Raw genomic sequence first — 66,656 nt, 5'->3', positions numbered from 1 at the left:
TACATGGTGTACCCCGGTCGCCGTGCCACCTAGCGCTATTTTAGTGGCGTTCCTTGCTGTCATGTCAGGAATATTCTTATTTTCATGCGTATGGCGGTTTAGGCGTTTCAAAAATATGCGTGGAGAGCAAGTTTGTGGCGTATTCACGTGCTGGGCGTAGTGGAGTGGTCCCGGGTACCTCTGTAATTCCGTTGTAATTTTATAGGCGTAGCAGGAAAAGCTGGTGGTCCCAACTGTCATAATATCAAACTTTTGGCAGATTCGCTGGCGTTACAGGCGGCTGTCTCCTCTTTTGTGGCACGAGATTTCCTCACTGATTCCTTATTTTTTGACACGTATTAAACCAATCTTTTTGAGATTCAGGCCCCACATATCCCTTCACATTTTTACGAAGACTTTTTATATCCTCACATGGTGTACCCTAGGTACCCCCAGAGTACCTAGGGTAGTCGGGGTACCTAGGGTACTTGGGGTATCCAAGGTACCCGATGTAAGCTAATTTATTAAATATCGACACGTGGCGCTTCATCATTAGCCTCATATTTCCTTCTCAAACAACATCCCCCTAGTTTCTTTGTGGCGAATGTAATTGAGGCATAAGAAACTCTTGGAGGAACTGTGCGTGACACATGGCGATATTTACCTTTTTTTTTTTACAAACACTGAATTGATGCTATCTTCACGTCTCTCCAGCTTTTCTTGGGGAAGTGGTAACCGCCTGACACATGATTTGAATTTGAAAACACCCCTCTGTAAAATTATTTGACCTCTCACTTTATGAAGTACGATTTGTCAGGTTTAATTAAAACATGTTCCACTCCTTTTATGTTACTACTTTATTTTGAAAATCCCAAAAAGTCTCCCATCAAGTTTAATTGCTTCCAGTGGCTTTTTCTTGCTCCTTGGCTTTTCAACTTTTCCTTTAATTCTTATTCTTTTTGGCTTCGTTTTTTTCTTTAGCTTCTCATATTCTCCTGGGCTCCATTATCATTCCATAAACAGGTAAAAGACTCTTCCTTTACTTCTTCTTTTCCTTTCTTCTTCTTGGCCCACCATCATTCTTTCTTTCTCTTTTTGCTTTTCTCCCCTTTTTTATGCCTTTTCATGTCACTTTTTTCATGGTTTCTTTCTTCCTTTCCATTTCTTTCTCTTTTCTTGTTTTTTCTTTCGGTCAACTCTTCTTTTCCTCTTTTTTTTTCTTTCCTTCATTTTTCTTTTCTCTTTCTCTTTTTCCTTCCCTCTCGGCTGCACTTCTTTTTGCGCGTTTCTGGCTGGCTCTCGGCAGTTGCTGCGGCGGTCTCCGGTGCCCAATCTGTCCGGCGTGCGGCTGCGTCTTGCGGGTTCCGGCAGGTTTGGCACGATGCTTCTCTATCTCACATTGTCTTCTTCTCTCTTTTCTTCCTCTACTGCGTTTTCTTTGGATGCTTTTTTTTTAGACTTCTTTTTTTTAAAAAAAAAATCATCCAGACTCTCCTCCTTTTTTTTTTCTTATCATCCTGACAATTTTTTTTTTTAAATCTCTAACGAATTTCATTGTGCCCATGACAGCTTCTGCACAGCTTCATCTTTTAAGCAATTTCTGGCGATTCGTGACTTCTCTTGGCAATTTACTGTCTATTCATCTCCAAACTTACTTTTTTTTTTTACGACTAAAATTTACCGCTCTCGGTGAAATTTAGGTATGAATTTTTATACCTATTTTTGTCTTCTTTATTTTGAAAAATATTGTTGTGGCTTTGTTTCTGGATTTTATGCAAAGTGTTGGTACCTTTTCTTTTTGTTTATGCTTTTATTGGTGGATGTTGGTGTTTGGCTTGTGATGGATGAAGTCTGAAGTTGTGGGGGCATGTTTTGATGTGGAGATTTTCTTTTCAACTTGTATCTTATGTTTTTAGGAAAACAAGATGAGGAGAAAAACTGTTGGGAAAAAGGGTCGTAACGTGGTCAGGGAGCTAGGGTAGTCGAGTGAGGAGGTTCCCTTTTCTGGGTCAGCCCCTTATATATCCCTTAGTGATGACGATGGGTCCCCTTCAGCTAGTCCCAAGTTATTTCGAACCAATCCTAGTAGAAACTCGAAGATTAAAGGCAAACAACCAGCCAAGCCAGCCTATAGAAAAACCTGTGCAAAGAATTCCTGACCCAAATATCCTACCCCAGTTAGCATTCCTGAACCTCCCCTGATCTCCCCCTCTGTCTTTGTAGCTCGTAGGCTCTATGCACTAGGGGGCAGGCCAACTACTCCTAGAGATTTAGAAAGGGCAAGAGCTAAATATAACATACCTCATTCTATCTACCTTAGGGTACCTCGCAAAGGCGAGTGCCCCGAGCACCCCCATTATGATGGTGTAGCCCTTCATATTGACCTTTTTGACTTAGGTCTCTGTTTGCCTCTTCAGCCATTTTTTTAGAAAAATGTTCAGTGAGATGAAGATTGCTCCCGGACAATTATCTTTACCCGGTTGGAGACTGCTCACGGGTTTGGAGGTTCTATGGCTGGATGTATTTGGGGAGGATATTTCTTATGGAGATCTGAGGGGGCTTTATCAGTTGAAGAAGCCGGCTGGTTTATCCGTAGCTTATTTTGCTACTTGGGGGGTTCATGGTAGCTTGGTGAGACCGGATCCCTTGCTGAAAAAAGGCTATAGATATGGGTGGTTTGTGGCTGAAGGCGAGTGGGGGAGGAGTATACCAGTGGGGAATGAAGTTGTGCAAGTTTAGAACTTTGTCAATGAAGTAGTATGTGTTTCTTTCCTTCTCTCTCCATTTTTATGTGTACATACATTTCTCGCATGAATTTTCTTCTTATTGTTGTTTCTTGAGACCTTTGCAGACGTCACTTGGTCCAAGGGAACATCCCCAGTTCATGAAGTGAGGAGGAAAATGAGTGGTGTTATAGAGAAGTTCCAGTTGTTGTAGAGTGAGGGTGATGTTCTGAGCACTACCCGACTGGCGAGAGCTGGTTTGATTGAGGAGAGTCTTCCATCTTCTTCGGGGGGTGATTCACATATGGTTATATGGTGTTGCTGGGGTACCCTGCCTTCATTGGTTTTGTGGGGTGCCCCCATCATTTGCACAAACTGTTTTTGTTGTTTTTTTGGCGACCATATCTTATTTTTCTTAATGCGTCTTTTTGCCAGTGACGATTCTGATGTTCATTTTTTTGATCCATCTCTTTGTCTCACTTTTTTTTTGTTTGCTTGATGTTCGATAGGTATGGACCCTTTCGCTAAAGATTTCAACGCCTCCTTCAGTCGCATGAGTGGTAGCTCCTCTGCTACCTTGGGTACCTCAGCAAAGGGTGATCGACCTCTCATCATTCTAGGCGCCAAGGGCAAATTGCCCGTCTCTTCTTTTAGGGGTTCTCGGGGTAACCTTGCTACCCACAAGAGGAAGCTTGGCTCTATTTTCACGGTTCTTGGAGTCTTATGGAGGGTAAGCTGGACCCGGTGGTAAACAAGCGGATATCTCACCTGGCCGATTGCTTCCTCTATTCCTCCGAGTGCATTTCTACAGACATGGCCATGGAGGGGGATAAATTGGACTTAAATGAGCGCTATAGCCGAGCGCTCAAGGCTTGTCATGACGTAAGTGCCTTTCTTTTTTTTTTTTAATCATCCTGACTCCTTTTTCTTCTATTTATTATTACTATTTTTTTTAGGTGGCCTTTTACCTTAGCCACAGTTTCCGCGACTTTAGTGGCACCTCGGCTGCGAGGGGCGGTCAGACTCGGCTAGTCTCGGGAAGAGAAGCTCAGAGAGGAGGTCAGGGCTTTGCAGAGGCGTTTGGACGACCACGCCCGAGAGAACAACCGAATGTCCAAGAAGTTAGAAGAGGTGGAGTCTAAGCATGTCGAGCTACTATCTCGCCAACAGGAGATGATGGACAGTGGTCCTCAGCCGCTTACCCGACAGCTACTGTAGAGGTACCCTGGACCACTCTCCAGTGCGCGCCACATTTCTAAAAGATGAGATACGCCGCGAACATGCACATAACGGCCCAAAAATTATAAAAAGGTAAAAAAACGTTAACAAAAAAGGATACGCCACGTGGCAGTTGAGGTACCCCACATATAAAGGTGCCTAAGTTTTATTCTCCATCATGCTCTCATTCACCCATAAACACTCACTTCGAAAAATAAGTTTTTTTCAATCTTAAACCTTGATTTACAGAGGGCTGACCAACTCTCTTTGTCATAAAAAGCTTGGGTTTACTAACTTGAGCGTCGGAGTGCGAACGCCGGGATACCCCGGCTTCACCTCTGTTTGAGGAAAAAATAGAAAAGGCAGTAAAGCGCCACGTGTCGACAAATGGAATGACTCCAGCACAATCTAAGGTACTCGGCATAATCCAAGGTACCCCGTGCAATCTGAGGTACCCCGCGCAATACGAGGTACCCGACATGATTTAAGGTACCCCATACAAATAGAGGTACCCGACATGATACGAGATACCACCGCACAATCTGAGGTATCCCGCACAATTCGAGGTACCCAACATGATTTAAGGTACCCCAGACAAATAGAGGTACCCGACATGATACGAGATACCTCGTACAATTTGAGGAACCCTGCGCAATCTGAGGTACCCAGCATGATTTAAGGTACCCCGGACAAATAGAGGTACCCGACATGATACGATATATCCTGCATAATTCGAGGTACCCGGCATGATTTGAGGTACCCCACACAATTAGAGGTACCCCACACAAATAGAGGTACCCCATATAAATTGAGATACCCGACGTAACTCGAGGTACCCGGCAGATCGGATGCAAGAGAATCCTCCGAAAATATCCGCCATGAGAAACGTCTCCCCTCTTAAAAGATATTATTCAATTTTGTCAGAATTAGGAATAAAAAACGTCGTGTTAAAAGGAGGGACAACCGTCTGCAACCTCTGCCAAAAGTGAAGGACATTGTCCCAATGACAGTGGTCCTCAATCGCCTACCCGACAGCTACTGCAGAGGTACCCTAGACCACTCTCTAGCGCGCGCCACGTTTCCAAAGGATGAGATATGCCGCGAACATGCACATAACGACCCAAAAATCATAAAAAGGTAAAAAGGACGTTAGCAAAAAAGGGTACACCACATGGCCGTTGAAGTACTAGATATATAAAGGTGCCTAGGTTTCATTCTCCAGGAGGCTCTCATTCACCCATAAACACTCACACTCCGAAAAATGAGTTTTCTTCAACCTTAAACCTTGATTTATAGAGGGCTGGCCAGCTCTCTTGACCATAAAAAGCTTGAGTTTGCTAACTTGAGCGTCGGAGTGTGAACGCCGAAGTACCCCGGCTTCACCTCTAACCTCTATTTCATTGTTTTGCAGGAGTGAAACTCATTTTGAATAACACTTTTCTTGGTTTTGACCTTTCTCCATTGTTGCCACGCCCTCAACCCTTTTCGTCTACCCCGAATTTCAGATACACCACACACAACAAACCAGTGAGGTACCCCGTCTCCCCCAAAAATACAAATTCATTGTTCTAGATAGGTTTGACTCTTCCTACCCCAAAATCTATCGAAAACAATTGGCGCCGTCTGTGGGAAGGCGCACAAAAAGCCTCTTCCACGGTTACCAAACTAGTTGTTGTGTGTACTCCAGTACATAGGACCTGACGTACCACCCGAAGGTTTAATGGCGGATCCTACAAGGATGGGAGATGACAACAGCGGTGAAGGTAACTCGTCTCAGCAAGGGCAAGGGTATCAAGCAATCAACGAGTATTCGCTAAAATGATGAACCTATCTCTCACAAGCGTTTTGAGGATCTTGCCCATGCAATACTTAGGGCAACTGGGTCTCGGGCACCCGACAGTTCACTTCCACCAATGACGCTAGATGCTCCACCACCTCAAACGGACCAACAAGCTGTGGTCAGAAAAGAGGTGTCCGAGGCCAGCAAGCCAAAACATGGGCCATCGGGTACCCGTTCTAAGTTTCAAACCGTGGGCTTCCGAGACGAGCGTTCCACCACCTCTTGCAATTCTCTCAGCAGCCAGGGTATGAGGCATGCAAAGCGTACCCACGAGGATCTTCGTGAAAAGTTAAACGCCAAAAGGGCTTCTCAAATGGCGGCGACATCATCGGGTACCCCTCAAACTTGTGGAAAAAATGGAGAACCTAGAAGCCCAAGTGAAGCTCCTCTCCAAGAAGCAAAACATCACAGCTGCTTCAACGCCAATGACTTACCAATCACCATTCACTATGGAGATTTGGACGGCAGCTCTCCCCGAGGCGTTCGCCATGCCTCAGATACCCCAATACTCGGGTACCACTGATCTCTCGGAGTATGCTGAGCTATACCGCGACCAAATGCTTATCAAGGGTGTAGATGAGAGCGCCATGTGTAGGATGTTTACACACACACTCACGGGCCCCACGAAGTCATGGTTTCACTCTTTGAAAGCAGGTAGCATATCTTCCGTACACCAATTATTATATGAATTTACTAAAGAGTTTTCCTATGCTTCCATTCAAGATAGGGCAGCCTCCAAACTTGCCTTTATCAAGTAAGGGGAAGCCGAGCCTTTGGCGGAGTATGTGAGTCATTTCCACCAAGAGGTGCTGCGAGCCGGAGCACTTGGAAACTAATATACATTGACCGATTTTGAGAAAAATTTACGGTTGGGCAAGTTATGGCGTTCTTTTCAAAAGAAGCGCCTACTTTCATATGGGGAAGCCCGTTCCCGGGCGTTGCAGCAGGTGGAGATGGACGAGAAATGCCAATTGAAGCGCCAAGAAGATAAGGCCGATGTTACAAAGAACAAGAAGAAGCCCAAGAGGATGGAAGCCCCAATACCTTGGGTACCCCGAGCACGGAGCCCTCCACAGGCTGCCCCGCGGGGACGAGGGTATAACACTCTGGGTACCCCAACCTCCAAGATCGCCACCACCAGATTAGTGAGAGCCACCACCGAGGCCTCGGTACGAATCTTACCATCCACTGAATCGATCCCCAGAGTAGATCTTCTACCAGATTTGGGATAGTGGCCTCCTCCGTCCGCCCAAGCCAATGAAGAAGTACCCTAACATGAAGCATAGCTTGAAGTATTGTGAGTTCCACGAGGACTTTGGTCACAACACAGCCGAGTGTTTTACCTTGGGTGAGGAAATTGAATATTTGATTCTTAGCGGGTACCTCAAAGAGTTTGTTGCTGGCATGAGAGAAGCTCAGAAATCAATGGAGCAGGATAAAGGCAAGCGGGTAGCTGATGGCAGTCCTGAACGAGAGGTACCTCCGGGACATAAGAAAGGCGTGTATGTCCGGATGATCATGGGCGGACCGACTTTAGTGGCCAATCCAGGAGGGCTATCAAAGGCCATGGTAAATCATTGTCGATAACCACTAATATTGGTAGAGAAGTCAACTTTAATGGATGGGGTACACCGGAGGTACCCCACCATCCCACGCCTATCCTTTTCACGGAAAAAGATGTTGAGGGTATCACGTACCCCCATGACGATGGCTTAATAATTACGTTGAAGGTTGCTACTGGTAAGATAGCAAGAACTCTTGTAGATACCGGCAGCTCCGTTGATATCATTTTCAAAAGCGCCTTGGATCAACTATTGATTGAGTCGCCAAAGATCACCCCCTATGCTACGCCTCTTATTGGGTTCGCCGGACATATGGTTATACCAAAGGGTATTATTACGCTGCCTGTTACACTTGGTAAGGTACCTCACCGTGTTGTTCATATGATTGATTTTCTTATTGTAGATCACCCGGGTGCCTACAATATTATATTGGGTAGGCCGTTCTTAGTAGCAACTAAACTGGTGGTATCCATGCACTACCTCACCATGAAAGTCCCAGCCGCCCAATAAGTTATCACCATTAAAGGGGACCACCAATCGGCTCGTGGATGTTACTCCGTGGCCTCCAAACTTACTTACCAAATAGCTTCCGATCCGCCACTAAAGGGGTACCCCAGTGGTAGCCAGCCCACACCTTATCCCTCAAAGCGAGCACTTGCTAGACAGCAGAGAACAATGCTAAAAAAATCTCCTCAGGTAGCCCACCCACCAAAATAGTTAGAAGCCTCACCAATGGGCATAGAAGCAGTTGCTAGGGATAGCTTAGGGGTACCCCACGGGGACCATGTGGAGCCCAGATGTGAAGTTGCGGCACCTTTGAATCCCCGAATATTGAAAGATGAAAAACAGGGTACCCCAGTTGAAGACCTTGTTTCAGTCTCGATTTGTGCCACCGACCCAACAAAGACCGTGAAAGTATGCTCCAATATTTCAGAGGAACGAGAGAGGCTCATCAACTTCCTACGTGAGCACCACGACGTATTCGCTTGGTCCCACTCGGATATGTCGGGTATCCTACCTTCCATTTCTTGTCACAAACTCAATGTCAGCCGACATAATAAACCAGTCAAACAGAAGCATCGCACCTTCAACCAAGAGAGGTACGATGCAATTGAACAAGAGGTAGACCGCCTATTAGCAGCGGGATTTATCTGGGAAGCAGTGTACACCGATTGGGTATCCAACGTTGTTCTAGTCAAGAAATCAAACGGAAAGTGGCGTATGTGTGTGGATTTCACCGATTTGAACAAGTCCTGCCCCAAGGATAACTTCCCACTTCCTCGGGTGGACCAGCTGGGTGATGCAACAGCGGGGCATGAGACACTTAGTTTTATGGACGCCTTCTCCGGTTACAACCAAATCCCAATGTATGAACCCGATCAAGAGAAAACGGCCTTCATCACCAATCGTGGGTTATACTGTTATAAGGTTATGCCGTTTAGTTTGAAGAATGTCGAGGCTACCTATCAGCGGCTAGTGAATAAAATTTTCAAGGAACAAATTGGGCGCACCATGGAGGTGTACATAGACGACATGATCACCAAATCGGTACATGCGGGGGAACACCTGGGGCACCTCAGAGATACTTTTACAGTTTTAAGAAGACATCAGATTCGGCATAACCCTGAAAAATGTGCATTCGAGGTTACCTCAGAAAAATTTCTTGGGTTCATGGTACAACAACGGGGGATTGAGGCCAACCCCGATAAAATTCGCGTAGTTCTTGACATGAAATTGCCACGCACCATCAAGGAGGTTCAAAGCTTGGCAGGCCAGGTAGCTGCCCTGAGCCGCTTTATCTCCAAGGCTACCGACTGGTGTAAGCCCTTTTTCAAAGCTTTGAAGACCGGCAAAAAGCTCCAATAGACACCCGATTGCGAAGAAGCTTTCCAAGAACTGAAGGGGTACCTCGTGAATGCTCCACTACTTGCCAAACCTGAGCCGGGGGAGGTGCTTCTGTTGTATCTCGCCGTATCCAAGCATGCCACTAGCTCTGTGTTACTCTGGGAAGATGATAATGGGGTACAACAACCTATTTACTACACTAGTAAGGTTATGGTTGATGCCGAAAAGAGGTACCCTACCTCTGAGAAGATCGTTTTGGCACTGGTTGTCTCTGCAAGGAAGCTCAGACCATATTTTCAAGCTCACACCATTGCAGTCGTCATCAACCTTCCCCTCCGGCAAATCCTCCAAAAGTTAGACATGTCTGGAAGGCTTTTTCGATGGTCCCTCGAATTAAGCGAGTTCGACATCATCTTCAAGCCTCGTTCGACGATTAAAGCCCAAGCCATCATTGATTTCATTGCGGAATTTGCCAATGACTTAAGTGGTGAAGGTGATCCGAGGTACCTGTCAGATACCCCATCCACCAATGAAGGGGGGCAGGTTTGGGAAATATATGTAGATGGTTCCTCTAACTCACACGGAAGTGGTGCGGGAGTTATTATAATCGACCCGAACAAGGTGAAAATATGCTACGCTTTGCAATTTGGATTCAAGGCTTCAAACAACGAAGCCGAATACAAGGCCATCATAGCGGGGTTAAGGATGTCGAAAGCTTTGGAAGCAAAAAGGGTACACGTCAAGAGCGACTCCTAGTTGGTGGTAAGCTAGATTACCGCACAATATCAAGCGAAAGAGAAAAACATGAAGGGGTACCTTTGAAAAACCAGAGAGCTGATGTCCCAATTTTGCGAGGTTAAGATGGAAAGGGTACCCCGACTGGAGAACAGCGAAGCCGACACCCTGGCAAAGATGGTGTCCCTTGGTGTAGCTCAGTCAGTTGGCCCCATCACGACAGAACACATACCCACCCCCAACGTTGATCTCCTAGAGCCATTAGAAGTAGGATCATTGTCCAACGAGTTACTTTGGATGGAGCCTATCATAAGGTACCTCAAGGACGGAGACCTCCCCTCAGATAAAAGTGAAGTAAGAAGACTAAAGTATAAAGCCGCGCGGTATTGCCTGATCCAGGATACCCTATACAGAAGAGGGTTCACTCTTCCTTACCTTAAATGCTTGGGAAATGACGAGGCTGAGTATGTCATGAGGGAGTTACATGAGGGGATTTGTGGCAATCACTATGGAGCACAATCACTGGCGCAAAATGCTCTCCGTCAGGGGTACTACTGGCCTACCATGCTGGAAGATGCCAAGAATATGGTAAGAAGCTGTGACAAATGCCAAAGGTTCGCCAGGGTACCCCACCTACCCTCAGATAAGCTAACAATTATATCTTCCCCTTGGCCCTTCACTATATGGGGAGTGGACCTCATTGGCCTGTTACCTACTGGGAAGGAGCAAGCAAAACATGCAATCGTGGCGGTAGATTATTTCACAAAGTGGGTGGAAGCGGAGCCACTAACAAGCATCGCAGAAAGAAAAACCACGGAATTCATTTAGAAGAACCTCATTTGCAGATTTAGGATCCCTTATGCAATTGTTAGTAATAACGGCAAGCAATTCGATAATGAAAAATTTCAAAGTTTTTATTCGGAGCTTGGGATAGCCAACCGATTTACTACACCTGCTCATCCCCAATCTAATTGGCAAGTCGAAGCCGTTAACAAGATTATCAAAGGTATCCTAAAGAAGAAGCTAGAAGAAAGAAAAGGGAGTATGGGTAGACGAGCTACCTGGGGTTCTGTGGGCCTATCGGACTATTCAAAACACCTCCACTTGGGAGACCCCGTTTTCCCTCGCATTCGGTATTGACGCAGTGATTCCAGCGGAAATCGGGGTACACTTTTATAGGGTTGAATACTTTGATGAAGCCGAGAACACCTCGTTGATTGCTTCAAACCTTGATTTGGTGGCTGAGAAAAGGGCTAGAGCAGAATTGAGGTTAGACATATATCAGCATCGCATTTCGGATCTATATGAAAAAAAAGGTACGCCCTCGATCCTTCAAGAAAGGAGACTTGGTCTTGAGAAGGGTAACTGAGAATACTAGGGTACCCTGCGAAGGCACTTTTGGGGCAAATTGGGAAGGGCCTTACCGCATCGACAAACCCGTTGGGTCAAGTGTATACAGGCTACTCTACATGGATGAGACAATCGTGAGGCACCCCTGGAATGTTGCAATGCTATGGAAATATTACTAAAGGACAGTGTCTTAACCTTTAGTCTTTTGCTGTTATTTGCTTTCTTTAATGTTTTTGTGTGGTAGGCTATACGGGGTACCCCAAATACCTTATGTTGGTTAGTTGCAACTTTAGAATTTCTTTAATTCCCAAATAAAAATGAGAGGATGTCTCACAGTGTCCCATTCTCCTAAGGGTAACAAAGCTAAGTCGTGTACTGATCAATGCTTTCGTTATCTATAAATGCATTTTCTTTCTTGGCAAATATGATGTGTATCCTTTATTTTTTGCCACTTCGATCTCAGAATGCGTATTATATTCATTTATCACCATTAATATACCCTCGCATCTGGTTATATGCAATTCTCGTCATACGCTTGTCAATTATGATTAACCTATCACAGGACCAGCCAGGGTACTTGACATGCCTAGATCGTGACGATCTATGCAAAGCCAAGATTGGCAACGGAGTGAACAACCTAGGGGTAGCCTTTTTGCGGAAGCATGACAAAGCTACCTAAACAAAAAGATGGAGGGTCAAAGAAGACCCGAGGGTGGAGTAAAGCTGACATACCATAGCACAACGAGGTTTAGTTTAGGTATGAGTACACCCACACCTCCGTCCTCTTACTTGAGCAAAGTAGGGGGTAAGCCATTCAAAAAAAAAATTTCGGAGAGAACTTCGAAAGAGTAAGAAAGTGATTGGTTGGACCAGTTGCGCACTTTCAATTTTTGATCGAGATGTCTCAATGATGTTTTGATTAGCTATTTGTGGAGAATCCGCCATAGTTTTCGAGAAGGACATGCACCAAATTCGTCGATCTGTATAAACCAGCAGGCACCTTATGTTGATATTTGTTAAGGTACCGGGGGTACCCCATTTAAAAAAAAATGAGAGGTACCCTAAAAATTTACAAGATAACAGTTTGGCCCAGCACTCATTTGTAGAATAACAAGGATGCAAAATACAAGCTCAAAATATGGAGGGCTCGGTAGCTTGGTATCATAGCAAAAGAGAGATCTCAATAATGCAAAATATCCTAAGAAACCAAAAAGAAATAAACAAGTTCCAAATAGAAAAATGTGGATAGATCCAGAAAAACAAGAGCACTATAAAATGGCTACACCGAGGGTGGAACATCATCCCCACCATCCGTCTCTAGAGGGCGATCAACAGAGGACTCTGAGGTACCCAGAATATAAGCAGCCGAAGCAGGGGCATCTGAGGCAGGCAATGGCTGAAGCAATCGTGGCCTTGTTGATAAATTTCTGCACACGGGGTACCTCCAGTTCCGGATCCACGCTCCACACTGAAATTCTAGTTATGCAATCCAAGAGGGGGGGGGGGTGAATTGAGATTTTAAAAATTAAGCTAAGCAAATCACACAACAATTTAATCTAATGCTTTAATGGAATAAAAAACAATAAATTCAATAAAGCACAATAATAAAGGAGTAAGGGAAGAGAGAGCAAACGCAATGATTTTTACGTGGTTCGCCAATCCCCGCCTCCAAGCTCACCGGGCTTGAGGATTTCACTAAGCAAGCCTCCAAGGCTTCAAGTACTTACAATTGACTTCCAAGGTGTCAATGGACCTTCACAACAAGAGATTATCCCCAATCTCTTAACCCAAGTGTATCACAACACTTACAATCTTTTAACTTGATTTTACAAAAAGGATTACAAATGAATTTCTCTCACACAATGTGTTTGATCACAAATGAAAGCTCAATATGTGAATGAATGAGATTAATACAAGGATTTAAAGCTCAATGAAAGTTGTATTCTCAATATTTTGCTCAATGATGATCGTTGGAATTTTTCTTGTTTGAATTGGATTGAGCTTATTTATAGTTGGAGCTGAAAAACTAGCCGTTATTGACTGTCTGCCCGTAAACGGATCGTTGTTAACTATAAACGATTAACCATTTATTCTAGTGAAAGTTACCGTTGAGCTGAATTTCAAATAAACGGTTGACCGTTTGTCACTGTTGGTTCACCGTTAAGTTCCAGAGACCTGCAAAATAAATTTGGCTTAACCGTTCTCACTAAACGGTTCAAGGTTAGCAATATAGAAATAATCGGTTCACCGTTTTCAGTAAACGGTTCACTGTTATTTTCCAGAATCATTATTTTAACAATACTTTGCAGAAATACTTTTTGGAAATTATCGGTTAGCCGTTTTCAGTAAACGGTTAGCCGTTTGCTACAGTGATCGCTACAATGAAATTATTTTTTAAAATTATAATTCTGCCCCAAAACTTTCTATAATTTACTATATCCCAAATCGTCATAAAACTTTACAAATAAGTCAATTTCCAGAGTTTCAAAACTTTTTCAATTTAAACCATTAATTGAAAACAACCAATTTCATAAAATCATTTTTCCATTAAGTATAAAACCTTTATATTATGAAAATAATGATTTATTTAAATAATTTGAGCTTTTAAAAACTTAATCATTCTTAATCTTGTTTGTTATTATCAAAATCAACATTATGGATACATATATGCTGACACACACCTCTGTCATGATAAGTAAGAACGCATCATCCGCCATTTTCTTTTGTCAGGATAATAGATCCTCGTTTGTGGCTCTCAACTCATCGCAGTCCTTTTCTACTCGAGCTTTCTCTTCAGATAGGTCAGTAATGCGTTCCTGCAAAGTTTTGACTTCTCGAGCAAGCTTGTCCTCGCGAGACTGTTGACTTTGGAGCTCACCCCTTAACTTGTCGACCTCCAATTGGGCGGCAACAAGAGAGTCGAGATTTGGAAGGCAGTGGCTGAGGAGAAAGGATGCATGCAGGTCGTTAAAGACATGTTATATATATGTGTATGGCAATAAGAATAAATAAGTAAAGAATGAAGGGTACACCCGGGGTACCCCAGTAAAGCCTACCTCTTGGGTAGCCCTGAGTGCCTGACCATAGCGCTCGCTCAAACTCATCTTGTCTGTCTCTTCAGTGACCTCGGAGGTAACATTTTCAGCAGAATAGTAGAAACATCGAGCCAAGTGTGAAACTTTCTTGTTGGAGGCCGGGTCTAGGTCACCTTCACACAGTTCGTCAGGGAAAGCGGAAACCAGCCTGAATTTTCTCTTTTCGAAGAAAGGGTACCCTTCGACCCACTATGAGAGGTACCCTGGGATTTCCCCTTCAGTTCGGGAGCTCAAGGTGGGCGGGTATTTTTGTGGGGTAACGCCGAATCCTGAGATCCAGAAGCACCACCCACTACCGCTTGGAAGAAAGCATCAAAAGCATCACTCGTTGACTCCATAACTGCACCCAATGCACAAAAGTAATGTTAGCTGGACAAGTGCTAAGTACTACAAATGCAAAAATGGGAAACAAAAAATAGGAAAAACCAAAATAAAGAACGCGGTGATAATGGGGTACCCCAGTCCCGTAGATAATAACGGGGTACCCCTCAACATCCAAATCATCCATGTGTCACCACCAAAAGCAGGTGGAAAACTTCGGTCAATCAGCCCCACTCTCCCCAACCTGCTCTCCTCTAACAGATCGCTACCCATCTGTACACTTTGAAGCCTCTCTACAAACTTCTTCACCTCTTTTCCCACATCCTAAACTGAGCAAGATCCTTTAGCCCACGTCACACCTGCAAAAGTATGGAGAACCCAAGGTTAGCGAGACATGCGAAAGTTCTAGTAAAGAACAGTAAACACGGGAGATACTTACAGTCTACACTGAAGGAACTTAGAACCTCCACAGGGTTGTCCTTGTCACCTAGAGTCTCTGTCCCCCACCTACCCTCAGCAATAAACCACTCCTTTTTGTAACCCTTCTTCAAGGCGGGGTCCCCCTCAACAATATTGTCATGATCACCCCAACCAGAGAAGTAAGCAATAGTGGGACCCTTGAGCTTTTTGAATTGGTAAAGGCCCCTCAATTCCCAAATAGAAATGTCACGCCTCAATACCTCCAACCATAACACCTGTAAATCCGTAAGTGTCCTCCACCTTGGAAGGGACAGCTGCCCAGGAGCTACCCCCAAATAACTAAACATCCTCATATAGAAAGGTTGGAGGGGCAGGCGGAGTCCAAGATCAAAGAGGTCAATGTGAAGAGCAATCCCGTCGGACTTCAGACACTTAGGTCGCTCATCCACATGGGGTATCCTAAGCTGAACAGAGAGAGGAATATTGTATTTGGCTCTAATTTGTTCTAAGTCCCCCAAAGTAGCCCTCCTAATGCCTAGTGAATAAATGTTACCATATTTTAAAAGTGTGGCAGAGGGAGACTTGGGAGGCCGGTTTGAGGAATGAGCTAGAACCTTAGGCTTGGATGACCTACCCTTTTTTTGAGGATGGTGGGTTGGTCGTTTACTGGAAAAGCACGGGCTGATACGAGAAGCACTCCTAGGGAGAAGGAGCTCAGAATGTGAGTTACAACTCCTAGAGGCACTAGGGGGAGACCTATCACCCTCACTAATGAAAATGTGGAAAGGAGATCCTGTAGGAGGGCTGTCAACGCTACTACCCTCAACTGCCCGATGCTTGCTCACTGGTCCCACTTTTTTCTTGCCCATTTATTTCCTGCCACACACCATCAGGCCACAAGTCCCCCAACAACATATCCATCAAGCCGCAAGCCCCCAACAACACATCCACACCACACACCACCCACCACACATCAATCATCAAATGCAAACACCAACCACAAAAAAAAAATAAAAAAAAAAAAATAAAAAAATAAATTTTTCTCAGATTATGCAAAATAGCACCATTGTAAATGTGCCAAAGGAGGAAAAACGAGGAAGGATACCTGTGATTCACCAACTTGACAAATCGGGACTGGTAGTCGTGGGGTGACAAAGCTACAGGCAACCAAAACCATTTGGTAAGAATATGCTAGTGTAAGAACCACAAAAAAGCTTAAATATATGTAGTTATAAAAAAAAGAATAAAATGAAAAACGAAGAAGACGGCCGGGGGGAAAAGCATCACGGTGACCAGAATGCCGCTGGCCACCGACCGAATTTGACGTCGATAGCCGCGGTTGCAGCAACCGAGAACCACCGCGGGAAACTGCGAAGGGAGAAGCCAGCCGAAATAAAAAAAAGTGAATAACGAAGAAGATAACACGGGGGAGGGAAGCATCATGCGCCAAGATGATCGGAATCCCGCTGGCCACCGAACTCACGCCGGAAATCGCCAAGGAGAACGTCAGCCGAAACAAAAAAAAAGGGGGAGAAAAAGAGAGAGAATGAGAAAGAAGAGAGAGGAAGTAAGAGAAAAATGAAGAAACAAGGAAGGGGGAGGCCGCCAAAAACCACCTTGAACCGACCAGATCGGGAGCCAAAACCGCCACTGTAGCAGCCGAGACCACGCTGAAAAACAGGCGAGAAGAACGTCGGCCGAGAGCGGAAGAGAAAGAATAAAGAAAGAAAGAAAAGAGAAGAAAGAAAGAAAATGAAGAAAGAAAAGAAATCACGGAAAGAAGGAAATGAGGAAAAAAAGGAAGTGAAGTAAAGAGATAGAATAAGCCCAGGGAAGACGATCGAACTAAACAAAAAACGTAAATAAGAAATTTTTACCTGTGAGCAATATTGATGCAGTAAGGAGAAATGACAAAATTTTGAAGGAAGAGGCCACTGGAGATTGATATTTACGTCAGGGGTTTATTTGGTTTTCAAAATTAAAGGACAAAATAAATGGTAAGAGATTGATATTTACGTCAGGGGTTTTTAATTAAATCTGACAGAACACACTGCACAAAAAAGGAAGTCAGGGATGTTTGCGTGAGATCGAAATTTTTAAAATTCAAGCTGCATGTCAGACGACTGCCACTTCCCAAGAAAAATGGGAGAGTCATGAAGACATCTGTTCGTTCCCAACGTCAGTAAAAAAAAAGGCAGGAAAAGGAAAAGACAGAAGATTTTTTAGCTCGACAATACACAAATTTTAATCAATGGATGAAACTGAGCAAGGTACCCCCGGTCCAGCCGCATCGCCATGGGTCACTCATACGTCATATAATGAGTTTCTTTTGCCTGTAATACTTCTCGCCAAAAGAAACTAGGGGGATGTTGTTTGAGGAAAAAATAGGAAAGATAATAAAGTGTCATGTGTGGACAAATGGAATGACTCCAGCACAATCTAAGGTACTTGGCATAATCCAAGGTGCCCCGCACAATCTGAGGTATCCCGCGCAATCCGAGGTACCCGGCATGATTTAAGGTACCCTGCGCAATTCGAGGTACCCGACATGATACGAGATACCCCGCACAATCCGAGGTACCCGGCAGGATTTGATGTACCCCGCACAAATAGAGGCACCCCACACAAATAGAGGTACCACGCACAATTAGAGGTACCTCACATAAATTGAGGTACCCGATAGATCGGATGCAAGAAAATCCTCCGAAAATATCTGCCATGAGAAACGTCTCTACCTCTTAAAAGATATTATTCGATTTTGTCAAAATTAGAAATAAAAAACGTCGTGTTAAAAAGAGGGACAGCCGCTTGCCATCTCTGCCAAAAGTGAAGGACACTATCCCAAGGACAATAGTCCTCAGCCGCCTACCCGACAGCTACTGCAGAGGTACTATAGACCACTCTCTAACGGGCGCCACGTTTCCAAAGGATGAGATACGGCGCGAACATGCACATAACGGCCCAAAAATCATAAAAATGTAAAAGGACGTTAGCCAAAAAGGGTACGCCACGTGGCAGCTGAGGTACTTCATATATAAAGGTGCCTATATTTCATTCTCCAGGAGGCTCTCATTCACCCATAAACACTCACACTCCGAAAAATAGGTGTTTGAGGGAAAAATAGGAAAGTCAATAGAGCGTCACGTGTCAACCAATAGAATGATTCCGGCACAATCTGAGGTACCTCGCACAATCTAAGGTGCCCGGCGTGATTTGAGGTACCCTGCATAATTAGAGGTACCCCACACAAATAGAGGTACCCCACACAAATAGAGGTACCCCACACAATTAGAGGTACCCCATATAAATAGAGGTACCCCACACAAATAGAGGTTCCCTGTACAATTAGAGGTTTCCCGTACAATTAGAGGTACCCCACGTAACTCGAGGTACCCGGCAGAACAGATGCAAGAGAATCCTCCGAAAATATCCGCCATTAGAAACGTCTCCACCTCCATCTCCTAAAAGATATTATTCGATTTTGTCAGAATTAGGAATAAAAAACGACGTGCTAAAAGGAGGGACAGTTGCTTGCCACCTCTGCCAAAAGTGAAGGACACTGTCCCAAGGACAGCGGTCCCCAGCCGCCTACTCGACAACTACTGCAGAAGTACCCTGGACCACTATCCAGCGCGCGCCACGTTTTCAAAAGATGAGATACGTCGCGAACATGCAGATAACGGCCCAAAAATTATAAAGAGGTAAAAGGACGTTAGCCAAAAAGGGTATGCCACGTGGCAGCTGAGGTACTCCATATATAAAGGCGCCTAGGTTTCATTCTCTATCATGTTCTCACTCACCATTAACACTCACACTCTAAAAAAGAGATTTTCTTCAATCTTAAACTCTAATTTATAGAGGGCTAGCCAGCTCTCTTTGCCACAAAAGCTTGAGTTTGCTAACTTGAGTGTCGAAGTGTGAATGTCGGGGTACCCCGGCTTCACCTCTTACCTCTATTTCACTATTTTTCAGGCGTGAAGCCCATTTTGAAGGACAACCCTGTTGGTTTTGACCTTTCACCATTGTTACCACTCCCTCTCCCCTTTTCACCTCCCCCAAATTTCAGATACACCGCACCGCGCACAACAAACTAGTGAGGTACCCCATCTCCCCCAAAAATATAAATTCATTGTTCAAGATATATTTTGGCTTTTCCTACCCCAAAATCTGTCGAAAACAATTCGCGCCGTTTGTGGGGAAGCACACAAAAAGCCTCCACAGTGGTTACCAGACTAGTTGTTGTGTGTACTTCACTACATAGCGCCCGACGTACCTCCCGAAGGTTTTATGGCGGATCCTACAAGGATGAGAGATGACAACAACAGTGAAGGTAGTGATCCCGCAAGAAGGGTAGCCAGCATCAGCAAGGGCAAGGGTATTAAGCAATCGACGGGTGTTCGCCAAGATGAGGAACCTATCTCTCACAAGCGTTTCGAGGATCTTGCCCACGCAATACTTACGGCGGTTGGATCTCGGGTACCCAAAAGTTCACTTCCACCAGTGACGCTAGATGCTCCACCACCTCAAACGGACGACCAAGTTATGGTAAGAAGAGGGGTACCCGAGGCCAGCAAGCCAAAGCATAGGCCATCGGGTACCCGTTCTAAGTTTCAAACCGTGGGCTCACGAGACGAGCGTTTCACAGCCTCTTGCAATTCCCGCAGCAGCCAGGGTACGAGGTGTGCAAAGCGTACCCACGAAGATCTCCGCGAGAAGTTAAATGCCAAAAGGGCTTCTCAAATGGCGGCGACATCATCGGGTTCCTCGAGGGTACCCCTCGAACTTGTGGAAAAAATGGAGAACCTTGAAGCCCAAGTGAAGCTCCTCTCCGAGAAGCAAAACATCACAGCTGCTCCAACGCCAATGACCTACCAATCGCCATTCACTATGGAAATTCGGACGGCAGCTCTCCCCGAGGCGTTCGTCATGCCTCAGATACCCCAATACTCGAGTACCACTGATCCCTCGGAGCATGCTGAGCTATACCACGACCAAATGCTTATCAATGGTGTAGATGAAAGCGCCATGTGTAGGATGTTTACACACACACTCACGGGCCCCGCGAAGTCATGGTTTCGCTCTTTGAAAGCGGGTAGCATATCTTCCCTACACCAATTGTTATCCGAATTTACTAAAGAGCTTTCCTATGCTTCCACTCAAGATAGGGCAGCCTCCAAACTTGCCTTTATCAAGCAAGGGGAAGCCGAACCTTTGGCGGAGTATGTGAGTCATTTCCACCAAGAGGTGTTGCGAACCGGAGCATTTGGTAACCAACAAACACTGACCCATTTCGAGAAAAATTTACGGTTGGGCAAGTTATGGCGTTCCTTTCAAAAGAAGCGCCCACTTTCATATGGGGAAGCTCGTTCCAGGGCGTTGCAACAAGTGGAGATGGATGAGAAATTTCATTTGAAGCGCCAAGAAAATAAGGGCGAGGTCACAAAGAATAAAGAGAAGTCGAAGAGGACAGAAGCCCCAATACCAAGGGTTCCCCAAATGCGGAGCCCTCTACGGGTTGTCCTGCGGGGATGAGTGTTTAACACTCAGGGTATCTCACGGGTACCCCAACCTCCAAGATCGCCACCACTAGAGCAGCAAGAGCCACCACCGAGGCCTCGGTGGTAGGGTACCCCATAACTAGTTACTCTAGAGTTATGCGGGGGTACCCCATAGGGACCAGATTAAGCCCAAATGTGAATTAGAGGCACCTTTGGATCCTCGAATACCCAAAGATGAAAAACGGGGTAACCCGGTTGAAGACAAGGTTTGAGTCTCGATTTGGGCCACCGATCCAACAAAGAAAAGTCATACTACTAGTAAAAGTATTGTTTATTATGATGCAAGAGGGTATCCAGAGATCACCTTACTCCAGGGTACTCGAGGTACCTGACCTATCTCCAATCATGATAATCTAGTTAATATCAGAGCCCCATTTATCAGTATTTGTTCGCCATATTTGATTCTGAGGGAATGGTCGATCATGAGGTTTCAATTATCTCGCATAAGGGTAGGCAAACAGCCACCTTTATCTCAATCTATGTTGTCTATTTGATTCCAGCGAATGGTGGATCATGAGGTTTTCGACCATATCGCATAAGGGTGGGCGAGCAGTCACCTTTATCTCAATCTATGTTGTCTATTTGATTCCACGCGAATGGCGGATCATGAGATTTTTGACCATCTTGCATAGGGGTAGGCGAGCAGCCCACCTTTATTACTATTTGTCTTACATATTTGATGTAGAGTGAATGGTGGATCATGAGGTTTTCCATAATTTCTCAAAAGGAATCGCCACAAGTTTTGTGAAGATTTGCGGCAAGCATTTCTATGAAAATCGACATACACTAATTAAGGGTACCTCCGAGGTACCCCACGCCAGAAAGTCACTCTTCAAATACACCAAGAGGAACCCTAAGAAGGCTTGAGATAAGCAATAAGCATATCCGAAGGAATCGCCATATGTTTGATAAAATTGGGTTATCCCGCCATGAAGTAACAGGCATACAAGCTACTCTACATGGATGAGACAATCGTGAGGCACACCTGGAATGCTGCAATGCTACGGAAATATTACTAAAGGACAGTGTCTTAACCTCTAGTTTTTTGTTATTATTTGCTTTCTTTAACGTTTTTGTGTGGTAGGCCAAATGGGGTACCCCAAATGCCCTATATTGGTCAGTTGCAACTTTATAGTTTCTTTAATTTTCAAATGAAAAGGATAGGAGGTCTTGCAGTCTCCCGTTCTCCTCAGGGTAACAAAGCTAAGTCATGTATTGATCAACGCTTTCGTTATCTATAAATGCATTTTCTTTCTCAACAAATATGATGTGAGTTTTTTCTTTATTTTTCACTACTTCGATCTTAGAATGCGGATTATATTCATTTATCACCATTAATATACCATCGCATCTGATTATATGCAATTCTCACCATACGCTTGTCAATTATGACTAACCTATCACAGGACCAGCCAGGGTACCTGATATGCCTAGATCGTGACGATCTATGCAAAGCCAAGATGGGCAACGGAGAGAACAGCCCAAGGGTAGCCTTTCTACGGAAGCATGACAAAGATACCTAAACAAAGAGAGGGAGGGTCAAAGAGGACCCGAGGGTGGAGTAAAACTGGCATACCCTAGTGCCACGAGGTTCAGCTTAGGTATGAGTACACCCACGTCCTCTCACTTGAGCAAAGTAGGGGGTAAACTATTCAAAAAATTCGGAGAGAACTTCGAAAGAATAAGAAAGTGATTGGTTGGACCAATTGCGCTTTCAACGTTTGATCGAGATATCATGATGATATTTTGTTAACCTATTTGTGGGGAATCCGCCATAGTTTTCGAGAAGGACATGCACCAAATTTGTGGGAAATCCGCCTGATGTCGAATATTTGTTAAGGTACCAGGGGTACCCCATTTCAATAAAAAAAAATGAGAGATGCCCTAGAAATTTACAAGATAACAGTTTAGCCCAACATTCATTTACAGATAACAATGATGCAAAATACAAGAGTGCTCGGTGGCATGGTATAATAACAAAAGAGAAGTCCCAAAATACAAAATATCCCAAGAAACCAAAAAGAAAGAAACAATTTCCAAATAGCAAAATGTGGATAGATCCAAAAAGACAAGAGCACTATGAAGCGGCTACACCGAGGGTGGAACACCATCCCCGTTTTCTGTCTCCGGAAGGCGATTAGCAGAGGACTCTGAGGTACCCGGAATATGAGCAACCGAAGTAGGGACATCTGAGGCAGGCAACGACTGAAGCACGCGGGGTACCCTAGACGACCCGGAAGGGGTACCCGATTGTGCATGGGAAGATTTCTTCCTCTCCGAAATTGTCTTCAGAATCGTGGCCTTGTTGACAAAATTTCTGCACACGGGGTACCTCCAGTTTCGGATCCACGCTCTACACCTCCGTCATGATGAGTGAGAACGTATCCTCTGCCATCGTCTTTTGTCGGGATAACAGATCCTCGTTTGTGGCCCTCAACTCGTCACAATCCTTCTCCACTCGAGATTTCTCTCCAGAAAGGCCAGTAATGCGTTCCTGCAAAGTCTTGACTTCTCGAGTAAGCTCGTCCTTGCGAGACTGACGACTTCGGAGCTCACCCATTAACTTGTCAACCTCTGATTGGGCAGCAACAAGCGAGTCGAGATCTGGAAGACAGTGGCTGAGAAGATAGGATGCCTGCAGGTTGTAAAAGACATATTAAATATATGTGTATGGCGATAAGAGTAAATAAATAAAAATAGAGGATACACCCGGGGTACCCCATTAAAGCTTACCTCTTGGGTAGCCCTAAGTGCTTAACCATAGCGCTGGCTCAAACTCATCTTATCAATCTCTTCAGCAACCTCGGAGGTAACATTTTCAGCAGAGTAGTAGAAACAGCGAGTCAAATGCGAAACCTCCTTGTTGGAAGCCGGGTCTAGGTCACCTTCACGCATCTCATCAGGGAAAGCGGAAACCAACCCGAATTTTCTCTTCTTCGAGCGAGGGGTACCCTTCGACCCGCTGTGGGAGGTACTCTGGGATTTTCCCTTTGGTCCGGGAGCTCGAGGCGGCCGGGAACTTTTCTGGGATACCGCCGAATCCTGAGATCCGGAAGCACCACCCACTACCGCTTGAAAAAATACATTAAAAGCGTCACCCGCTGACTCCATGACTGCACCGAATGCACTAAAATTATGTTAGCCGGACAAGTACTAAGTACTACAAAAGCAAAAATGAGAAATGAAAAGCGGGGAAGCCAAATAAAGAATGCGATGATAATGGGGTACCCCAGTCCCGTAGATAATAATAGGGTACCCCCCGACATCCAAATTATACATGAGTCACCCCCAGAAGCAGGTGGAGGACTTTGGTTGATCAGCTTTACTCTCCATAATCGGCTCTCCTCTAGCACATCACTACCCCTCTATGCACCTCGGAGCCTCTCCATAAACTCCTTCACCTCTTTCCCCACCTCCTGAAGTGGGCATGATCCTTTAGCCCACGTCACACCTGCAAAAGCATGGAGAACCCAAGGTTAGCGAGACATTCATGCAAAAGATTACAATAAATAACCGTAAACAAGGAAGATACTTACAGTCTACATTGAAGGAATTTGGAACCTCCACAGGGTTGCCCTTTTCACCTAGAGTCTCTATCCCCTATCTACCCTCAGCAACAAGCCATCCCTTTCAGTAACTCTTCTTTAAGGCGGGGTTCCCCTCAACAATATGACCATGATCACCCCAAGCGGAGAAGTAAGCAATACCGGGACCCTTAGGCTTTTTGAATTGGTAAAGGCCCATGAACTCCCGAATTGAAATGTCGCGCTTCAGTACCTCCAACCATAACACATGTAAGCCTGTAAGCGTCCTCCACCCCGGAAGGGACAGCTGCCCAGGAGCTACCCCCAAATAACTAAACATTCTCATATAGAAAGGTTGGAGGGACATGCAGAGTCCTAGATTAAAGAGGTAAATATGGAGAGCAATCTCATCAGACTTCGGACACTCAGGTCGCTCATCCACATGGGGTACCCTAAGCTGAACAGAGGGATGAATATTGTATTTGGCTTTAATTTGTTCTAAATCCTCCAAAGTAGCCCTCTTAGTGCCTAGGGAAAAAGGTTGCCAGATTTTGAAGGTGTGGCAGGGGGAGATTTGGGAGGCCGGTCTGAGGAACGAGCTGGAACCTTAGGCTTGGATGACCTACCCTTCTTTCGAGGATGGGGGGTTGACCGTTTACTGGGAAAGCGTGGGCTGACACGAGGGGTACTCCTAGGGGGATGGAGCTCAGAACGAGAGTTGCAACTCCTAGAGGTACTAGGGGAGGACCTATCCCCCTTGTTAATGGAGATGTGGGAAGGAGAACCCGCAGGAGGGTTGTCAACCTTCCTAGCCCCCAACTGCACGTCGCTTCCTCACGAGTCCCGTATGTTTCTTGCCCATCTACTTTCCCCCAACAACATATCCACCAGGCCACAAGTCCCCAACAACTCATCCACAAACCCCCAACAATACATCCAACAAGCCACAAAGTTCCTGAGTTACAAGCCACAAGTTCCCTAACAACATATCCACAAGCCCCCAACTACACATCCAATAAGTCACAAGTTCCCCAAACAACAATATATTCATACCAAACACCACCCACCACACACCAACCACCAAATGCAAACACCAACCACAAAAAAAAAATAATAATAAAAAAATAATTTTTTTCAGAGTATGCAAAATAACGTCACTGTAAATGCGCCAAAGGAGGAGTAATGAAGAGGGATACCTGTGATTCACCAACTCGGCAGATCGGGATTGATAATCGTTGGGGAGACAAAGCTGCAGGCAACAAAAAACAATAGGTAAAAATATGCAAGTATAAAAATAAAAAATAAGCTTAAATCTATGTAATTATTTATAAATAAGTAAATAAATAAAATGAAGAACGAAGAAGCTGCAGCAACCGGCGTTGGCTGTCATGGCTGCAACCACCGAGAACTGACGCCGGAGATCGCGAGAAGGATGCCGGAAACCACCAAGGGAGAACTCTGCCGAGAACCAAAAAAAAAGAGCAAATAAAAAACGGAGAAGCTGCAGCAAACCAACGCCGGGGGGGGGGGGGGAGAGCTGCAGCCACCGAACCAACGCTGGCCATTGCGACTGCAGCCACCAAACCGACGCCGGCTGCCGCGACTGCAGGCACCAAACCGACGTCGACCGCCGCGGCTACAGCCACCAAAACGCTGGAAATCTCCAAGAAAAATGCCGGTCGAAACGAGAAAGAAAGATGAAAAAGAAAGAAGAAAAAGAGAGAAGAAAAAGAGAAAGAAGAGAGAGAAAGCGAGGATAAAATGAAGACATAAGGATGGGGGTTACCGTGTGTATCGTCGGACCGAGATCCCGCCGTGAGCCACCTAAAAACCGCCTTAAACCGACCAGACCTGTAGCCCAAAACCGCCACTGCAGCAGTCGAGATCCACGCCGGAAAACCAGATCAATGTTGGCCGAGAGAGAAAGATAAAGAAGAAAGAAAGAAAAGGAAAAAAAAAGGGAAAAAAGAAAGAAGAAAGAAAGAAAAGGAAGAAAGAAAATGAGAAAGAAAGAAAACAGAAGAAGAAGGAAATAAAAGAAAAAGAGTAAAGGGAGAATAAAGCCCAGGGGAAGATGAACGAGCATAAAAAAAAACGAGTAAAAATTTTTTTTTTTTTACCTGTGAGCAATGTTGATACAGTTAGAAGAGGAGACGAAATTATGAAAGAAAAAGGCTACTGAAAATAATCAATTTTTGGGAGATCGTTTGGGGATTTTCAAAATAAATGAAAGAAGATTGACACACATCAGGAGTTTTTAATTCAACCTGACAGAACACGCTGCCCAAGAAAGGAGTTCAGGGATGTTTTCGTGAGATTGATATTTTTAAAATTCAAACTGCATGTCAGATGACTGTTTGTTCTCATCGTAAAAAAAAAATAGGAAAAGGAAAAAACAAAGAGAAGATTTTTAGTTCAAAGTACACAAAGTTTAGTCAAGGGAAGAAACTAAGTAAGGTACCCCCTGGTCCAGCCGCGTCGCCACGTGTCACTCATACAATGAGTTTCTTTTGCCTCCAATACTTCTCGCCAAAAAGAAACTAGGGGGATGTTTGAGGGAAAAATTGGAAAGGCAATAGAGCGCCACGTGTTAACCAATGAAATGATTTCGGCACAATCTGAGGTACCCCGCACAATCCGAGGTGCCCGGCGTGATTTGAGGTACCCCGCATAATTAGAGGTACCCCACACAAATAGAGGTACCCCACACAAATAGAGGTACCCCACACAATTAGAGGTACCCCATATAAATAGGGGTACCCTGTACAATTAGAGGTACTCGGCAAAACAGATGTAAGAGAATCCTCCGAAAATATCCGCCATGAGAAACGTTTCCGCCTTCTAAAAGATATTATTCGATTTTATCAGAATTAGGAATAAAAAATGATGTGCTAAAAGGAGGGACAGCCGCCTGCCACCTCTGCCAAAAGTGAAGGACACTGTCCCAAGGACAGTGGTCCCCAACCGCCTACCCGACAGCTACTGCAGAGGTACCTTGGACCACTATCCAGCGCATGACACATTTTCAAAAGATGAGATACGCTGTGAACATGCAGATAACGGCCCAAAAATTATAAAGAGGTAAAAGGACGTTAGCCAAAAAGGGTATGCCACGTGGCAGCTGAGGTACTCCATATATAAAGGCGCCTAGGTTTCATTCTCTATCATGTTCTCACTCACCATTAACACTCACACTCTAAAAAAGAGATTTTCTTCAATCTTAAACTCTAATTTACAGAGGGCTAGCCAGCTCTCTTTGCCACAAAAACTTGAGTTTGCTAACTTAAGTGTCGGAGTGTGAACGCCGGGATACCCCGGCTTCACCTCTAACCTCTATTTCACTGTTTTCTAGGCGTGAAGCCCATTTTGAAGGACACCCCTGTTGGTTTTGACCTTTCACTATTGTTACCACTCCCTCTCCCTTTCTCACCTCTCCCAAATTTCAGATACACTACACTGCGTACAACAAACTAGTGAGGTACCCCATCTCCCCCAAAAATATAAATTCATTGTTCAAGATATATTTTGGCTTTTCCTACCCCAAAATATGTCGAAAACAATAGGGTTTCTTCAACCTTAAACCTTGATTTACAGAGGGCTGGCAAGCTCTCTTGACCATAAAAAACTTGAGTTTGCTAACTTGAGTGTCGGAGTGTGAACGCCGGGGTACCCCGGCTTCACCTCTAACCTCTATTTCATTATTTTGCAGGTGTGAAGCTCATTTTGAAGAACATTTTTCTTGGTTCTGACCTTTCTCCATTGTTATCACTCCCTCTACCTTTTTCGCCCTCCCGAATTTCAAATACACCGCACACAACAAATCAGAGAGGTACCCCGTCTCTCCCAAAAATACAAATTCATTGTTCTAGATAAGTTTGGCTCTTCCTACCCCAAAATCTATCGAAAACAACCTCTAACCTCTATTTCACTCTTTTGCAAGCGTGAAGCTCATTTAGAAGGACTTTTTCTTGGTTCTGACCTTTCTCCATTCTTGCCATTCCCTCTTCCCTTCTCAAGTCCCTGAATTTCAGATACAACGCACACAACAACCAGCAAGGTACCTCGTCTTCCCTAAAAATATAAATTCATTGTTCTAGATAGGTTTATCTTTTCCTACCCCCAAAATTTATCAAAAACATATATATTTCAATTTATTTATAAAAACGTTTGAATAAAATAAAAACCAAATTAAAACTCTAAATTTAAATAATAAAATTTTTTTTAAAATTAACGAGGGATGACACTACGATTGCAATTGATTGCTGGTGTTTCCCAGTCTGCCTTTTGCGGCCAAAATGGGGGTAGGCCATTGCCCACTTCATTTGCTAAACAAAAGCAAATGCTTGCCATCAATTTTCCAATACAAACTTAATATAATATATTAGACAGATTTTTCGACTACACTCCTTATCCTGCAGTGACAATTAACAAAAATATTCAACCCAATAAAATCTATCAACAATGCAATTCATTTTTTATGCTTCATAAAAAAAATATTAAAAAACATAACAAAAAATTCAATGATGTAATCAAAGAAACAGAGATTCATTGGGTGAGTAATATAATTAACTGGGGGATCTACTTAAGTTATTGAAAAAAAATTCAAGTGAAGTTCGGTCTTTGACTGCCAGTATCGAATCGGTTGGAATAGTTGTTGGAATGAGATTTTGGAATTTTGAAGTTGTGCAAGCAAGTGAATGAAGATGATAAATTACATCTAAAAAAGCAATTTTGAAGGTAAAGATAAACTGCATGATGAATGGTTTTAAGACCAGTTGGAAGGAATATTTTATTTTCATAAGGATTGCGGCGTACAAAATGGAGGCGAGACCTAGAATGACCGTCTCTGCTTCCCATTTATAACTTTTAAATTGACACTTTGCTCCTTCTTGTTTGACAAATATAAATAATATGACCTATAGTTTTTAAATTTTGCGGATAGTTTAGGAGTGCTAGACAAGTAGCGTTTTTGTCCTGTAGTGGTCTTGTTTCGTAGTAGCCATTGCTGTTGACACTTGTCACTACTTCATTTATTGAGAGATTGAAATTATAGTAATATATGTTGCTTAGAAGCAATTTGGCATGAAAATGTACGGACTATTCTTCAATTTCTTCTTAATTGTTTAAGGCAGAACAAGAAGTTGAATCCAGAGAGATCTCCAAGTCACGTTCTCTAATTTACTTGTGTAAGAGAGATTGTAACATCTTTCAAGTTTTTTGGTTTGATATTCTGGACGAAAACGGTTTGCCGTTTATTGAGAAAACGGCTAACCGTTTTACTCCAGAGAGCATGTTTTATGTTCTAGAGAAAACGGTTCACCAGTTATTGAGAAAACGGTTACCCGTTTATGTACAGTGAGCAACGTATTTTACATTCTGGAATAAAACCGCTCACCGTTTATTGAGAAAACGGTTAACCGTTTATTTCCAGAAAGGCGTTAACTAGAAAACGGTTAGCAAGCTTGAAAATTTCAAGTGTCAAACGTTGCAAAATCAAACCAAAAAGAGTGTCTTTGAAGAAATACCATTTCGAATGGTTGTATTCTTTATTAAACATCTTCTTCATAATAAGAAAGATATACAATAAGAGATATCAGATTTTTTGCAGGTTTCATATATGTTCTGGAAATACAATCTTATTTGCTAGAGATTGTATTCAGGATTTGATATATCTTGGGGGTAATTTGCCATTAAAACTCTATAGCAAACCAAGATTGGTGAGGGCAAATAAAACCTTAAAGGAAAATGTGCAAACACGTCTCAAATCCTTAGAAACATTCTTTGTTCTTTGCCTCCATATTCTTATAATTCACTAACAATCTTTAAGGTTTTATTTTTGTGCAAATGGAGGTTAAGAAGAGTTTGACATCATTTCTGAATCCTAGCGTCCATCTCGATCGTTTTGATGGAACTAATTTCACTCGTTGGAAGGGAAAATTGTTCTTTCTCCTTACTGTTCTTAAAGTGGCATATGTTCTTGATCCAAAATTGGAACCATTTCCAGAACCAAGAGAAGATGATACCGAAGTTGTTAAGGCTGCAAGGAAACGTCGTGAAGATGATGAATTGATATGCCGGGGTCACATACTCAATACGCTTTCTGACAGATTATATGATTTCTACAATTCTATGACTTCTCCGGTGGAAATTTGGAATGCTCTTGAATACAAATACAAAACGGAGAAAGAAGGTACTGACAAATTCCTTGTATCTAAATATTTTGAATTTATTATGGTAGACACAAAATCCATTCTTGATCAAATACATGAGTTACAAATTATTGTTGCTAAGTTTCGAGAGTTAAAAGTTGAAATTTCTGAATCATTCAAGTTGGGGCTATTATTGCTAAATTGCCTCAAAGTTGGAATGATTATAGAAAGAAACTCCTTCATAGTAAAGAGAACATAACTTTAGAAGAATTGCAAAAACACTTGGTAGTTGAAGAAGAGACTAGGTCTCGTGAATCCAAGGATAAGCATGATTCTACTAAAGTTAATATTGTTGAAGCTAGTAAATTCTCAAAGAATTTTAAAGTCAAGAATGACAAGAAATTTAAGAAGTCCAGCACACAAAAGTTTTCTGGAAATTGTTTCTTTTGTGGTAAGAAAGGCCATCGCCAAAGTGATTGCAGATTCAAGAAGAAAAAGGAAGAAGTGAATTCCCATAAAGCTAATGTTATTGAAAACAAATCTGAAGAGATTTGTGCTATGGTTTCTGAAATGCAAATTGGCATGATTACCGAAACCAATATGGCTGAAACTAAGTCCTATGATTGGTGGCTCGATTCGGGTGCAACAATTCATGTTTGTAATGATAAGAAATTTTTCTTATCATACAAAAAAGAAACGGAAGGACAAATAGTTCTCATGGGGAACAATAATGCAGCCATAGTAGCAGGGAAAGGAGTAGTTGAGATCAACTTCACTTCTGGAAAGAAAGTCACATTGTATAATGTCTTTCATGTACCTTCCGTTATGAAGAATCTTATTTCTGCTAGTTGTATGTGTAAGCATGGGCTTAAGATTGTGCTTGAGGGTAATACTTGTATTGTGTCAAAGAATGGATTATTTGTTGGGAAAGGGTATTCTTGTGATGGAATGTACAAACTCAGCATTAATAATAATAATATCAACTTAGCTTATATTGTTGAGTCTTGTGATGTTTGGCATGCTAGATTAGCACATTTGAACTTTAGATCTTTGAAATACATGTCTAAGCATGGTTTGATTAATTGCAATGATGTTAAAGGTCATAAGTGTGAAATCTGCATGCAAGCTAAAATAACTAAGAAACCTTTTCCTAAAGCTGAACGAAATACTCAAATATTGGATTTGATACATACTGATATTTGTGAGTATAATGGCATTTTAACAAGAGGAGGTAAGAGATACTTCATCACTTTTATTGATGATTGTTCTAGATACACTTATGTGTATTTACTTAGAACAAAAAGTGAAGCTTTTGATAAATTTAAAATTTTCAAAGCTGAAGTTGAGAACCAAAAAGATAAGAAAATCAAAATGGTTCGTAGTGATAGAGGTGGTGAATATTTCTCAATTGAATTTAATAATTATTGTGAGGAAGTTGGAATTATTCACCAAAGATCAGCTCCATTTACTCCTCAACAAAATGGTTTGGCTGAAAGGAAGAATATAATCTTCACGGATATGATAAATTCCATGATCCTTAATGCAAAACTACCAAATAATTTGTGGGGGGAAGCATTACTCACTGCATGTCATATTCATAACAGAATTACATCTTTGAAAACACATATATCTCCTTATGAAATTTGGAAAGGAAGAAAACCAAACTTGATGTATTTAAGGGTCTGGGGTTGTTTAGCTTTTTATAAAATACATGACCCTAAGTCATCAAAGTTGAGTGCTAGAGGTATAAAAAGTGTTTTCGTAGGATATGCTGAAAGTTCCAAGGCTTATAGGTTGTTAGATTTAGATTCTAATGTGATTGTGGAATCTAGAGATGTTGAATTTATTGAGAATAAATTTCAACATGATTCTAATATTGAATCAGAATCAATTATTGATCAACCATGTGTTAATACTCCTGTTACCTCCACTAACAATAATAAAAGGAAAGAGTCTACGACATCTTTGGAACTAAGGAGGAGTCAACGTGAAAAGAAAGAAAAGAGTTTAGCTCCGGATTTTATTTCATCACAAGCACTACTCTTCTTGGTTGAAGGGGATAGAAAGAATGTACTTAACAAAGTACCATTGTTGTTAAATATTGAAAAAGATCCAAAGACATTTAGCGAGGCTATGTCTTCTAGAGACGCTTCTTTTTGGAGAGAGGCGGTAAATGATGAAATGGATTCGATTATGTCGAATCAAACATGGGTCTTGGTTGATCTTCCTCCAGGATCTCAACCAATTAGCAGCAAATGGGTATTTAGAAGAAAGTACAATAATGATGGTTCTTTGCAAACTTTTAAGGCTAGATTAGTAGCCAAAGGGTTTAAGCAAAGAAATGGTATTGACTATTTTGATACATATGCTCCGGTAGCTAGGTTAACTTCTATAAGAGTGCTATTTGCAATTGGTTCATTGAACAATTTATATGTGCATCAAATGGATGTTAAAACAGCTTTTCTTAATGGTGATCTTGATGAAGAAATCTATATGGAACAACCTGAGGGATTTGTTTTGCCTGGAAATGAGAAAAAGGTATGCAAGTTAATCAAATCTCTTTATGGCTTAAAGCAAGCACCAAAACAATGGCATGAGAAGTTTGATTCGGTAATTTTATCACATGGTTTTAAGCATAATAATGCTGATAAATGTGTATATTTTAAATATACGAATGCTTTTGGTGTGATTATATGTTTGTATGTTGATGACTTGCTTATCTTTGGAACAAATATGCAAGGAGTAGATGATACAAAGAAGTATTTAACTTCACAATTTAAGATGAAAGATCTTGGTGAAGTAGATACTATCTTAGGTATCAAAGTGAATAAACATAGTGGGGGTTACTCGTTGTGTCAATCTCATTATATAGAGAAAGTGCTTCTTAAATTCAATTATTTGAAATTTAAAGAAGCTAATACCCATATGATTCTAGTATTAAATTACTAGAGAATTCAGGTCGAATAGTAGCTCAACTAGAATATGCTAGTGCTATTGGTAGCTTGATGTATGCTATGCATTGTACGAGGCCTGATATAGCACTTGCAGTTTGCAAAATGTCAAGATTTACGAGTAACCCTAGTGTTGAACACTGGAAAGCAATTGGTAGGATACTTGGTTATCTTAAAAGGACCGTTAATTTGGGTTTGTTTTATAATGATTATCCTGAAGTACTGGAAGGATATTCAGATGCTAGTTGGGTAACCAATACAAGAGACAATAAATCCACTTCTGGTTGGATTTTTACAATTGCTGGAGGAGCGGTTTCTTGGGCTTCAAAGAAACAAACGTGCATAACTCATTCAACAATGGAAAGTGAGTTTATAGCACTTGCATCTGCAGGCAAAGAAGCAGAATGGCTGAGAAATTTGTTGTTTGATATAATGTTGTGGCCACAACCGATGCCATCTATTTCTTTGTACTGCGACAGTGAAGCTACATTGTCTAGAGCTTATAATAAAGTGTATAATGGAAAGTCTAGACATATTAGCTTAAGACATGAATATGTGAAACAATTAATAGCAGATGGTGTTATTAATATTGTTTATGTTAGGACTAATAAGAACCTAGCAGATCCTTTAACAAAAGGTCTTTCAAGAGACTTAGTTAAGGATACATCTTATGGAATGGGATTGAAACCTTTATATAATAAAGTCACCAACGACGGTAACCCAACTATGTAGTAGTTATACCGCTACTCCATAGTTAAATGGGTAATAACAAGTTGTTGTTATGTGACTGGTTTGACACCGAGTAATAAATAATCCCATTCGAGATATTCGGTGCAAATAGCTACGAGGTTGAGGTTGAGTATTTACTCTTAATGAAGTTCAAGTCTTTTAGTAGCTAAAGACATGATTTGAAACTTCACCTAAGTGAACATAAGAAATGGTGCCGTTTCTAACAAGGTCATGGTTTAATCTTGTAAATGTTCATGAATCCAAGATAGAGCACAAGGCCGGAATAGTGCTAACTATTAGAACACAACTTTGAAATTTGGGATAGCTTATATGTGATGTATCTCCGGTATTTACTTAAGAGACAAAGTTTAATGCTTAGCACACTATTGTCTTGTAAATGCTTTGAAATACACTCACTAATTAAAGGTTAAAATCGAAAGATACCTTTTTGTATGTATAAGTTTATCATTAATAAATCTGAAAAATATTACAATCTAGTGGGGATTGTAAGAGAGATTGTAACATCTTTCAAGTTTTTTGGTTTGATATTCTGGACGAAAACGGTTTGCCGTTTATTGAGAAAACGGCTAACCGTTTTACTCCAGAGAGCATGTTTTATGTTCTAGAGAAAACGGTTCACCAGTTATTGAGAAAACGGTTACCCGTTTATGTACAGTGAGCAACGTATTTTACATTCTGGAATAAAACCGCTCACCGTTTATTGAGAAAACGGTTAACCGTTTATTTCCAGAAAGGCGTTAACTAGAAAACGGTTAGCAAGCTTGAAAATTTCAAGTGTCAAACATTGCAAAATCAAACCAAAAAGAGTGTCTTTGAAGAAATACAATTTCGAATGGTTGTATTCTTTATTAAACATCTTCTTCATAATAAGAAAGATATACAATAAGAGATATCAGATTTTTTGCAGGTTTTATATATGTTTTGGAAATACAATCTTATTTGCTAGAGATTGTATTCAGGATTTGATATATCTTGGGGGTAATTTGCCATTAAAACTCTATAGCAAACCAAGATTGGTGAGGGCAAATAAAACGTTAAAGGAAAGTGTGCAAACACGTCTCAAATCCTAAGAAACATTCTTTGTTCTTTGCCTCCATATTCTTATAATTCACCAACAACTTGGACTAAAATCAATGCAAGCTTACCAAGCATCCTTTGAATCCCCATTTTATTCATTGCTACCCCAACTAGATTGCCTAAATAATCATCACACAGACATATGTAAAACAGTGAACCAATAAAAGGTTCTACTATAAACCTAGCAAAGTGCAGCACTGCTTGGAAATGTAAAGTCAATTAATAATTATTTCAAGAAATCAAAAAAGAAAGACAGCTGCTAAGTTATATAAAATATAACTTATAGTAACTCAAAAATAGTTACTCAATATTAAAAAATAATAATATGTAAAATAAGTTGGAGGTTATTAATAATTTATTTTCCATTTACTGGGAGTCATATAGGATAAAATTTAACAAGGCTAAAATTAAAAAAAAAAATTATATAAGACTGGATCCAAACCTTGACCCATGCAGCTTACTGGGCCTCGATCGAATTTTTCCAACTCGCCACTGGAAGTAGCCCAAACAAACCCTCCAACCGTCGCAGCACCAAGTTATGAATAGTCCAATCTTACCCTTCTATCAATTAATTTGACTTGGTATTCATTTCGTATTCTTTAATATTCTGAATTATTTTTCCACTTGCATCAAATAGTAAAATAAATTACTTCATTTGATTATCATTTGTTAATGTATATGCTTTTTCCTTGTTTAACTGATCCTCTAAATTCGATCAACCTCTAAAGTTACTTTAATGTTAGTGAACAAGCTTATGGGGAGATACATATATCAGGAATGGTAAATGTAGGGAATTGGAAAAATAACAGTGGAATTTTATTATAATAAATTAATTTATTTACAATTATATAAGAATAACAAAAATAACAATAATAAGTAAATAGTAGAGAAATTAAATCATGTTACAGATGTCACTTTACGTAAGATTTTTTTTGTCCCCATCAATTGAGTGATGCATGTGAGTTAAGTAAATATGTCTCCATTATACAATAAAACACTCAGATTTGCTTTCACTGATGCACAACAAAAGCAAACCTAATTACCCTTGAATGTTGCAAGCATATTATGAATCAATACATTGTTCCTACATATAGCAATATATTGGACATTTGACATGTAAAATACATACGAATTTATGGTGAGATTCATTTTAGGAAGGGCTAAGAAAAGAGTGTAGCACCATTTTCTTAATGTTTAAATGACCTCAACATAACCTTTATTTATAGATATACATGTGCCTCTTCATTTAGGATGTTACCTTCCATGATATCCCTTCAATTATGGTCATTAGATTTATTCCACATACAGGATCCCTCAAGTCACTGAATGTTATTTGGAGATATAGATTGTTAGGAAATTGAGCTTCCTCCCAAGATCTCTCTAAGCAAATTGTCAAGTAACAAATTAATAGAAAAATTAAATTGAGAATAATATTAATTCCACAACACAAGATTTTACGTGGAAAACTCCAAATTCGAAAAAAAAACCATGGCCGTTGTCACAAGACAACCAGGCAAAAAATATTCACTATGTGAAAAATTATTACAACCACACTCTCAGAAATAATTTTCTCTCACCCAACCCCCAAGTACACCCAATTTCTCACTAAACTCCAGAGAACTTCACGAACAATTCATCTCTCTTTCGCTCATTAGAAATTGAATTTTTAGATGCTTAAAACTTATGGAGAACCTCCCCTTTTATAGCTAAAAATAGCTATAAAATAATTTTTTTTCTTAAATTTCTTCATTCAAAGATTTGAATGTCAACAATCAAATCTTTGAATGTTGATAATGGCTAGCACCCCATCTAAAAGGACGGTGCCAGCTTGCCACTTTTCACATTCTCCCACGTAGAGATTTGATTGAGAACCAATCAATCTTTACATCATACTTAATGTCTTCACCTTAGTCATAATCCTTGACATAGAGAATTATCATACTCCCCAATAAAGAGTATATCTCTTAAAATTAATTGTCAATTCTAAGAATTTTACATAGGCACATGTAGAAATTTCCTGCTAAAATTTTTGGTGCAACTTTCATGTTGGCTTTCCTAGAAGTTCGTCAGCCAATGACATAAATTCCACCACACACCTTGCATCAATACAACCATGCCTTGTGTATAAATCTTGTGGACCCGTTAGCAGTAACACATCCCCTTTCATGACACTAGCGGTATACCATGAGGATGTCATCATCATCCATTTTACAAGGGATTATCGTCTCCCACGATGATGAGAGATTTACCACTAACAATACCATCAGTATCTGATCTGGAGCCACTTGCAGATACTGCTCCATTTCTATTATGACAATCTCTTTTTAAGTGCCCTGATTGTCCACACCCCCAGCAAACTCTTTTTTTCTTAGATTTATATTTCTTCCACTTTCTCACAACTGCCAAAGCCAAGACATCTATAGTTTCAATACTTTTACCACTCAATCTTTTTTCTTCTGAGAGTAAAGTATTAGTAACTTCTTCAAGATCTACTGTCTCTTTCCCGTACATCAAAGTAGGTAACAAGTGTTTGTAGGAAGTTGGAAGTGACCATAGCAACTTAAGCGCTTTGTCCTCATCTTTAATTTTAACTCCAATGACTTCTAATTCTGACATAATACTATTGAGAACACTGAGGTGATCGGAAATTTTTGTACCTTCAGTCATTCGTAGTGTGTGAAATCGCTCTTTCAGGTACAATCGATTTGAGATGCTTTTTGTCTGATACAACTTTTCCAGTTTCTCCCAACGTTCTTTCGTTGTAGGAATATTTCCTACATTTGCAAGAACATTCTTTGCTAGACACAGTCGTGTGGCACTTGCAGCTCTACCATCCAAATCTTTCCAATCTTCACCGCTTATACTAGCTTTTCCAGAGCCACTACTGGAAGCAGGGGATGTCTTCCCCTTCAATGTCTTATGTAACCCAAATTGAATCAACACATCCTTGACTTGAATTTGCACAAGCCAAAGTTAATTCTCCCATCGAATTTTTTTATTTCAAATTTCACCAGACTTGAAAATTTCAATCTTGATACATTTGCTTTGCAAATAAGCCCTTACTTTTCACCACGGACTGTTTGGATTGGCTCCTACTGCTTCACGTGAATAGTACTGTATACGTGAACAGTAACGTCTACGTGAATAATACCGTATACGTGAACAGTGCCCTAACACCAAAACTTCAATCAATGGCTCTAATACCACTATTAGGAAATTGAGCTTCCTCCCAAGATTTCTCCAAGCAAATTGTCAAGTAATAAATTAATAGAAAAATTAAATTGAGAATAATATCAATCCCATAACACAAGATTTTACGTGAAAAACTCCAAATCCGAAGAAAAACCACGGCCGTTGTCACAAGACAATCAGAGAAAAAATATTCACTATGTAGAAAATTATTACAACCATACTCTCAGAAATAATTTTCTCACCCAAGCCTCAAGTACACCCAATTTCTCACTAAACTCTAGAGAACTTCACGAACAATTCATCTCTCTGTCTCTCATAAGAAATTGAATTTTTGGATGTATAAAACTTATGGAGAACCTCCCCTTTTATAGCTAAAAATAAATGTAAAATAATTTTTTTTTAAATTTCTTCATTCAAAGATTTGAATGTCAACATTCAAAGATTTGAATGTTGATAATGGCAAGCACCCCATCTAGAAGGACGGTGCCAACTTGCCACTTTTCACATAGATGTTGTTTTGGGAAAATAAAAACTATAATTATGAAATAAAAATTAATGATGTATAATAAATAAAATTTTTAAATAGTAATTTTGATAAATATATTAAAGATATTATAAGTTTTTTATCATAAAAATGATTGATTAAATCAACCTAACTTCCAAATTATAATAACTAGTATTTATCAAATATTTCAATGTTATAACTTTTAAGATATAATTATTCAATTTCAAACCAAACGGTCCGTAAACTTCTCTTTTGACCATTTCTTCTTCATAGAACATTTTATTAGGTGAGACCACTGTCATTGCATTGATGTTGTTGATGCCTAATCAATCAACGCTGAAACATGCGTCTAAAATTTGGGCATAACCTGGTGACTTTTACTTTTCCAATTATTTCTTCTGCAGGTAAGGTAAATAACATATGAACGCTGCTACAGTGCCGAAAAATTTGCCCAAATAGGGAAAAACAATGCCGACATCGTTTTGAGTTTGCCTTGTTGGAACACCCATTCGAGCAAAATTTTCAGATAACTAGACTTTTTTCATTAAATATATTCTAAAGCCAGGGCAGGGCAGCTATTACTTATACCCCTATACATAAAAATTATGTACATATGTTTTTTAGCTGTGTATTAATTAAGATACCCTTAAAAGAGAAATACGAGATCCACACACTAGAGCTCTCCTCATTCAAACGATTGCACTCTCTTACTCAACAAAAAGCCACTCCAAAACACTTTCTCAAGGTCACATATGAATAACCAATCTGTTGAAATTTTAGGTTGCAATTACTTGCATTATTTATATAACCTATAAGGTGTGTTAAAGCTCAAATTTCTTTCATGTATTTCTTATGCATATTCTCCATATTATATTATTTCTTAGGATTTTATTTCCTTTATGATAAACAACAAGACAACTCATTTTTCATAACAATTATATCATTTGTTCTACATAATGCATTTTTTAACTACATTTTTTTGAAATCTCATTTTATTATCAAAATTTTAAAAAAAATTGTACTGCATGTATGAATTGATTCAACTGTAGTCATGTAAGTGGTAGAATGTTCCAGTTAATTTTAAAACCTTAACAACATATTAGTACAATTAATATATTTTTCAATAAATACATTAGACAGATTTGCTCAACTTATTTTGAAACACCAATAACTTCTCTTATTTACTCGATTATAGTTATGTATTTGGCTGATTACGGTTGTGTAAATGAGCAGAATATTTCACAAGCTGTTGTATACCTTTATAACTTCGGAATTTACACCGAAGTCCTTCTTATTTGATGAAAAATAAATAAGACTTGTAGTTTTGATATTTCATTTTCTAAGTCCCCTATGAGCTATTAACTGTGATGAAAGTGAAAAATTGATTATGTAGTATTTTTAGAGCTTATGTCTAGGAGGAGAAGAACGATGGAGTCTTAGCATAATCTTTAATTTTTTTTTTTAACCAACTCATAAGAAATATATAAAAATCAGCAAAATAAAAAATAATGACTAGAGATTTCATTTCGTTTTTGTGAGAAAATTCAATATTCTTTAACCATGCTTTTATCTGATTATATTGGACGTCACACCCATTGTTTCCATATCTAGAAATAAATCGTTTGCTTATATTAAGCCTTCGTAAATGAATTCCACCTCTTTATATTTTCTTAGAGATGGAGGAAAATATTTATCATCAAACAATTCCTTGAATAGCTACCAAAAAATTCCCAATCTCATTCTTTTACAAAAACAAAATATCCGTAACGGAAAATCAAACAAAATAAAAAGAGTAAGTGATAAACAAATTAATTTGAGAAAACCAAAAACTTAGGTCATCTCAAAATAATTTAAGAATAAAATTATCTAAAAATGATTTTTTGGAATACCATATAAGAAATGTTTATGGAAACTTGGGTTTTCTCGAATTAACTCATTTATCACTTCCTCTTTCTATTTTGTTCAGTTTTTTCATTGCAAACAACTTGCACATAAACACAACAACTTCCCATATGATCACCGGATTAGCTCATTTAATTGACTGCGCGGCTACTTGATTAATTAGCAAGATAACTACTTATTTGTGTTAAAAGCCTAAATATATTATTTAGTGGGAGACTTCATATAATGTGCTTGTGTTTAAGGAGTTTTGTGTTATTTTATAAGGTGGCCCCTATGACAAGAAAAAGTAACGTTACTTTTGTTTTTATTATTTTTAATTTAAATCAAATTTGATTTAATAGAATTAAAAAAATATGTAAAAATATGGAGCCTAGGGTTTCCACTAAGATAGAGATATAAAATGACTTATTTTCTCCCAAAAAGAGGAGAGAGGCCATGATTTACAGATCATAGAAAAAGATTTTTTCTCTCTAATTTTGAGAGAAAATTTTCTCTTGCTAGTTGCTTTTAGTGGTGATAAAAGCGCCCACACGTCAAGTGTAGATCAAACCTGAGTCATAACCTGTAAGATCATTGGTAACAGATCGTGATCTAACAAGCGTGGTAGGTGACGAATCGTGATCTAAGAAGCGTGGTGGTGACGGATCGTGATCTAACAGGCGTGGTGGTGACGGATTGTGATATGGGAACCTAGACTAATTCAACGTAAAAGCTAAATTAGATTGTCAAGGTATGATTTTTTAGATTACGTATTCTTATATATTGTATGAGATCGATCTTAAGAGTTTTTATAAAAATTAAAAACATGATTTTTCTCCAACAAAAACCACAAGCAAAATTAGCTTTATGAAGAAAATTAAGTAGCTAAAAACTTGATAATTTAATATTGAACCTCAATGCCCTCAATCAATCATCTTTTCCGGTTCCCCATAACCGTGAAATTAAAACTCAAGTGAAAACTTTCGAGAAATAAGCATTTGTGTTAGTTGTAAATTCTGCTGAATTAACAATCATTTAAGTCACTAACAAGTCATAAAAATATCACCCAGACAGAAATAAAAGCGCAGAAACAAAAAACATCACAACATAGAAACAGAGGATATTAACAGCAATCGTGTGTATTATCTGATTTGCTTTTATTTTCCATTCATCTTCACAAACCATCTAAAAGGCACAATGCTGAATCATTAAGAAGCTGCTGAGTTGCCTATTATTTCAAACTAAGTTTCCAGTCAAATGATTCTGTGAGCTATAGGCAGACTCTGCTAAGGCCATGGAGGGGTTCAGCCCTTCCCAGGCCATTAATTTTTCTTTTAAATTTGCCTCAATCTCCTTTCGAAAGAGTTAAATAATTTGGGCACAATTTTGCATAATAAAATATTTATAGTTTAGTAGTAAAAGAACTATTTAGAAACAAGATACTTTCATAAATGTGGACTCAACGAGCTCTGGTATATAAAATAAATAATTTGTCACTATTATTTTTTAAAATTTAAATGAAAATAATAGAATTTGATTTTTGAGACCTAAACTGTGTTCAAGTAAAGAAAAAAAAAATCAGCACCCCAAATTAAATTAAAATATTTTGAACTAAACCCCCCAATTTAAGTGTTTGAGTCCGCCACCTAGTAAGCCATTTCGTCGAACACTTACCTATTTCCATCAAACATATATCTTAAACTAATTCAGGCCTACAAGCTCTGAAAAGAGCTAATGTTCAATCCAATTATTCATTATAGTCATGCATCACCAATCTTCCAGCTATTCTATAGTTTTGTCCTTATCATCTTTATGTCATTTATTAAATGGTTCAAATTGCAATACGAGGATCCACGTTCATTGACACTTATACTAGCCAAATTAGCCATCCGACCGGCTGATTTCGTAAATTCTTCCCACCTCTCCTCAAACAGATCATTCGCCAGCTTCTCAACAATCTTTCAGTCACATAAATCCTTCATATCTAAGCCTAGCTTCCAAATTTCACCCACAAACCTACTATTCACCTGCTGATCAACTAAATATCGCCAGCAAATCATTGGCACTCCGGCCACAATACTCTCCAGAGTTGAGTTCCAGCCACTGGGAGTGAAAAACGCACCAATGGCCTTGTGGGCTAGAACTTCTTCCTGCGGAACCCAGCCTGCAATGTATCATGTCTCCTTGGTCGCCTTGTCAAGTTCCCCCGGAATCTGAGTCTCATCATCTTTTCCTGAAACTAAGTCAGGCCTAATGACCCACAAGAATCTCTTGTTGCTGTTGACAAGACCATGTCAAAACTCCATTGGTTGATCTCTTGACATCACTGCGACACTGCCAAAGCTTATGCAAATAACAGATTGCGAGGGTTGATTTTCAAGCCATGCAATGCAGCTTTTGTCAACTCCCTATAAACTATTTGGGGAATGAGTATTTTCGGGGATTCTTGCTTTGAGTTGTACGTTAAGAGGTCCAATGGTGTAAATATTTGGACAGTGAGCCCGGATTTGGGAAAATATAGGTCCTTCCAGGTCTTCAAATGTGTTCAATATGAGACCGTTTGTTCGAGCAGATGTACGGGTCTCGCTCACGAGGAGTTGCAGGTTCAAGTCCATTGGGTCCTTAGCTCGACAGATGCTCGGAAGATCGCGGCACCGTAGAAAGTTTTCCATGGCAGGCACACTTTGTATCAGGCGATCCATGTCTTCATTTCCTTCAAATTAAAATTGAAGGGAAAGAATTGGATCACCGAAATAACATAGAAAAGATAAAAGAGAGAGAGAGAGATCCATTTGTAGAGTTTATCAATAGAATTATAAATTATAATGATGAATTATGATGTTAATTGTGCTGAGTTTTACTACGGAAGCAACTGGAGTGAACTATTTCACTTGATTAAATTAGTAGTAGCACTAAGTGAGCTGTGTGTCAAGTTTATTATTGGCTACATTATATGAATTGAATTTAGATACTTGGAGACCTATTATAGTGAAGAAATAAAGTATATAAAGTTGTTTTTGTGATTTAAAATCGTGAGTGAAAAATTTAAAACATGGGTCGCGTTTTCCTTTGTAAAGCTCTCTCTCTCTCTCGAATAGAGAGGCTGGAATGGAAGTGTTGAGGGGTCGTAAGGACCCAGGTGTTCACTCCATGGGAGTGTAAGAGAGATCCTCAGCTTTGGTTTTTAGTTTTAGTGCGGTTGGCTAAGTTCTCTGGGGAAGCAGAGAATATCCTCGGAGGAAAGGTTAGGTAGTCATTATTGTTTGTCCATCCTCTTTTATTAGCTACCATGGATACGGATGAATTAATTCGCAAATGCAAAGCAATAAATATCCAAGAGGAAGATAAAGCTAGAGTGACGTTGGAGGTGGACTTGAAAACTAAGAAAGAGAGAATGCTAGCAGGATGTTTAATGGGTAAAGTCCTTCTCTCGAGAGGAGTTAATAAAGAAGGGCTCAAGGCTGCGTTACAGCAGGTGTGGAGGACTTTCAAAGAAGTCAAAATTGAGAGCTTGGGTAATAGTATTTTCATGTTTAGATTTGTAGAAGAGGCAGACAAAAAAAGGGTATTATCAGGGGGTCCGTGGCATTTTGATAGGGCATTAATAGTCCTAACTGAGCCAAATGGGATCGGGGAAGTCACAAAACAATCCTTTATCCGAACATCATTTTGGGTGTAGATCCAGAACGTCCTAATTGCTTGTATGGAAAAAGATTTTCTTCAAGAATTAGGCGGAAATATTGGGATAGTAGAAGAGGTCGAAACAGATGATAATGGAGATTGCTTTAGAGAATTTGCAAGAATAAGAATTTCAGTCAACATAACACAGCCGCTGGAGAGAATATTATTCCTTAAACAAGAAGGTGAGCTAGACATCCTAATGCCGGTGGTTTATGACCGGTTGACAGATTTTTGTTTTTGTTGTGGGATTATTGGACATCAATACAAGGAGTGTGGAAAGTATAAGAGTCAACAAAGAGAAGAATTACTTTATGGGAATTGGATGAAAGCAATAACGATAGGGAGCCAAGCAAGAAGAAATCAAAAGAGAGAGAAGTGGAACTATGGGGGGGGGGGGTAAATCAAAAGAGAAAGCTGAAAGCTCAGAGAACCACACCTCCTCTCAACAGCAATGGTAGAATCAAGCTAACCCATCAAGGGTAAACGGGTCGAAACCCATTGGGGAAGAAACGGGGCAAATTAAGGAGTATGCCAAGATGAGTGAGGTAGAGGGAGTAGGTGAACAACATTTAATGAAGGAAGTGATAGAACCGATGGGAGAAAAACAAATAGGTGGCTACAAGCAAGCTGGGTGCTCAGGTAATGATACAGTCCCTAGACAACTGGGATTACGGGCGGGAATTGGAAACATAAAAGAGAGGGAAATGGTGCAAGTAAACCAAAAGAGAATTGAGGAAGCTGAAATAGACGATGGGCTGGTAATTTCACAATTAAGGCCCAATAAAAGGAAATGGAAGAGGCAAGCCCGAGTACAAGGTGAGGGGGGATCCAAAGTTGAGATATGGACTCAGAAAAGGCCAAGTGGGGAAACTTTCAGGCAAAACCCCAACAAAAAAACAAAGTTAACTAGCTCCAGCAAAGCAAAGCTTAATAAACTTGTTCATTTCCTGCCAACAACACGGGTCAAGCTGAGCAGGGAGCCTTTGATGCTGGAAGACATGGAAGTCATGGAATCAAACTTAGCAGAGATATCGACGGAGGCTGGCAGTCAGCCCTGCTGGAAACCATGAAAATTTTCAGTTGGAACGTTCGAGGTTTGGGGAATCCTTGAGCATTTCAAGCTTTGAAAAAAATCCTCCTTTTGCATGGTGCTCAAATTGTTTTTTTGTGTGAGACAAAGGTTTTAGTTTTGCAAATGAACGAGATTGCGAATAAGCTGAATTTTGATAATTGCTTCGCGGTAAACTATAGTGGTAGAGGAGGGGGCTTAGCATTGCTCTGGAATTCAGGAACTTGGGTGCAAATTAAGTCCTTCAGCAAGCACCATATCGATGCCGAAATTCTAACGACATCTGGTCGACAAATGAGGATTACAGGGGTGTATGGTCATCCAGAAATAGGGCAGAAAAAGCATACTTGGACGCTCCTAAAACGGTTGGCAGGTTTGTCTTTTAGCCCTTGGTTGTGTTTTGGTGATTTTAATGAGGTTTTGTATCTGGATGAGAAAAGGGGGGGGGGCAATGTTAGGAACGTGAATTTAATCAATGAGTTTAGCGATGCCCTGAGGGATTGTAATTTAAAGGATGTAGGGTTTAAAGGGTATCCGTTTACGTAGAGTAATGAGAGATATGGGCAGGGCTTTGTGGAAGAAAGATTAAATAGGTTTGTTTGTAATAAAGAGTGGAGTGATATTTTTGTGGACTGTGAAGCTAGCAACCTTGACACGTGGTCTTCAGACCACTGCCCTGTGTTGGTGGAAGTTCAAGAGAGGAGTGGGGGTATGATTCATGATGGAAGACAGTCTTCAAGAATCCATTACGAGGATATGTAGAGCTCGTATGATGAATGTAAGGAAATAATTAAGGAAGAATGGAGGCTGTACGGCAATTAGAGGAGTGAAAATCCAGTGCAAGTGTTTCGGAACTCAGCGAAAAAATTGATGGCTTGACTGTTGTATTGGAGCAAAAGGGAATTTAGAAGGTGGGAGAAGAAATTAGAGAAGATGAGGGTGCAGCTGCGGGGGCTAAAGCTTAGAATGGTGCAATATGAAAATGGAGTTGAAATAAAAAAGGTGGAGAAGCAAATCCAAAACATTCTCATCGATGAAGAAATTTATTGGAAGCAACGCTCAAGAGCTGATTCGCTCAAGGAAGGTGACAAGAATACAAAGTTTTTTTCACAACAAGGCATCGTTGAGGAAGAAGAAAAACAGAATATGGGGGATAGAGGACACTTCGGGAATTTGGACTGAGAAGCCAAAAGAGGTAGAGCATGAATTTTGCAGCTATTTCACCAATCTTTTCTCAACAACTTAGCCAAGTCAAGAGCAAATTTCAGCAGCCATGGAAGGCATGACCCCGAGAGTATAAGAAGATATGAATGAGATGTTGGAGAAGCCCTTTACAGCTGAGGAAGTGATGGATGCTCTGAGCCAAATGTGCCCAACCAAGGCTCTGGGTCCAGATGGATTGCTAGCAGTTTTTTACCAAAGGCATTGGCAGATGGTCAAAGAGGGAGTCCTTGCTACTTGCCTGCACATCTTGAATTCACAAGGTTCTTTAACTCTTATCAACCATACCTATATTGCGTTGATTCCAAAATTTAAGAAGCCTAGAAAAGTCACATATTTTAGGCCTATTAGTTTGTGTAATGTTATCTATAGGATTGTTGCCAAATCAATTGCTAATAGGTTTAAACAAATTTTGTACAAAATCATCTCCTTAATGCAAAGTGCTTTTATTCCTCATAGGCTGATAACTGACAACATTATAGTTGGTTATGAATGCCTTCACAAGATAAGACATTGTAAAGGCAAAAGAAATGGTTTGGTGGCTTTAAAGCTTGATGTGAGCAAAGCATATGACAGATTAGAGTGGAGTTTTCTTGAGCAAATTATGAAACGCCTAGGCTTTTCCCATCAATGGATTAGTCTGATAATGAGGTACATTAGTTCGGTGTCTTTTTCTGTTATCATTAATGGCTCAGTTAGAGGTTTTATCAAACCTCAAAGGGGTTTAAGACAAGGTTGTCCCCTTTCCCCGTATTTGTTTATTACATATGCAGAGGCATTTTCCTCCCTGTTGCAGCAAGCTGAGCAGCAAAGGCTTATCCATGGGTTGTCATTTAGAAAAGAGCTGAAGATCTTGCATCTTTTATTTGTGGATGATAGTCTTGTTTTTAGCAGAGCTTCAGTTGTCGATTGCCAAAAGCTGAAGATGATTTTGGACTGCTACTCTATAACATCTGGGCAAATATTTAACTTCGAGAAATCCTCTCTCTTTCTCAGTGGCAACGTCCAGCAAGCACAAGCTACTGCAATTGGGAACATTTTTCATCTCAACATTTTGTCCAGGCATGAAAATTACCTAGGCCTTCCTTTTATGGTTGGAGAAAGAGAAGCGGCTTCTTCAATGACATCAAGCCGAAGGTTTTTAACAAAATCTCAAGCTGGCAACATAAATTTTTCTCTTGTGGGGGCAAAGAGGTATTGATTAAAGCAGCTGTGCAAGCCATTCCAGCCTACGCTATGAGTGTGTTTAAGATTCCGATGGAGATTTGTGATGACATTCAAAGAATAGTGGCCAATTTCTGGTGGGGATCCAGCAGGGAGAGATGAAGTATTCATTGGTCGAAATAGGAGAAAATGAGTCACGCCAAGTGTAAGGGGGGAATGGGCTTTCGGGATTTTGTAAGTTTCAACCAAGCTCTATTAGCGAAGCAAGGCTGGAGAATTCAGCAATGCCCTGATTCTTTGGTGGCAAGGGTCCTGTAAGCACGATACTACCACTCATCCAATTTTTTGAATGTGAAGCTCGGCTCTAATCCTTTGTATGTTTGGAGGAGTATTTTGTGGGGAAGGCAAATCATTTGTGCGGGCTCTAGATGGAGAATTGGAAATGGTCAAGATGTTCATATCCATGAGGCTAATTGGATTCCAAAATCTATTACCTTCAAGCCTGTGATTAAGCCAACAATGCCTCATGAGGCTCTAGTTTCAGAGTTAATCAATGGTGAGAACTGTTGGGATGAGAATCTGATTTACAGGCATTTTGATAAGATGGATGCTAATGTAATAACCCAAATTTACTGCCAAAAAGACCAAGGGAGGATGAACTCATATGGCATTATGGGAAGAGTGGCCAATATACTGTCAAAAGCGGTTACCAGACAGCCTTGAAAATTAGATTTCCAACCATGCCTTCAAGCTCGGAGTCTTCGAAAAATGAGTGGAATATCATTTGGTCTCTTGCTCTGCCGAAGAAGATAAGAATATTTGTTTGGAGGGCAGCCAAAAACTTACTCCCTTCAGCTGAGAATTTGTAGAAGAGGAAGATTGTCCAAGATCCTACCTGCCAGATGTGTAAAATGGGGATAGAGAATGTGGTTCATGTCTTAGTTGACTATAAAGCCGCCAAGAAGGTTTGGAGACTATCCCATTTTGATAATGATATTCATGCAGCCCCTGGGTAGGATATTTTGAGCTTGTTGCATAGCGTGAAAAGAATGAGAAGCAAAGTTGATGTAGATTTATTTGCCACGATTCTCTGGGCAAAGTGGAATGCAAGGAACCAATGGTTGTTCAAAGGTAAGCGAGAGAATCCCCAGATTGTTGTGGCTAAAGCTGAAGTTGTGATGGAGGCCTACAAGAGGGTGCAACCTTCCACTGATGTAAGCCATGGAAATCAGCAGAAAGTGGCTCAACAGGCGTGGAATCCCCCTAAAGAAGGTTTTGTTAAGGTCAACACTGATGCAGCTACCAACTCAGAAAAGAACCTTGCTGGACTGGGGGCTGTTATTAGAGATGAAATGGGGCAAGTTACAACAGCTGCAATCAAAGTTTCAAAATTCCATGGAAATGTCTCTTATGCTGAGGCAGAAGCTATGGAATGGGGCATGTAGGTGGCGAAAGAAGCTCTTGTGAAAGATTTAATTGTGGAGTCAGATTCGCAAGAAGTAGTCAACTTAGTAAACAACAGGCAGGGCAGCAGATCCGAGATCTTTTGGGTGGTATCGGTAATTCAGAAATTAAAGAAAATTTTCGATCATATTAGTTGTGTGTATACGCATAGATCTTGTAATGCCATTGCTAGCTAAATTAGCTTTAGAGAAATGCGAAACTGTTGTATGGAAGGGTTCCTACCCTCTACAAGTTATGTATCTGTTATCTTCTTTGAATTAATAGAAATCACTTTAAAAAAAAAAAATCGTGAGTGAAAAATCAGAATAAAGAGCACTAAAAGCTACTGCTGTTTTCTTCTGTTTTTAACTACATTACTCTGTTTCATGGGAAAATCTTAGATACTTTTGGTGGATACAAACCCTTTGCTGTTTAGGGCTATAACAAGAATCCACAATCTGAAAACAGCAGCCAACAAAAATATATCAAAAGTATTTGACTTTATCCTAAATTCGAATGCAAACAAAAGTGTGTGTGTACGCGTACCTCTAATAGGCAGCTCGCCGGCATCGATGATTTGAGGGATGCAATAGTAAGCCCAAAAAGCACAAGCACTGATGGTACGAAAATAGAAAATGGAAATTCCAACTTCTCTGGCAACATCAATCGCAAAGCTCATAAACCCATCTGTAATCATACAATTCACAGGTGATGGAATCAGTCAGCATCTCCTCCAAAGGGGGGGAGTTACTGATGCCAATGAACTCCAATATTCATGGAGTTTATCTGAAATTCGCGGATGATTCAGTGGAAGGCGATCTGTTATGGTCTTGAATTGAAACCCTGGAAGGTTTATGCAACGAGAAAAAACATCACTCCTGTGACGGATGAGGCGATCGTGGAATTCTTCAGTGTTGAGAAAGGTAATTTTGACACCGGCATTGCAGAGAAGTTCTGCGAGTTTCAGCATGACATGGCCTAGTGCTGCGAGAGGCCATATTAGAACATAGGGATAACTTACAGAATTCCGATCTCGCAGCTGCTTTATCGATGAAAGCAATTTTGATTTTGAGTTTTTGAGCTTTTATAATAGCTGGTTAACTTATTTATACATTTAACTTTTCCAAATTGTCGGCTCTTGAGTCTTGAGACATCAAAGGTTAATCGTGCAATTTAATATTGAGTGGTGCACAAGATATTACGCGTTGAAATATTGACTTGAATATCGGAAATTATTAAAGAGCTTTCTTTCTTGAGAGACACGGCTCCTCAAAATGGGAGAGTATTTATAAGTAACCTCTTCAAAGTGTAGACATTGCATTTCAATGGATGTTAAGCGGATTCATTTGGATGTACTAGATTATTAAATTTTGAGAGTAGTTATTGATTTTTTAACCCTCATTTGTTAGTAGGATTATCTTCTAATCTTTATCCATAAACATAAACTTTAAACCGAATCTCATAAATTATTGTCTTCTTTTCTTTGCATTTATTTATTTACGCATATATATTTTTCCACAAATAACTAACACCATAATAGAAATAATTGCTCAATCCTGCCCTTTAGATCAAGGAGGACGGCTATTCGTATAAGAGAGCCATCCACGAAAAAATACAATTTGAATCTTCTGCATAAATCCATATACAACTTACAACTTTATTTCCAGATCTAAAATTCAGAACTGGGGAAAAAAAATGATCACAGACACCCCATACAAATATCTAGATATGAGTGGGCAAACATTTCGTACAAACCCTTTTTTGGCAAGTTTAAACTAACTACCCTCCATATCCATACCAATGATTCATTCAATCTGGAACAATCATACATCAACTACGAGGATCCGCCTTCATTAACACTTTTCTTAACCAAATTAGCCATCCGATCAGCTGATTCCATGAATTCTTCCTTCCTCTTCACCATTAGATCATTCACCGCCTTCTCAACAATATTTCTATCACACAAATCCTTTATATCTAACCCCAGCTTCCACACTTCATCAACAAACCAACTATTGATCTGCTGATCAGCAAAAGATGGCCAACAAATCATAGGCATTCCAGCCATGATACTCTCCAGAGTCGAGTTCCAGCCACAGTGAGTCAAAAATCCACCAACCGCCTTGTGGGCTAAAACTTCTTCCTGCGGAACCCATCCCGCAATGTATCCTCTTTCCTTGGTTGCCTCCACAACCTCCTCAGGAATTTGACTCTCGCCATCTTTTCCTGAAATAAAGTCAGGCCTGATAACCCATAAGAAACCTTTTTTGCTATTAACCAGGCCATAATAAAACACTATTAGTTGATCTCTTGACATTACGGCAACGCTACCAAAGCTGACATAGATAACAGATTGCTTGGGTTGCTTGTCAAGCCATGCGATGCAGCTTCTGTCAACTTTCCACAAACCGCTCGAGGAATGTGTTTTTTCGGGGATTCTTACTTTGAGATGTGCATTAAGTGGTCCAATGCTGTAGATATTAGGGCATCAGTTATTGCGGATTTGGGACAAGATGGGTCCTTCCAGATCTTCAAATGTGTTCAATATGAGACCACCTGCACGAACAGATAATCGGGTCTCACGCGCAAAGAGTAGGAGTTGCAGATCCATTGGGTTGTTAACTCGACAGAAGCTTGGAAGATCGCGGCACCTGAGAAAACCTTCCATTCCAGTTACATTGGTTATCAGGCGATCCATATCTTCAGTTCCTTCAAATGAAAATTGAATAAACAGAATTGGAGCTTAGAAAGAACAAAGAAAAGAAAAATAAGAGAAAATCTTTTGTACATCAGAATAATATAATCAACCAATGATAATGTGGCGAGTTTAGTTATACATAATGTACGTAACTGCAAACTTGTCTGACAGTTTATTGGTTAAAACAAACTTGTGTATAGTTTATCGGTTAAAACAAGGTGTTTGGTCGAAACGTTAAACTATTTGATAAAATGATTCAATGGGTCAGTCTTGGCAGGACAGCTGCAACTTGAATTTGTGCTTATTCATCAAAGATCAGTGGTTGAAGTAAAAGCTTTCAGAACATTACAACAGTCTGGATATGCTCTGTTCGATTTACGGCATAAAGAATTCAATGGTGAAGATCAATTAAGGGAAGAAGACGTTATTTAACCACTGATCATGAAATTGTAATAGCGATAATAGCACTACATTCTTAGTGTACAAATAGGTGCTGCAACTTCGGTAAAAGTACGCTGGAATATCAGAAAACATTTATTATGCAATTTAAAACAAATACACACATGGTAACATATATCGAGTAGTTGTACGGTTGACTTAGTGCTTTGGATGTAGAGATATGTCTCTCAATGAATTTAAAGGGACAAAAGAGGAAAAAAAGAAAGAAATTTGGTGAGATTAACTATGCTGAATTTTACTGTAAAATCTGATGAAGCGAAGAATTGTATGTCAAGTTAATAAGCTAAATGAATACTCTTGGGGCTGTTATAAGATTGAAATGAAGTATATAAAATTATTAATGTGGCAGAATATCCGAAGCAAAAACGAAAAAAAAAAAAACTATCATTGTACTTTCCTCTGTTTTTAAGCTAATACAGAACATGCAAGAAAGGAAGGTAATAGGTTTATGTATTTATATAGGCACATACCTTTGATAGGAAGCTCGCCTGCAATGATGATATTAGGGATGCAATGGAAAGACCAAAATGCACAAGCACTGACAGTGCAAAAATAAATAATGGAAATTCCAACTTCTCTTGCAACGTCAATTGCATGGCTCATATACCCATGCATGGCTCATATACCCATCTGCGATAATATAGTTCACCGGCGAATTAGAATCGGTGACCATCTCTTTCAAAAGGGGTGGAATTGCCAAGTTCAATGAATCAATGAGCTCAGTGAATTTATCTGGAGTTCGAGGATGATCCTTGGGAAGTCCATCTGTTACGGTCTTGAATTGAAGCCCCGGAATCTGCATGCAACGCGAAAAGCCATCGCTGCTGTGCCGGATGACGCGATCGTAATAATATTCGGTGTTGAGAAACGTAATCTTGATACCGGCGTGGCTGAGCAGCTCTGCAAGCTTCAGCATGGAGTTGACATGGCCTACGCCTGGAAGTGGTATCACAACATGAGCGGGATCCTGCTTCTCCATCTCTGGCTCAGACTTCGACTGTCGGAGGGCACTAATTTTTTTTATTTTATCTTTTTTTTGTGGTGTTCATTATCCGAGAGAAATATACATGTTATTTTAACCAGCAGATTAAATATTAGATAGGGATCACTATTTAAGGGCGTGGGTCGGGCTTGAAAAAGCCCAGACCCAAGCCCGCATTGTTGACGGTAGACCCAAGTCCTTCAAAACTCCGTCTATACTTAAATGGGCTGGATTTGAGCTTAAAGTCTATAGGTTCGGGTCGAACTTAAGCTGAGCCTAGACTTAGGTAAATTTTTAATAGAAATTAAAATAAAAAATTTTAATTAAAGATAATTAATTGATTATACAATATACAATAGATTAAAATTAAATACAAAAAATATAAAATATAAAGCTCATAATATATAAAATAAAAAATTTTATTTATAACATATAAAGTTCAGGTCAAACTCGAAGTTTTATCATGAATTCATATCTAAGCCCATTTCACTGTACGCTTTTAAATTTTCAATCATGACTTGGCCCATCCTTACGGGTCGGGCCTAAAACCCACAGGCCTGGACGGACCCTTTACGATCTAGGCTAAGCTCGAAATTTTTTGCCACCTCAACACCTTAACGCTTATCCTTTCAGAGGTTGACAAATGCGACATCTAGAAATTTGATAAATGACACGCCTAAAACATTTATAATGGAAAATGATGTTTGGTTGTATAATGTTCATCAAAATGCATTTTTTTAATTAAAAACTTTTAATTTTTCGTTTTTCTTTCAAGGTTTTTAACTTTTCATGGTGGACACCCTCAGAGTTTTATCGTAATGTATCTAACTCATAAGTTGGGTGCATAAGAATAAAAAAATTGGGTTATTGGCAATAAAAAATCTTTAGGAACTTTGAGATATATTTAAATCGAATAGTGGAAATGGGAGTGTTTTTGGGCAATGGTGTATTGCGGTAATCTTTTTTTTTTTTTAAGGGAAACATAAAACTTCATTAAATAGATAATTGAGAAATCAACCAAGGAGGTGGAACATGCATCCGCTCTCCCGGCCCTGACAAAGAACCCCCCACCCTAGCAATAGAATGGGTAGCAGAGTTCACAGATCTCCTAACAAAAGAGAAAGTAACATCTCTTAAGGATTGAGCTAATGCTCTACAATCACCAATAATAAGGACGAAGCCATTAGGACTAAAACTATCAACAGACAAAGCATTGAAAACTTGTAAGCTGTCCATTTTAACAATAACAGGAAGGAAAGATAATCCCCCTCACGCCAATAGCTTCAGCTTCCCGAGCACCAAAACTTCCAACAAGACAATCACTTCTTGCAGCTATGAATTCACCCTTAGAGTTTCGAATTACAGTCCCATAACTAATTGTGCCACTAGAAGGAAAGGTTGCCGCATCAACATTGCACTTAAACCACCCCACGCAAGGCCTTTGCCAACACACGACATGAGAAGATGAAACAGAATTATTATCAAACAACTGAAGCTTTCTCATAGATTGCCATTGAAAAAGAGCCTGGCCAACTAAATTAAGAACACTAGACAACCTCCCATTTCTGTGCTTCCAAACATTAGCATTTCTATTTAACCAAAGACTCCAACAAGTCATGGCAGCAAGGTCACAATCATCACTGCTACAACGGGAAAAAATAGCCTCCAACCAATCCACAAAATACAAACAGCTCCCATATAACCAATTGGAGACAAAAGCTAGTAGGATTTAGCAAATGAACAATTCACAAGACAGCGTACGCCACGTGCAATAAATGATCGCGCTAGCAAAAAAAAAAAAAAAACCTCCTTGCCCTCCATGCATGCTCTTAACGGTTCAAAAACCGCTATAATGATAAAAGAACGTGAAAATCTCAGAGAAGACAGTAAAATCTCCACTAAAAATATGCCACTATATGAAGGCAAAAAATGTTTTATCTCTCTCATAAGCTCCCACACTCACAAACTCTTAGTCTCATTACAAATACACACACAAAACCACGGGGTTGAGGCCTTCATCAACCTCTAGCCACCATTTTCAGAAGGCTTGCAAGCTCTCATCACCCAAAAAGTTCAAGTAGCTGACTTGATCATCGGAGTATAGTGGCCGGCCACCACCGACTCCACCTCTAACCTCATTTCCTTATTTGCAAATTTAGAGGGATTCCGTCAAGCTTTTCTACTCCATTCCAGACCTCTTGCTACTGCCATCTCAGTCCTCTTCTTCTCTAGATGTTTTAAGTCCAAAACTAGCCTATACGTCTGACCCAGTGAGGTACTCAAAACCTCTTAAAACAAATTTATTATTTTGGTGAGAGTTTACCCATCTTCCCTGTAAACCAAAATCCACTAAAATAGGTTGATTTATATTTGATGCTTCAATAATTTATTTGTAATTTTTTTTGGGGCTTAATATGGTAGAAGACTTGTAACCATTCGATGTTGATGTTTGTCATGGATTGTCACTTTATTTTTCACATCGAAACAGTAAATGTATACATATGAAATAGATACAAATAAGCATAAACATATGCCTAAAATGTAAAATATGCAGCAACGTGTTGCGGCCCCATCCTCAAGTGATCGTAAACTGAGATATACGAAATCTTACCTAAACCAAGAGTAATAGGGTAATTAATATGAAAATAATAAGCTTCCGCACGACTTATTATTTTATAATTATAAATTACTACTTGCATATAGATATAAACTCTTAGTATTTTATAATCACAAATTACTACTTGCATATAGATATAAACTTCATAACGTACATAATACATGAGTGACCATGATAGTTTATCAATATCTTGCCTTCAAGGTGTGTGATGTGTGGGAGAAGTACTAAAGAGATTTTAAATCGCTTGTTTTTTCATTGTGATGTTGCTTCTAAATTGTGGAGAATTCTGCAAAGAAGCAAAGTTATGTTGGGCTATTTATTGTGAAGCTTTGTTAATAGAGATCATTGTTGCTTTTGGGAAAAGGGAGGAAACCTACTTGTTAGGAATTTCATTGTCTGGATATTGATATTTTTATGACAACATCAGTTTTTATATTTGTATGTCAACATCTTCATTGGACATATCATTGAGTCTTTATTAATACTGTAATTTTCTTATTACTTAGATGATATCAAGGAATTTCATTGTATGTCAATAACAGATACATGCAAATTAGGGTTTAACGTATTATGGGCTCGTTTGGTATGCCAAATTGGATTGGACTGAATTGGATCAGATTGGATAAGATAGGATTAGATTGGATAACACCAGATTATATATAATATTATATTACGTTTGGTGCAATGTTGGATTGGACTATAAATAATCATATCTCATGTTTGGTATGCCATGAGATTGGTTAGTAACTAATAATATGTCTTATATATTAATTTATCAAAGTTATCTTAGATTTATTTTAAAATGACATAAAATATAATCTAACTTAAATAAACAATTATTGGTAAATTTTTTAAAAGATACAAAATCTTCCCTTAATTTTTTTTTATATTTAACATTTTATAGTTTTAAAACTTATATTTTGCTAAACAATATCATTATAAACATAATAAGAATATCATCACCAAATATAATAAGAATGTCAATCCATAAATGAAAAAAAAAATTACATAACAATGTCACTACCTGTATATACGAAAATATTACATATCATTAACATCAAAAGAGTGTCCTGACATATATACTACCATTAGATGATGACATACCAAAAAAAAAAAAAAAAAGTCATCACCCAAATGCAATTACAACACAGAGTGCCAGCAAGTTAAAACTATTACCTGTTTCCCAAAAGTCATATCCTGCAGCATATTTAACACGTGATATCCTTCTATGTGAGCCACATGTATAGTTACAAAAAAATTATATATCAACACTACCTTTGTCAACCATGAAATCCACCCTTCACAATTGACATAATGAATTCCATTTTGTCTTGGTCATTACGTAGTGTTTTAAAAATCTCGGCACTATTTGGTTCATTTAAAAACTTCTTCATTAACTCAATTCGATCATGAATGGCAATCTCATTCTCTCCAACCGATTAGCAATTTTTTGACTTTCACATTCTTTCTCCTTGGTCATACTTTGAACTAGTTGTGCTACATTTTCATTTGACCTCTCTATAACATCCTTAAATACACCAACAAAATTCTCAAATGTACTGTCAACTAAATCTTTTGACCTTTTTCTCTTCTTACCAATAGTTTGAGATTGTTTTGATTCACAAAGTGGTCAACTTCAATTTCATTCGGTGACAGTGGAGAGAAACCCATACCTAAATCGAATTCATTACCATAAAATCCTTCCTCTTTAGCATTCATCGCCATATCATTGGGAGTTTTTGCTGCCCTTCCAATGGCACGATCTTTTCCCTATATTTTAGCAAACCTCTCATATAAAGGAAACGGTTTGCCTCTCCATCCCTTTGCATCTTTATGACTCTACAAAATAATAATAATAATAATAATAATAATATATAAAAACACATTCAGACACACAACAATTAAAAATAATACAAACTAAATGATAATGTTTATTTAAAAAAAAATTATTGCAAACCTGCACATAAGATTCCCGTGCTTCATCACTATCAACTTTAATACACTTCTTCTCATCATTCGATCCAAATCCACTTGTGTTCAGCATATAAAAAATGCTTGAATATTGTCGTTTCCAAGCCTTCATTTTGGAATCAATATGGAGGCTAGCCTTCTATCCAGATTCAGGAAGCAACTGCTGTAGTTTCACCTCAATTTTTCTTGTAGTCCCTGCTATAAACTGCCCACCATTTGCTACTATTTCCTCCAACACATCCAATAAAGCTTCTTCTTCTTCTTTAGTCCATACATGCCTGCTCCTTTTTTTTGTCTTGTTCGTTGATTTAAGCATTACCACCTCCATCTTCCATTCCTATACAAGGTTAATTTCACTCACTTTTTATTACAATAATAATATGAAAAAAATATTACATTGGATTATAGCATCCATGTTCAAAACTAACCAATAAAAATATTACATAATCAAATAAATTTCAAGAAATAACTTTCATGAATACGATAATTGGACAAATAAGGAACTCATCGAGATACATTCCATGTAAACAAGTTATTAGCTCCGTTCCAAGAAACTTACAGAGTAACAATTTTCTTTTTCTTTTCAAAATATCCAACTCTTATCAACATAAGAGACAAAGTTTACTTATTGTATTCTTAAAAGCATAAAGATAAAGTAGATGGCGAGCAGTAAAGTAAATTCACTATATGCAAGAAGAAATTTCTAGAATTGCTCAAAAAAAAAAAAAAACAATTTCCAGAATTGCTATCTTTTTTTTTTTCATAGAAGAAATTCACTAAAGAACAAAATGACAAGATCCAATTATAGTCAAAAGCAAATCACATAAGCTAACAAAGAATCTGGACCATGTGGCTAGAAATTGACAACAAGATTTGCTAGCTTATGAACAATCCCATTACAATATCTGAAAAATAAAAGAAATTCTACATAAATGTATCTTTTTTAATTCATCCTGAATTTTAGTCAAAACCTAGAAATTTCTTTCATGGAGCTACTCTTTCCCGTGAACAAATCCATAAAATAGTTCACTCAACACAAACAATTAACCTCCAAAATTAATTTATAACCATGAAAATTAAAATAGAAACTAAGAAACACTCAACTACTATATAAAATATGAAAATTCATCATATTAAATAATTACAACAAATAAATAAACAAATAAACTAAAGTAAAAGATTTGAGAAGACTCACTGCAAGAACAAAAGAGATCTAGCAAGCAGAGAGATTGGCATTGAGAAGGATAGAGTTGGCGTTGAGAAGGATAGAGAGGAATTTTGGGCTTTTTTTTCTTATCCTATGGCTAAGTTTTAGCTTATCCCGCCCCCCCCCCCCCCCCCATGATAAATTTTTGACACTGTGTTGGATTAAATGGTGGGGTCCATTAATTTTATCCCACAATTACTATTGGGTACCAATCATTGCATTAGGATTATTTTATCCTAAAATTATCCAATCCCATCATTTTATACTTGAACCAAACACACCCTATATGTATATGGCGTCAGCATGATTGCATAGAGAGATATTTTAGGATGAGGAAAATGCATAAGATAAGCCCATATGATAAAGTTGGCGTGAATCATAGAGAAGATACAAGACTTGGGTGTTACTTCACGTGGGGACTACAAGATCAAAAGTAATTGAAGATAAATCAATTTCGACATGGAAGTTATAAATGAAGATCAAGCAAAATATATCTTTGAGATGGTTTAGTTTGGGGTGATCATTGAAGATTGAGATAGATTTGATTGATTTATGGAAGATATCAAGATAATAAAGAGATATTGAAGAAATAATATTAGTATATTATCATGAAGGGTTCTTTATATATCTACAGAATTTGGTAGCTATCTGATGCAGCGGAAGTTTAATGTTTAAAATATTCCGTTGATTCTAGAGAATACCGGAACAAAAGAACAACTAAATTCACGTTGATTCAAAAGAATACCGCGAATTTAGGGTTAAGACTCGTTGATTCCACAGAATACCGAGAATTAATTATTCAAATACTCACAAAGAGATTTGAAAATTGAAATATTATTAAACTCAAAATTCTACCTTTAAAGGCTACAAGAGGGAGCTATTTATAGTAGTAGTAATTATCCTAATTCATGAAGTAAAAACAAAATCCTAAATTGAAAGGGAAACAAAATTCTAAATTAGAAAGGAATTTAAAAGTCTTAAACTTTAGTTAATAAGGAAACTAATCCTAGTATAATATGGATTCCTACTCTTCATCATTCCCCCCAGGGTGGAGAGAATTCGCCCTCGAATTCGGATTGTCAGCAATAACCTCTTCATCATGATCACCTCTGTAAGGAATAAGATGCTTAACATTAAATACATCTGCGGTGCGGATATGACTAGGAAGCTTTAATCTGTAGGCATTAGGATTTATCTTCTCTATAATCTCCAAAGGGCCGATTTTCCTGGCAGAAAGCTTGTTGTACTCACCAACTGAGAATCTATCTTTAGTTAGGACAGCCCAAACAAAATCTCCCACTTGAAATTCCAAAGCTCGACGTTTTTTGTCTGCCATAATTTTATAACCTTCGGTCGTCTGCTTCAAAGACTCTTGCATAGTTTCATGAATCTTCTGAAGCTGCTCAATAAAGTCTTCTGCGTTACCGCTTTTGCGAACTAAATCTGGAACTGGAGCCAAGTCGATGGGAGCTCGTGGATTATATCCGTAATTCACCTGAAAAGGGCTTAAACCAATACTACGCTTAACTGCACGGTTATAAGTAAACTCGACTTGATATAACTTCTGATCCCACATCTTCAAGTTATCGCCAACTAGACTACGTAGATGGTTTCCTAAAGAGTGGTTGACAACTTCAGTTTGACCATCTGTTTGTGGGTGGTAAGCACTACTAAAATTCAGGCGAGTGTTAGTCAACTTCCATAATGTCTTCCAAAAATGGCTAAGAAATCGTGTATCCCGGTCAGATACTATAGAACTTGGTAAACCATGCAATCTATAGACTTCCTTGAAGAATAGGCGAGCAACAGTCAAAGCGTCTGTAGTCTTCTTGCAAGCAATGAAGTGAGCCATTTTCGAGAATCGATCAACAACAACAAATATTGAATCCATACCCCTCTGAGTGCGGGGTAATCCCAAAACAAAATCCATGCTAATGTCAGCCCAAGGTTGTGTTGGAATCGGCAGCGGCATATATAACCCAGCATTAGTTGCTGTGCCCTTGGAAACTTGACAAATGCGACAAGTCTCGACATAGTGATAGACTTCACACCTCATAGTAGGCCAAAAATAAGTGTTGGCGATTAGAGCCAGAGTTTTGTCACGACCCATGTGCCATTCGTTATGTAACTCTGAAATGATTTTTAATCTCAAACTTGAGTCAGGAACACACAACTGATTACTCTTGAAAAGGAATTCGTCATGTAAATGATAATCTGAGCGAACCCTGCAACAACGTCTTCCAATATAGGAGCAAAGTAAGGATCAGAAGCATATAACTCTCGAAATGTGTCAAATCTGAGAACTTGATTATGCATTTGTGTCAATAAAGAAGTTCGTCGACTAAGTGCATCTGCTGCCCGGTTGGATTCACTAGAGGTATGTCTCACCACAAAGGTAAATTGTTGAAGGAATGCTGTCCACGAGGCATGTCTGTGAGAGAGCTTGTCTTGACTATTGAGGTACTTTAACGCGGTATGGTCAGTGTATAAAACAAAGTTTTTATGAATTAGATAATGTCGCCAATGTTTTAATGCTTGGACTACTGCGTAAAATTCCACGTCATAAGTGCTGTAGTGTGCCTTTGCTCCATTCAACTTCTCACTGAAATAAGCTATAGGCTTACCATGTTGGCTAAGAACAGCTCCAATGCCGACCTTAGAAGCATCACAATGTACCTCAAAAGTGATCGAAAAATCTGGTAGGGCAAGTACTGGGGCAGTAATCAACTTTTCTTTGATAATCTTGAATGCCTTAGTAGCTGCCTCTGTCCAAGAGAATTGTCCTCCTTTCATGCAATCCGTGATTGGTGCCATAATAGTACTGAAATGAGGAATGAATCGCCTGTAAAAAGAGGCCAATCTATGGAAACTTCTGGTGGCGAATAAAGTAGTTGGCTGAGGCCAATCTCGAATAGCATCCACTTTTGATTGGTCAACAGATATACCATCCTTTGACACCACATATCCCAAAAATAATACTTTCTCTGTCAAGAAAATATACTTGTTTACTGCTGTGTATAAACTTGTTGCTCTTAAGGCTAAAAGCACTTCTCTCAAATGTTGTAGATGTAACTCGTGACTGGTGCTATATATAAGTATATCATCGAAGTAAACAACCACAAACTTTCCAATGAAAGGGCGAAGAACTTGATTCATGACTCGCATAAAAGTACTCGGAGCATTGGATAAGCCAAACGGCATTACCAACCACTCGTATAACCCTTCGTGAATTTTAAAAGCTGTTTTCCATTCATCTCCAGGCCGTATTCGAATTTGATGGTAGCCACTTTTCAAATCAAGTTTGGTAAAAATTGTTGCTCCACTGAGTTGATTTAACAAGTCATCTAATCGAGGGATTGGAAAACGATATCGAACTGTAATTTTATTGATAGCTCGACTGTCCACGCACATCCTCCAAGAACCATCTTTCTTTGGAGTCAATAAAGCAGGGACTGCACAGGGACTAAGACTTTCATGGATAAATCCCTTTTCTAGTAACTCTTCCACTTGGCGCCTTAATTCCTCATGTTCTATAGGACTCATACGATAATGAGGTCGATTTGGTAATGTAGAACCTGGTACTAAATCAATTTGGTACTGTATATCTCGAAGAGGTGGTAAACCATGTGGTAGCTCATTGGGGAACAAATCTTGAAATTCCGCCAAAATAGGTGTCACAGCTTTAGGAATCTTCGAATCACCGTTACTCTCTTTTCCCAATAAAATGTAGACTCTCTTTGTCTCTACTACAACATCTATAAATTGCTTCTTGCCTAACAAATAATTACCCAAGTCTTGCTGGAGAGTAAACTCCTTGTTAGGTAGGAGAACGATCTTGGTGTTGTTAAACATAAAGCTGTAGGTGTTTCTCTTCCCATCATGCACTACGTTTCAATCATATTGCCAAGGTCTACCCAGTAATAGATGACAAGCATCCATAGCCACAACATCACACCAAATTTTGTCTTTATAAATTGAACCAATGGATAAGGAAACTAAGCAACGTTTCGATACTGTCACTTGATTTCCCTTCTTCAGCCATGTGAGCTTGTATGGAGTTTGATGAGGTTCTGTCTTTAAATTTAGCTTTGTTATGGCTTCTTCCGAAATGACATTCTCGCAACTGCCGGAGTCTATGACCATACGACATACTTTACCCCCAATTGTGCAAGTAGTCTGAAAGATATTTTGTCGTAGCCACTTGTCTTTGTCTTGACCTTTAGGAGTGAAGAATGCGCGGTTCACAATCAACATTGGTCCGCTATCACCATGTTCTTCAACAGATTGAGCGCTATCACTACTATCAAAAGTTGGCTCTACAGCGAATTCTTCAGTTTCTTCCTCCTGATAGTCTTCGCTTTCCTCTGTGCCTACGAATAAGCCTTTACCATATTTTCCTCCCTTTTTACATTCTGTCATTCGGTGTCCATTTTCTCCGCAATTAAAACAGCGTAATCCCGAACCCGAGGATTGGGTTTTGCTGCTTTGACCGATTTCACTAAGCTTATTAGTTTTATTTGAAGGATTTTGAGGAGTGAAATTACGAAATTGGGAAGTTGGGTTTGAATGATCACGAACAACACTTCGAGCACCCCGAAAGCTTGAGTCATTAGTACGTCGACTAAATTGCTTCTCCAACTGCAAGGCTTGTTGGTGTGCCTCTGAAACAGAGTATGGGTCAAGTAAATTTAATTGGTCTTGAAATTGAGATCGTAGGCCTCCAATGTAGCGGGAAACCTGTTGTTCTTCTGTCTCTGTCAAGTTATTGCGTGCCACCAACCAATGAAATTCTGTAGTGTAATCATCCACTGATCGATTACCTTGCCTTAAATTTTGTAGCTGTTGGTATAATAGTTTGGCGTAATTATGAGGCAAGAATGCTCCACGCAAGTGCTTCTTGAACTTTTCCCAAGAATCAATCTTCTTTTTGCCTTGCCTAATCCTTGTGAGCTTAGTTTGTTGCCACCAAGCTGCTGCTCTTCCACGAAATCGAGTTGCAGCAAGCGAAACTAGTTTATTTTCAGGAACTTCTTTGTATTCGAAAACTTCCTCAATAGCATTAATCCAATCCAATAATTCTTCAGGTCGACCACTTCCTTGAAATTCGGGAATGTCAATTCTCAACCCAGATTTCCATCTTCTGTCATCAGTAGACTCAGTTCTAGGTCGACGCCCAGAGAATGGGTTAGCAAAGCTTCCACTTGATTTGTCTTCACATTCTGGAGTACGATGGCGTTCGTCAAGTAACTCTGCCATTCGTGCCATTTGTGCAGCTAACATATCAATTCTGGCTGTCATACTAGCCAAGGCTTCATCTTTAGAAACATCTTCTTGACTGTAAGTTGCAGTATGAGCATCACGAGCTTTTCTTGGAGGCATTTTTTTCAATTTCGGGTTTAAAAAGGTAGTGGGGCTAAACTGAAAGTAAATAAAAAGTTTAGGCCGAAACTGTAATTAAGCAAAAGTTTTAGATTTCCGATGACGATGGTCGGAAATCGAGTAAGGATGGGTGGATCTGAAAGATTTTGGGTTGGTAAGTATGATGGTGGTGGTGGTTTGTCCGAAAAAGTGGTGCTTTGGCCGGAAATTGTAGATAAAGCTGGCGGTTTTGGAGGGCTTCGGTTTCCGGTGGTTTGAGCGTCGATCGCCGGTGAGGAATGGTGGGAAAGGTTCAGTTGATGGAGAGGAATGGACTGATGGTGGTGCTTCTGGCTAAATCGCGCCGGAAAGTGATGAACGGAGGTGGCGGCGATCGCGGCTGTTTTGGCTTTGCTTCCGGCGATCTGTGGCTAACCGACGGTGGAAGATGCTTGGGGTTTGATGGCCGGCAATTTATGATCCGTTTAGTGGTGGTTGTGTCCGGATCGGTGATGGAAAACGAGAGCCAGCAGCCTTGGACGGTGGCCGCGGGCTGAAGCTTTTGTTTCTGTTCTGTTTTGGTTTTTTTTTTTTTTAAAATAATGAAGCTAAACGGAAGAAAACAAAAAAGGAAAAAAGGAAAGGCTTGGTGGTAGATGAAGTTAGATTGGTGAGACCAGGTTTTAGCTCTGATACCAAACTGATGCAGCGGAAGTTTAATGTTTAAAATATTCCGTTGATTCTAGAGAATACCGGAACAAAAGAACAACTAAATTCACGTTGATTCAAAAGAATACCGTGAATTTAGGGTTAAGACTCGTTGATTCCACAGAATACCGAGAATTAATTATTCAAATACTCACAAAGAGATTTGAAAATTGAAATATTATTAAACTCAAAATTCTACCTTTAAAGGCTACAAGAGGGAGCTATTTATAGTAGTAGTAATTATCCTAATTCATGAAGTAAAAACAAAATCCTAAATTGAAAGGGAAACAAAATTCTAAATTAGAAAGGAATTTAAAAGTCTTAAACTTTAGTTAATAAGGAAACTAATCCTAGTATAATATGGATTCCTACTCTTCATCACTATCAAAGGATGAAGATTTAGCAAGATCAGACTCTTCAGTACACGGAATTCATCTAGCAATATATAAAGGACAGTCATTCACATATTTTGGCAGAAGCGAGAATGCAAAAGAAACAGTATTATACCCATCTTTGTTAACTTTTTAGGGGATGCTGCTTGGCTTCTTATCTTCCCTTTACTACTCTATTTGTTAGACTTTAATGTGAGAATAGGTTGTTGTATGTATTTAGACTTTATATGTCTTAGGTGGTTTTGTTTATTTGGTGATTTGTTAATCTAATCTTTACGAGAGTGAAGGCCGTTGGAGTAGTAAAGAGATTCTATATTAGTAGCTACAAACTTTCGATCATTCTTAGATTTGGAGATATTGTCTCTGATCTTTTTCAGGGAAGGAATTGTGCGTTTTTAGTAGAGAGATTCTTTGGACAGACAACATACTGTTGACTTGGAAGTCTAATTCAGAAGAGGAAGCAAAAATGTGCAGTGCACGTGAAATGTTCACCTGGTGAGGTTTATGTGTCATGCCACAAATCCCAAAGGGTCCAAGGATCACATTTTTACCTATGAATATCTCAAAAATGTGGCAAATATACTAATAATGAGAGAAGTTAAACAATTATAAAGTTGTTAAGCTTAAAGCTTAGAGTTCAACAAAATAACTCCCAAAAGCAAAAGACATATTAAGCTTAATAAATCACAAAAGTTTCATGTCCTAAATTTACATGTCGGTAGTCCTTCTAAGATTAAAGGAATCAAGTGATAAAGTAGCTTTGCCAGAATCCATTTTGAGTTAGATCTATTGATTTTTTAGAAATCACAGTAAGCTGTATTGAGTATAAAACTCAATAAGCAAATTAACTCTTGATATAAAGAAATAGACATGAGTACAAGCTTCTTTAAATTCAAAGTTTCACAGTTCGCAAATCACCTACAAATACACACATTCTTATTATAGGAATAAACATTCTTTATCATCACTTAGTAAGAATTCACATATCACATCATATAATGAGCCTAAGTC

At 39.6% G+C, this 66,656-nt stretch overlaps 2 protein-coding genes, 4 long non-coding RNA genes and 1 pseudogene across 7 annotated transcripts; 3 read left to right on the top strand and 4 right to left on the bottom strand.

Annotated features, from left to right (window-relative positions):
- The first annotated feature begins 733 nt into the window (after window positions 1-733).
- Window positions 734-4,904, top strand: LOC102618034 (uncharacterized). 2 transcript variants are annotated; one of them, XR_008052093.1, is made up of 5 exons: window positions 734-1,002; window positions 1,549-2,736; window positions 2,831-3,584; window positions 3,659-4,676; window positions 4,715-4,904. It is a non-coding gene; the product is annotated as an uncharacterized LOC102618034 (long non-coding RNA). The 2 variants fall into 2 exon arrangements; XR_008052092.1 differs by having other exon boundaries at window positions 734-1,350.
- Window positions 4,905-19,375: 14,471 nt separating this feature from the next.
- LOC127899899 (uncharacterized) lies at window positions 19,376-20,620 on the top strand. Its single transcript, XM_052434046.1, has one exon. The coding sequence runs from the start codon at window positions 19,376-19,378 to the stop codon at window positions 20,618-20,620; it is 1,245 nt and encodes a 414-aa protein (XP_052290006.1).
- A 7,385-nt stretch (window positions 20,621-28,005) lies between these two features.
- LOC127899979 (uncharacterized) lies at window positions 28,006-28,385 on the top strand. Its single transcript, XR_008051848.1, has 2 exons — window positions 28,006-28,043; window positions 28,272-28,385. It is a non-coding gene; the product is annotated as an uncharacterized LOC127899979 (long non-coding RNA).
- Window positions 28,386-42,152: 13,767 nt separating this feature from the next.
- LOC102608297 (uncharacterized) lies at window positions 42,153-50,585 on the bottom strand. Its single transcript, XR_008051923.1, has 2 exons — window positions 49,800-50,585; window positions 42,153-43,388 (listed from the first exon to the last, which is right to left on the bottom strand). It is a non-coding gene; the product is annotated as an uncharacterized LOC102608297 (long non-coding RNA).
- Window positions 50,586-50,815: 230 nt separating this feature from the next.
- Window positions 50,816-53,504, bottom strand: LOC102608010 (7-deoxyloganetic acid glucosyl transferase-like; annotated as a pseudogene).
- A 3,474-nt stretch (window positions 53,505-56,978) lies between these two features.
- Window positions 56,979-59,340, bottom strand: LOC102607709 (uncharacterized). Its single transcript, XR_001506643.3, has 3 exons — window positions 59,176-59,340; window positions 57,967-58,317; window positions 56,979-57,848 (listed from the first exon to the last, which is right to left on the bottom strand). It is a non-coding gene; the product is annotated as an uncharacterized LOC102607709 (long non-coding RNA).
- Window positions 59,341-63,078: 3,738 nt separating this feature from the next.
- LOC127899898 (uncharacterized) lies at window positions 63,079-64,566 on the bottom strand. The gene has a single exon (XM_052434045.1). It carries the CDS (start codon window positions 64,564-64,566, stop codon window positions 63,079-63,081), a length of 1,488 nt encoding a protein of 495 aa, XP_052290005.1.
- Between the last annotated feature and the right edge of the window lie 2,090 nt (window positions 64,567-66,656).

Source organism: Citrus sinensis, chromosome 9, assembly GCF_022201045.2.
Source record: "Citrus sinensis cultivar Valencia sweet orange chromosome 9, DVS_A1.0, whole genome shotgun sequence".
NCBI lineage: Eukaryota > Viridiplantae > Streptophyta > Magnoliopsida > Sapindales > Rutaceae > Citrus > Citrus sinensis.
The sequence above is the reverse complement of the archived record's forward strand: the minus strand, read 5'-3'. Positions and strand labels throughout refer to the sequence as shown.

What these genes read in the sequence shown, in the direction of transcription:
- LOC127899898 (XM_052434045.1), bottom strand. Translation starts at nt 64,566, where the DNA reads ATGCCTCCAAGAAAAGCTCGTGATGCTCATACTGCAACTTACAGTCAA.
- LOC127899899 (XM_052434046.1), top strand. Translation starts at nt 19,376, where the DNA reads ATGGCGGATCCTACAAGGATGAGAGATGACAACAACAGTGAAGGTAGT.